Here is a 72,089-nt window from a genome sequence, read left to right as displayed (position 1 = left end):
GTGGAACCTCCATACCATTTTCCATAGTGGCTTAATCAATTTACATTCCCACCAGCAGTGTTCAAGAGTTTCCTTTTCTTCACATCTTCATCAACATTTACGTTTTTTTTTTTTTTTTTTTGATAATAGATAATAGCCATTCTAATTGATGTGAGGTGACATCTCATTTTGGTTTAAGTTTCCATTTCCCTGAATAATTGGTTATATTGAGCATCTTTTCACATACATGTTGGTTATTTATATGCCTTTTTTTTTGGATAAATGTTTATTTAGGTTCTTTGCTGATTAAAAAAATCTATTTATTTGTTTATTTATTTATTTATTTTTGTATTGAGTTGTAGGAATTCCCTATATATTTTGGATATTAACCCTCTATCAGATGTATAGGTCTGAAAATATTTTATTGCATTCTGCAGGTTGCTTTTTCATTTTGTTAATGGTTTCCTTTGCTGTGCAGAACTTTTTAGTTCAAGTTAGTCCCACTTGTTTATTTTTGCTTTTGTTGCCTTGGGTTTTGTTGTCATATTCCCTGCTCCCTTCAACCTCCCCAAAGGAAAAAAAAATCATTGCCAAGACCAGACAAGGAGCTTACTGCCTATGTTGTCTTCCAGGAGTTTTATGGTTTCAGGTCTCATGTTTAAGTCTTTGATCCATTTTGAGTTGATTTTTGTGTATACTGTAAGAGAGAGGTCCAATTTTATCTAGTTTTCTCAACACCGTTTATTAAAGAGACTGCCCTTTCCTTATTGTGTATTCTTGGCATGTTTGTTGAAGATCAATTGACCAAAAATGCATGGCTTTATTTCTGGGCTCTTTATTTTGTTCCATTGGTTTGCATGTCTGTTTATATGCCAGTACCATATTGTTTTCATTACTATAGCTTTGCAATATATTTTTAAATTAGGAAGTGTGATGCCTCCAGCTTTGTTCTTCTTTCTCAGAATTGCTTTTGCTATTCAGGCACTTGTGTGGTTCCATATGAAGTTTAGGATTATTTTTTTGAATTCTGTAAAAAAAAATATCTTTGGGGTTTTGGTAAGAATTGCATTGACTGTATAGATCACATTGGGTACGGTACTATGGCCATTATATTAGCTCTTGAAAGAAATTGAATCTAAATTAAATGTTGATTATCAAGAAATAGCAAATAGTAATTGCTTTTAGAGACTAAGAGAAATGACTGTTTTTGGGTTTAAAGTCGTAACATATGTTGAAGCTGTTTATTCTATAGTAGGCTCATATATGGGATTATGTCAAGACAAGTTCGTGACTCCTTAAATGGTTTTCCCCTCTCATTTGCTCTAAAGACTACAATATGTCAGTAGCTGATAATGTTGTTTGCTTTGTTGAAAGCCAACATTTTTATTTCCTTGTTAATAGAAGCCTCTTTTTATTTAAGTGGCAGTGTAACAGTGTCTAAGGATTTCTATGTCAATCATTGTAATAAAACTTGGTCTAGATATGGAAATACAACTTGATTTCTGATGAAAGAGATTTAAAGAAAAGGTCATAAAAAAGGTATTAGATAACTTTTGCTGCATAACAATTCTCCCCTAAACCTAGTAGTTTATTATTTATTTATTTATTTATTCATTTTAATATAATTTATTGTCAAGTTGGCTAACATACAGTGTATACAGTGTGCTCTTGGTTTTGGGGGTAGATTACTGTGATTCATCACTTACATACAACACCCAGTGTTCATTCGAACAAGTACCCTCCTCAATGCCCATCACCCATTTTCCACTCCTCACCCTCCTGCCATCAACCCTCAGTTTGTTCTCTGTATTTAAGAGTCTCTTATGGTTTGCCTCCCTTAAAACTAGTAGTTTAAAAATATCAGTGACTTATTTAACTCACAATTCTGTGGTTTGGCTGGATGGTTTTTCTGGCTCAGGCAGGCTCAACTGATCTGTTCTGGACTTACTCATGAGTCTGTGTTCATCCAGCAGGTGGGCAGGAAGTTGTATGATATAGGATGGCCATAATCACATGCCTAGTGTTTGGCAATATGTTAGCCAGAGCAAAAGGAATAATTGACTAGGTTCCATGTCTGTCATCAGCCAGACTGAGGAAGTCTTTTTCACATGGCAATGATTTTATATATATACATATACATATACATATGCATATACATATATATATATACATACATATACATATATATATACATATATATATATATACATAAAACAAGAATAGAAATTTGCAAAGTTCTTTGGGTCCCGGCATTGAAACTCTCACAACATTACTTATGTGCACTCTATTGATCAAGCAAGTCACAGCTAGCACAGATTTGAAGTTTGAAGAAATAGACTCAGTAGGAAGAGCTGCAAAAAATTGTGGTCATTTTTACATTAGCCAGAAGGGGCTTCTGAAAAGATTTTTCTCTCTTAATTAAAACAGTTACTTGAGTGAAAACCCTGTCTTCCTCTTGGTCTCTTCCTTCTTATTTTCACTAATGTCTTAGAACTTGGGGCGCCTGGGTGGCTCCGTCGGTTGAGCTGCCGACTTCGGCTCAGGTCACGATCTTGCTGTCCGCGAGTTCGAGCCCCGCATCGGGCTCTGTGCTGACAGCTCAGAGCCTGGAGCCTGTTTCAGATTCTGTGTCTCCCTCTCTCTGACCCTCCCCCGTTCATGCTCTGTCTCTCTCTGTCTCAAAAATGAATAAACGTTAAAAAAAAATTAAAAAAAAAAAAAAAGAACTTGATGCTAGGAACTCAACCATAAGAAGGCCAAGAGAATCTCAGACATGTGGAACCAGAATCACAATGTCATTAAACAGTTGAATATCACAGGACCTTCCAACTTCTAGATTTTTAACTGAAAGACTAAATGCAGTGCTTAAAACAGACTTACTAGAATATTTTATTGTTTTTGGCAATCACGAGTTAGGTGATGTAACAGAAACATTATAATTGGCATGAGAAAAATCAGTGTATAAATTGGAATACTATGTTGAAATTCTGCAAACTTAGTACTATTTTAGTTAAAAGTGAATTTCATTCTGTTGCTGCTGAACATAAACATATGTTTAATCCTTTCAATTATAGAGAATCCAAGATTTGTTATTGTTATAGTAGTTTTTTAATGGAATAGATATCTTTGAAATAGATTCCTTTGGAATAGATATCTTGATTTCTCAATTTAACCAGAATTTTATATCAATTTTATTAAAAATCCTATTTTGAAGAAATTAAATTTGAGTTTCTGTTATTTTTTGAGGATGCACAATCATTTGAATCTTCCCCCAAGTTTTAGAATTACACTTCTTGTTTAGGAAAGGAGAACCTACATAAAAACTAATGGGCTTAATTTTTTAATATCATCAAAGAATGATAAAATATCCCTGTACTAGGCATACCTTCAATCAAGACTTATAGAGCAAAGGTATATTAAGTTAAGAGAGAAATGTTTGGCATACCTCAGTATGCTTCTTCTTTTAATTTAAACTTTAGTTAGTTAACATAGAGTGCAATATTGGTTTCAGGAGTAGAATTTAGTGATTCATCATTTACATATGACACCCAGTTCTCATCACAAGTGTCCTCCTTAATACCCTTCACCCATCCAGCCCATCTCTCACCTGCCTCCCTCCATCAACCTTTCAGTTTGTTCTCCATTAAGAGTTTCTTGTGGTTTGTTCCCCTCTCTTCTCTCCCACCCCATCCACATATATTCATCTGTTTTGTTTCTTAAATTCCACATATGAGTGAAATTATATGGTATTTGTCTTTCTTTGACTGACTTATTTCGCTTAGCATAAACATTCTAGGTCCATCCATGTCGTTGCAAATGGCAAGATTTCATTCTATTTGATGGCTGAGTAATATTCAGTTATATAAATATACCTCCTTTTCTTTATCCATTCATTAGTTGATAGTCATTGGGGCTCTCCCCATAGTTTGGCTATTGTTGATAATGCTGGTATAAACATTGGGGTGTATGCACACTTTTGAATCTGTATTTTTGTATCCTTTGGATAAATACCTAATAGTGCAATTGATGGATTGTTGCATAGTTCTATTTTTATTTTTTTGAGGAACCTCCATACTCTTCTCCAGAGTGGCTGCACCAGTTTGTATTCCACCAGCAGTGCAAAAGGATTCTCCTTTCTCTGCCTACTCACCAACACCTGTTGTTTCTTGCGTTGTTAATTTTAGCCATTCTGACAGGTGTGAGGTGGTATCTCATTGTGGTTTTGATTTGTATTTCCCTGATGATGAGTGATGTTGAGCATCTTTTCATGTGTCTATTAGCTATCTGGATGTCTTCTTTGGAAAAGTATCTATTAATGTATTCTGCCCATTTCTTAACTGGATTATTTGTTTTTTGGGTATTGAGTTTGATAAGTTATTTATAGATTTTGGATACTAACCCTTTATGAGATATGTCATTTGCAAATATCTTCTCCTATTCTGTAGGCTGACTTTTAGTTTTGTTGATTGTTTCCTTTGCTGTGAGGAAGGTTTTTATCTCAACGAAATCCCAAATAGTTTGTGTTTGCTTTTGTTTCCTTTGCCTTTGGCAACGTGACTTGTAAGAAGTAGGCATAGACAGAATATACCTCTATTTAACATAGTGCTGGAAGTCTAAGACTCAGCAATCAGACAACAAAAGGGAAAAAGGGGCATACAAATTGGCAAGGAAGAGGGCAAACTATTTTCAGATGACATGATACTCTGCACAGAAAACCTGAAAGACTCTGCCCAAAAATTGCTAGAGCTAATACATGAATCCAGCAAAGCATCAGGATATAAAATCGATGTGCAAAAAACTTGCATTTCTGTACACCAATAACGAAGCAGCAGAAAAAAGAAATCAAGGAATCAGCCCCATTTGCAACTGCACCAAAAACCATAAGATACGTAGGAATGAACCTAAATTAAGAGGTAAAAGATCTGAATTCTGAAAATTATAGAACACTTATAAAAAAAAAACTGAAGAGGACACAAAGAAATAGAAAGCATTCTAGGCTCATGGATTGGAAGAGCAAACATTGTTAAAATGTCTGTACTACCCAGAGCAATCTACACATTTAATGGAATCCCTATCAAAATACCATCAGCATGTTTCACAGAGCTAGAACTAACAATCCTAAAATTTGCATGAAACCACAAAAGACCCCGAATAGCCAAAGCAATCCTGAAAAAGAAAAACAAAAGTGGAGGCATCACAATTTGGGATTTTAAGCTATATGACAAAGCTGTAGTCATTAAAACTGTATGGTACTGGCACAAAAACAGGCACATAGATCAATGGAACAGAATAGAATACCCAGAAATGGACCCATAACTATATGGTCAACTAATCTTCAACAACGCAGGAAAGAATATCCAAATAATATCCAATGGAAAAAGACTGTCTTTTCAACAAATGGTGTTGAGAAAATTAGATGGCAACACGCAGAAGAATGAAACTGGACTTCTTTCCCACATCATACACAAAAATAAGTTAAAAGTGGATGAAATGCCTGAATGTGAGACAGGAAACCATCAAAATCCTAGAGGAAAACACTTAGACAGCAACTTCTGTGACCTCGGCTGAAGCAACTTCTTAGCATGCTTATTCTGAAAGTGAAGTGAACTGATTCTTCACTCTGATTTGGGTTTCTATACAAATAAAAGGAAAATTTGATAATAATGATTTGATGGACCTTCAAGCTATAGGATTCTCTGGTTATAAGAATCTTTCTCTTACTCTGCTTGGACAAATGTACTAATTCTCTCTCTCTCTCTCTCTCTCTCTTTACCTTGATAGCTCATTCCTGTCTCCCTCGAAGTCTTCCCCAAGGTATTGTTTATATTATGCTAAACCCATTATTTGCAGTTGTCCAAATGTTTCCTTGAAATATGCATCAGTTATGGTTTAATTACAATGAAAAATTACATTTCTTTTTGACTTAGGTCAAAAAAGCAAAAAGTTCTCAGATTATTAGAAATGTATAAATGTTCTTACTTTTGATGTATATATAACCAAAATTTTGATTTTGCCCTGGAATAGAGATACATGTGATAGTTCTTGAAAAATGAGTAGGTGATAGGCAGTCTAGGGATAATAGAGAAGGAGGAGAAGCATCCATTGAGCATAGTAAAGAGAAAGCATAGTTTAGCATACGGTAGCACACAAGAATCTGGCTCATCCAAGGACAGAAAATCAGGGTGGATAGGCAAAGCTAGTAAGAGAAGAACCTGAAAGTAGAGAACAGGCCATGAGATGATTTATGATGTAAATGAATTTGAATTTTGTCTGTTAAAGTAATAAGAAAATAGAATTTATTGCTTCTTACTCTTTTCTACTACAGTATTTTTAATGTATGTATATTACTATAGAGCACTTGTAAGACTAACGACTGCATGAATGCATGCCAATCTTTTTTTAATAACTGTAAACCTCTTGAAGGCAGGGTCTATGTCATAGTCATTATTGTTTCCAAAGTCTACCCATTTGAATTGCTTTGTGATGGATCACCTTAGCTAGCCTAAACTACATTCCCCATAATTCTTTGCTAGTATGTTTCCAGGTCAGTGAACTACAAGAGATATTCTTTAGTAAGAGTTAGAGGACAGAGGGAGGCAACAGCCGTTTTGCAGCAAAAAACACCTTCTTTTGGTAATTCAATCAAACACTAATGTAGGTGTTGTTGTGAAGGGATTTTGCAGGTATTATTATAGTTCCTAACCAGTTGATTTTAGGTTAATCACAAGGCAGATTACTGGGTGGACCTGACCTAATTAGTGTGAAAACCTTTAAAATGGGACATCAATCTTCCATGAATTCAGAGACTACTAGCTTCAGTTAGTGCTGGTGGGTTTCCAGTTTGTTTGTGAGCTTTTGTTCCTGATTGCCTACCCTGTGGACTTCAGGTTTGCTTAGCCAGCATCTACAATTGTACACGTCAATTCTTTGTAATAAATCCCTTTCTCCCTATTTATCTTCAACTAGTCCTGCCTCTCTGATTGAAAAGCAGACCTACAAAGCATATACTCAGTAAATGTTAAATGAATACATGTATTTTATATTATTTCTATCAATTAGGGTTATGTTGATGAGTGACTAGCGATGGGAAGGCAATCTCAAAAAATCATAAAAATTTATGGCTAGTCTTTCTTTGGGAATGTGAATATGTTAAAACTAATTTGTATTAGATGAATCTAAATTTGTATTTTGTGTTTATTTCTAAATTATTAATACTATCCAAATATCTTACTGTTGTCCAAAAAGTTCCTTATCTGGAGAGTAAAGTTAACAGATCAGTTGGAACGTTTATTTGGCTAATGTTTATTGAATGTTACTATGTGTCAAGTACTCATCAAGGCACTAGAGATTTATCAGTGAACCAAACAAGAAATTAAGAAAACATCCTTACTCATAACAAGTTTACTTTCTTGATATTAGGAATCAGTCAGTAAATCAGCTACTAAGTCCTGACAATGTACCTTTTAGGGATGGGAGAAACTCAGTGTTGGTCCTTGACTTCAAAAGTAACAAAACATGGACTTAATCTGCCAATTTGCTGATTACTGATGTATGTGAGTCATTTAAGTCAGTGTGCTCAGAGTTTGTGTGTCCACAAATGTTCCGTTTTTTAAAGGCTTTTGTTTTAAAATGAGAGTCAATATGCTTTATATAGAACGTAAGTGGATACTTGGGATTGTCCTAATTTACAGATTCCTTCAGTCTACAATTCTCCACATAGCATACCAAATCTCTTATTAAAATATACTCATTTGACTAGTTACCAGCCATCTGTTCTTTTACTTGATAGCTGTAAAGTTATTATCCTGCTTACAAACATCTCCCTCTATTATGTCCTTTGATTTTCTAATTCTGGGTTGCTGTTTAAAAAAATTTCTTCTGTATATTTTTTTTATCTTTTCCCATCTTAGTGTTAGTACTTTATTTACTAGGCATTGCCTCCATTTGAAAGTGAAAATAATTTTTGAATAGGAAGCTGTTTTTTTTCCTCTTCTTTGTGTCTTTAATAGCATTTCCACAGCATTTTACACATAATACAAATGTAGTAAAAGTTGGTTAGCTTTATGAATGAATAAATCACAATTATTGATTATTATACTTTATTATTTTTCAGAGTAGTCTGAAGGATCAAAATACAAGACGTCAGGGAAACATATGGTGTCTTTTAAAAATTAATAAATAAAGTAAAGAGAGCTATCTAAAAAAAACTTTTCAGATTGATATTCTTTAAATCTCAGGAAATAATTAGGATTTTTAATATCAGAATTGGATTTATTTATAAATTTTGATATTCTTTAAATCTCAGGAAATAATTGTGGTCCTTTAATAAAACTGTATTATTATTTGAAAAGTGTAGATTCTGCCTTTAAAATGGAAAAAAAATACGAGAACTTGTGTGATATACATATGGAAGTAGAAATATTGTTTATTTAAAATAAAAAAGGCGTTCAAGTTGTCTTTACATTCCACTTTCTCCTTATTCCAACAGAACACCTGATTTTCAGTCTTTTTTCCCCACTTTTTTTTTTTAATGTTTATTTATTTCTGAGACAGAGAGAGACAGAGCATGAGTGGGGGATGGGCGGAGAGAGAGGGAGACATAGAATCCAAAGCAAGCTCCAGGCTCTGAGCTGTCTGCACAGAGCCTGACGCAGGGCTCCAACTCACAAACCGCGAGTTCCTGACCTGAGCCGAAGTTGGACGCTTAACCAACTGAGCCACCCGGGCGCCCCTTTCTCCACTTATTAATTTGGAACAAGAGTCTCTATGTCCCCTGGATTGGTAAGGAACAGAACACTGCCAGTGGTTTTGTCTAACCCTAAAGCAAGAATTCATCCATTTGGAAATTTCTATGGGCATTCAGTGTTATAACAATAAAAAAATACCCAGGGGTTTAGAGATTATCTCATCTTCTATTAATTTGTCCATGGAGAAAGTCAAAGATATGCCCAGAGGAAAATCATAGCTCTTTTTACAAGAGAGGGATGAGAACTCTTGCGCATTTCTGAGACTCTGAGCTGAAGTGGAGCTCCAGTCATAGTTGGGAGTGTCACTTGTCAAGCTAGAAGTCAGTCAGCCTATTTCCTTTTTACATTGTCATTTTTGCGCCATAGGCTTTGTTTTGTCTTACCCCTGAGAGGAACTAAGAATTCAAGAATTTAGGAGAAAGGATGGTGGAAACCCACAGCAACAGGGCAAGCTCAGAGCAGCAGAATGGCTAAACAGAGATTTCTTTTTGGGGAACTGTAGCATTTTAGGGATCTTTGTAAGTAACACATATGCAAGTGGATGCCTTACTGCATGGCACTCTCACGGACTACCTTGTTTATGTTTAGTGGGTATGTCTTAATTTTTTTCGAATGTTTACTTATTTTTGAGAGAGAGAGAGAGACAGAGCATGAGTAGGGGAGGGGCAGTGAGAGAGGGAGACCCAGAATCTGAAGTAGGCTCCAGGCTCTGAGCTGTCAGCATACAGCCCGACTCGGGGCTCAAATTCAGGAACCACTAGATGATGACCTGAGCAGAAGACTGACATTCAACTCACTGAGCCACCCAGGTGCCCCTTTAGTGGGTATTTCTTAAAATAATTTTAACTAATGTTTACTCAAGAGTGATTAAAGAAAACAATCCAATTTTTTTTTTTGCAAAAACATGCAATTAAGTGGTTGAATCTTTCCATGCTAGCAATCTTAAAAACCCAGTTTTAAATTTGTTTCTGACATTTAAGTTCAATGCAGCAACATATCGGTCTGATAATTTTTTTTCATGAAACTAATTATAACACTTTGGATATTAGTATATTTAGAAACTAGCTTTAAAAACCAAGTTACAAAATACTTGGCTAATCACTTAAAGTTAGTATTTGCTGCACATATGGTCTAACACTAACCCTAAAAACAGGGGTTATCAACTACTGCTTTTTTGTTATTAGATTGTCCCCAAATTCTATGCTATTATAATTAGATATATCTTAACTGTTCAAAGTAGGAATATTTGGTGGAAAATCCCAAGTTATAGTCTCTGTTTCCTAGCTTCAAACGGCACAGAAAATTCTTGATTATGGGCCTAATAGCCTTCTTTAAGCAGCCATTCATCTGAATTAACAACATATTAGGTCTATTTCTCCCAGGAGGCACATGAAAATCAAGTTCATGAGATTGTATTAAACACTAACAGTGAGGACAGTGTTCATCTTTGTTAATGTTGCTGTCAAGTGTCTAGATATCAGCATTTTTCTTTTGTTAATTCATTTGGTCAACGTCTATTTATCAGTTGTTTACACAGTAAGTGCCCTGTCCCAGAGCTCGTGGTTTTGTGCCATTGGCAGAGTGAATACACTAGAGGAAAAATTGATACAGATGAGTTTGAAGACCTGAAACATCCTTTTGAACAATAAGTCTTATGGGGATCCGACTTCCCTAATCGCTAAATCAGCTTATATTGCTTACTGATTCACTTCAGCCTGAATCTTCTAAGCTTATCATATTAGCTTAGGAGGCTAAATCTTCATTCTCAAAATTTTTCAGTTCCATGTCCCTCTAAACTTCATGCTTGACTCTGCCTCTTGCTTCAGTGTCTATTGGCTTAGACAGCTTTGCCTTTATGATGACGAGACAATTAGTTTTGGCCTATATAATAGCACTGAAAAGTCCTTTCTCCTCCATTATCATAGCTTTTTCAAACTACTTGTATTAAAAGTATTATAAGAGGCCCCTGGGTGGCTCAGTCGGTTAAGCATCTGACTTTGGCTCAGGTCATGATCTCGCAGTTGTGGCCTACAGCCAGCTCCACATGGGGCTCTGTGCTGACAGCTTGGAGCCTAAAGCCTGCTTTGTATTCTGTGTCACCTTCCCTCTCTGCCCCTCTCCTGCTCGTGCTCTGTGTCTCCTTCCCTCTGTCTCGAAAATAAATAAACATTAAACAATTTAAAATAAAAAGTATCATATATTTGGAATAAAATTATATTTTGATCACTTCTGATTAATAATAGTGCCCATCTAAGATAATGATAATATTTTAGGTTTTTAAAGAAATCTTAGAAGCTTACTCTCCTTAAAGTTTACCTTACCTTGCCCATTTATTCTAGAATATTCGAAGGATGTTTTTGTCTAAAGATAGTTAAGAAACAACGGATAAGTGCTGCTGCCACAAAAAAAAAAAAAAAAAGATCAATGACAAAAGAGTAAGGTTCACAACAATTCATGGGGCTAAGAAACACTACGCCATATTGTGTGAAAAGGGAATGTACATTTGTGTGTACCTCTATATACACAGAATGTTTTTGAAATGATCCATAGAATCTGTTCATGATAGTTGACTATGAGGTGCTAAGAGTTTTGAATGGGAGGAAAACATATTTCATGACAATTCCTTTCATAACGTTTGATTTGTTTTTTCTAACCACATTGAGGTATTAACTTTTAATTGAAAAAAATCCTACAAATACATATTATATCTAAATATATATATAATTGAAAACACCATAGAAATCATCCATGCAAATCCCTTTATTTTTAAAGATAAAAAAACTAAGGTTCAGGGAGGTTGTGATTTTGTCATAATCACATAATCAGTAAGTGATGGAGCTGAATCCAGAGTCCTTGGTGATGGTTCTTTCTCCTGTACCCCTCTCAGCAGAACTGGGGATGCAGAAAATATGTTCTTGAGAGATTATTCTATGAGATTCACTTTATATGCTACCATAGTGTGCATACACTTAATATTTTATATAAATTTGCATATATTGTGACTTTAATCATGTCCCCTAAAAATAATATGTTGAAATCCTAGCCCCTATTAGCCCAGAATGTGACCTTATTAGAAATAAGGTCTTTTGGGACGCCTGGGTGGCGCAGTCGGTTAAGCGTCCGACTTCAGCCAGGTCACGATCTCGCGGTCCGTGAGTTCGAGCCCCGCGTCGGCCTCTGGGCTGATGGCTCAGAGCCTGGAGCCTGTTTCCGATTCTGTGTCTCCCTCTCTCTCTGCCCCTCCCCCGTTCATGCTCTGTCTCTCTCTGTCCCAAAAATAAATAAACGTTGAAAAAAAAATTAAAAAAAAAAAAAGAAAGAAGGTCTTTATAGAAGTAATCAAGTTAAAATGAGGTCATTAGAATAGGTACTAATCCAATATGAATTGTGCCATATATAAAAGGAGATTTGGACAGATAGACATGTACACAGGGACAATGCTATGTGAACATGAAGGCAGAGATCAGGGTGATGCATCTACAAGCCAAGGAATACCGAAGATGGCCAGAAAACCACCGGAAGCTTGGGAGGGAGGCATAGGACAGATTCTCTCTCACAGACCCTAGAAGGAATCAACCCTCCTGATATATCTTGATCTTGGACTTCCAACCTCCAGAACTGTGAGACAATACATTTCTGTTGTTGAAGCCACCTAGTTTGTGGCACTTTGTTATGTCAGCCCTAGCAAAATAATACAGCACATGTTCATATAGCTTATATAAACTAAGTTTGTCTGGTTTTACTTCTCATTTTTTCCTATGAAGTTAAAAGCATTGTTATGCACTGTTTCTCAAACTTTTGTGTGCATATGTTCTTTCCAGGCAATACCAAAACAATAGTTCAATTTGGCCGATTCTGCTGAAAAAAATAACGATTTGAGTAAATGTCATGGATTTAGTATCATATTGATACAGTCTGTGAAGTAAAAGCTGATCATTTAAAAACAAATTGCTTCAAATAATGGTTTTTATAATTTTAAGTTACTTTTTTTTCTGAAGACGCACATTTTGGAAAGGAAGTCTTACTATTTAATAGAAATGTATTGTACTGTGTATTTTACTAAGAGTGTAAAAATTGGCATGCCTAAATAAATGGTTATGAAGAAATTCAAAACATGGTTTTGTTAACCATATTGTTAATACTGTGTTTCAATACCACTGTTAATTAAAAATGTAGTTGTATTTGGTAATGTCCACAGTTATGAGAGTAGGAAAGAGATGGTTGCTTGGATACAGCTAATTTGAAGTGGTTATTTTCAAATTTCATTGGAAAAAGAAAAAAATAGAGATAATGAGAATTGATACTTTTCTTTTTGGAGTGTAATAGTGATATCTTAAGAAAGGTCGACCTTCCAAACAAGTGTTTCTGCTATTTCTTTCTTCCATCAGCTTTAATAGTTGTTTCTTCAAAAAATTATAAATCTTTATACCTAACTGGGTTGATGTTTTTGGTAAGGACTACTAATTTTAGAATTACATAACTTTCGCCTCATCTAAGATAAACAAGAGGCTCACGGCAAAATTGAAATAATTTGTTCCCATGCATAGTTTTATAGAAATGAAAGTAATATAATTTTAATGCTTATTGGGAGCATGAAGAAATTTGTTTGCAAAACTAAAACAAATTAAATCAAGAATAAAGGTGTGGTCCATCACAGAATTTTCTATTAACCTCATAGAATGAATTAGGCTTTTGACAAATAGAATATTTAAAACATTGTTTCTTTATTTAAAGTTGAAATGGGGCAAATCAACTTGTTTTACGATCTGACCCATTTTGGTATTTCAATAAATTTCTTTCTTATTGTTTCTGTTTCCATTTTGAAAGAAATTAAATTTTAACTTTATTTGATTCAAAATCTATGAAAAAGCAAAAAAAAAAAATCACTTGGGATTGAATTTCAGATTAAGAAGAGAAATGTCCATGGTGGTTTGACATTTGGCATTTTGGTTTTAGGGTCACCCTTTTTCTCACTCTTCTGATTTTAATTAATTCTGATCAGTTTTCTGATACTGTGTCTATTATCTTCAGTCCTTTCTTCAGAAGGGCACAGAGCACTGAGAGATCAAAGGCGACACTGCCCAATCAAACACTAACCGACTGCAAGGGATGAATAAACAAGATACTGGCTCAGAGCCACCGGTATCACGTCTGCCTTTGTCTCCTTCCTTCTTCGATGCTGGCAGTCTTTCCTGAACTTTATCCTTTCTCGTTGTTGGAAATGCCTCTTAATAGATGTCTTTGCTTCTAGTATCTGTTCACATCACATGCCCACGTCTGCCTTTCTAAACAAATCGTGTCTCATCATTTCTCTGCTCAAAGACTTATCTCTTGTTAAGACCTTGATTAGGTTTTCAAGACAGGTCATCATCTCACCCTTCCACTCTTGCCTCACTTCTTTACTCGAAGCTCCCAACATGCTGCCGCGGGATTTGTGTGCTTATTTGTGCCTCTTGGATTGTGTATGTGTTGCCTTCTGCTATAGAACTGTGCTCTCCATTTTTCCTTTTCCCTATAGACACATATATCCAAATTCTGCCGTGCTTCCAATCGCTATGCTGAAATGTTCTTTTTAGATTAATCTAACTAATCCCACCTGTGCCTCACCTGTGGCTTCCCTTCCAAAAGGGTCTTGCAATTTATGGTGTATAAACAGTGAAATGTTTTACAGCTCTTTAACATGATAATTATGAAGACTCTAAATTTTAATAAATATGTGTGACAGGTTGTTAAATAAGGAAGATAAATAGTAGATGGTTTCCCTTAAATTTTTATGTAGTGCTTCTCAAATTTTTAGGGTGCTTATGACTCCCCTGGAACACTTATTAAAAATGCCTACCCAAAGATTCTTATTCAGTTGGTCTTATATAAGCCTTGGGAGTCTTAATCCATCCATTCTCCTCCCACCCCCAGGGGGAAAGACTGAATATTCTCTGTTCTTTATTTTAGTTTTTTTTTTTTAACTTTTATTTTGGAAAATGCCAACTATACACAATTGTAGAAACAATAGTATAATAAACCTTCATGAACCCAATACCTGGCTGCAACCATTTCTACCATGTTATCAAATTGTTCATTTATCTTTTCTTCCGCTTTCTTTGCAGTATGAATTGTCACAAGGACCCATCACAAACCTCCTTTAAAATTAAGCAGTAATGACGATGTCTTCCACTGAGGCAAAGCACAGTCTGAAAAGTAAAAGACAGAGCCTCAGATTAAAATCCATGCCCAGATGAAGCTTTTGCCTGTTGATACTCACAACTGTAGATGAAAAGATCAGAAGGCTAATATGTTTTTGAGAGAACTGTCTTGCCCAACCCCCCCCACCCCCCTGCCCCGCCACACACACACACACACACACACACACACACACACATTTGGCCTGCATTGGCCAATATCTTACTTTCTATAACAACCCATGGCCCCTGGAATGGGCACCAGCATGTGCTAGAGCTGTGTAGCTACTGGGAAAGAAGTGCTCCAGGTGCCCACTTTTGAGGGCTGAACCAGAGGCCACAGAGAACAGTGGACCAAGGAGACCCTCTCAGAAGAGTGAATCAGGAGTTTTCCAACTGGCTCACCAAGCACTCACTCCATTCCAGGACTGGGGCCTTTTCTTACTCTGGCCCAGCAGGACCAGGTATTACTGTGTTTCCCCTCTCATTTTTTTTCTGTCTGGGGGGTGGGATGTTATTTTTTTCCTTCATATTATTCTCTTTTTTTTAATTTCATTTGAGAGAGAGAGAGAGTGCAAAGGAGAGGGACAGAGAGAGAGATAGAGATAGAGAGAATCTTAAGCAGGCTCCGCACTCAGTGCAGAGCGCAACACAGGGCTAGATACCATGACCCTGGAATCACGACCTGAGCTGAAATTAAGCATCAGAAGTTCAACCAACTGAGCCACTCAGGCACCCCCCAGGGTATCCTCTTTCATTGTAACCAATGACTGAGTGCTGGGTGTAGATAACATGCCCTTTAGTCTACAGGTTATCAGACCATGAGGTGCCTCCTCAGAACCCAATGGAGGGGACTGCACTTTGACCAGAGGTTCTGGACATTGGTATGGATGCTATAACCTGACATGACTTTTAGGTTGTTTCAGTAGAGAAGGAAAAAGTGTATGTTCTTGTAGAGAAGCGAGAGCGAGAGTATGATTGTTGGTTGGATAAAGGGCAATTTTGTCTATACAATGTTCATTCTTCTTTTCATTACTAACACAGTACTCATATTTCTCAATGTGTCCTAAAGATAGAGGTGGCCAATGAGATGTAAATGTAAATTTTGTCATATGACACTCAGAAAATCCTTGCTGCAGTTACTTGGAAAATAGGCAAGATGATTTGAGCTTCAGTAACTGAAATGGATTAACATCAACCTTGAGAATGGAAGCCACATGCCAAGGATGCAGAACAGAAGGAAAGAAGTAGATTGGATCCATGATAATATCCTAGATCTGACTTAATAGCACTTGACCTCTTGTCTCTAGATTTCTTTTACATAAAATATAATTCTAACTTGCTTAGTTTTGGCCTCTGTTATTAGCAGTGAGATGCAATTTCTAAATAACATATCTACTAATTTTCATTGCTTCTTGTCCTATTAGTAACTTTATTGGCTTTTGAGAATCCTTCATGTATTAAAGATAGTAATACTTTTTGTTACATATATTGGAAATATTCTTCTCAGTTTTTTTCATCTTTTAATTTTTTTTTAGTACTTTGACATACAACAGTAATAGATTTTAAGCAGTCAAACCCCTCTCTCTTCATAGCTCTGTCTTTACGTTCAGGGTTGTGAGGTCTTAGTCAGCATAGACCAGACTGTGTTGCATTAACAAATTGATCTTGGCATCTCAGAAAATTAACAGAATAAAAATGTGTATTTTCCCCACACAAGTTCTGATGTGAGTCAGGCAGTCCCAGATGGCTACATAAGAATGGGCCTTGAGCCTTGAACACTTTTTGACCATGAGATAAAGAGCCCACATAGCCTGTGGTGATTTATCATCTTGTGTGGGAATATCTTTCCCTGTTTTACATTCAGTGAGTGTTATTTCATTCTGCTTAAGCATGTGCTTCATATGACACTTGGGCAGCCTCACTGCTATATCCGTGTTCTGTGGGGAGGGGACAAGGTCCTTCCATTGAGGCACAAGAGAGGTGTGTGTCCTACATCAGTTGCTGGGAGACACTTGCTGGCCATGGGTTTCAATGCCCCCTATTGAAGCTGATCCTTCTCTGCCTCTTCTCTATGTTAGTCAAGTGTCTTTCTAGTGCTTGACTATATTGTGTTTTCCATGGTGACTCTGAAACCAATATGTAATAAGAAAGAAATGTTTGAACTTTTATTTTTGGAGGTTGGCACAGTGATGATCTTTGCTATGCTCAATGTAGTTGGAGTCCTCCTCTGGGATTCATACTGGTGCATGATGTTCTGTTACCTTGAGACCGATAACCAGGGCAAGGTATTCTGCTGGACGCATATTGGCTTTTAGCTTCTTTGACCTGGAAGTGACATAGACACTTCTGTTCACATTTGGTTAGCAACCCATGGTCAAATCACCCAAATCTAATTGGATGGGGGATTCCACAATACAGAGGATTACACTGATGTTTGATGTACACTGATAGACACAGCCATACTGTTTTGTTTTTAAATTTGTTTTTAAATTCTTTATTTCACGAGTAGTTCACTACAGTGCACGATATTAGGCAGGAAGGGATATGTGTTGGTTGAGCAGAGCCAGTGAATATTTGATTTAATTTAGACACACTCTCTGAGATGGTCTTTCCTATCACTGCTTGCCTTAAATTAAAAAAATAATAATTGCTCCTCAACCCCTTACCCTTTTGGGATTGCATGATAAATGTAGACATTTGCTCACTTAGTGCTATTTAACAGGGACATCCCCTGTATCTGGAGACACTTATTTTGTTCATCACTTTTCATTATTTCCCACCATAAAGGTAAGGCAAATTTGTCCAGCTAACCGAGATGTAAGGAAAATTTTTCTATGCATCAACTTTCCTGTACAGCTTGTATTCTTTTGCCATATGACAAAAAGACTAATTATGAATGATGTTTATCATAACCCTTGTGCATGTGCACTCACCTCTGACACTGTGCTGTGGCCATCTACTCTCCACTGGTGACATTATCCTATGACCTTGATAAATGTGAGCCCTTTGCTTATGGACAAGTGAGAAATAGCCACGATCTCATCAGTAGTCTTTGTGAATAATCCTGTAGCTTGAGACAAATATAATATAAACTTAGCAACAGATCTTTTTGGATTATTGTGTTTACAACCAAAGTCAGAGACCTCATGCATTTGGGCAAGCCACTTTCCCAGGGCCTATTTAGGCCCAATCATGTATATTCCACTTCTTTTTGATAATGGAGTGCTCAGCAACTTTATGGCCTGGTGAGTCAGATAACACCCATTTTATGATGGGCAGCTTAGGTCACATGGTAACTTGGTGGCTTATGGTCAAGTGTTCTGTCTCTAGTGGGGCCCAGTAGCAGACCAAAAGCTATTTCTCAGAGGGAGATTAGTTATCTGTAGATGATGACAGAACCTTACTTGAAAATCCTAAGGGCTTGTGTTTTGATCCACCTATAGGAGCTTGTCAAAGACTCTAGACTGCACCCCATATGCCATTGACACTTCAGGCACCATTGGGTCTGCTGAATCATATGGCCCAAGTAACAGAGCAGCTTGCACAGTAGCTGGATCTGCTGCAGATCTCTTGCTCTGGGCTCTACTCAAAACTAGCAGTTTTTCAGGTCCCTCAGTGAGTGGGCCAGAGTAACAGCCACAAATGAAGGTTATATTGTCTCCAAAATCCAAAGAGGTCAATTTGGTTTTGTGTCTCTTTCTTGGCTGTAGGTAGCCAGATATAACAACTTGTCCTTTACCTTAGAATGGATATTCCAATATTCCCACACAACTAGACCCCTAGAAATTTCACTGAGAGAGAAGACCCCTGAATGTAATCATATTTATTTCCCACCTTCTGACACACAGTTGTCTTACCAATAAGTCTAGAGCCATTGCTACCTCTTGTTCACTAGGTTTAATCAGCATAATGTCATCAATGTAATGCACCAGCGTGTTACCCTCTGGAAGGAAAAATGATCAAGATCCCTTTAAATTAAATTATGACATAAGATTGGAGAGTTGATATACCCTTGAGGTAAAGAAGTAAAGATGCATTGCTGGCCTTGCCAGCTGAAAGCAAATTGCTTCTGGTGGACCTGATGGACAAGTATGGAGAAAAAGATACTTGCAGATCAATAGCTGCATACCAGGTACCATGGGATGTATTAATTTGCTCAAGGAATAAAATCACATCTGGTACAGTAGCGGCAACCGGAATCACCACCTGGCCAAGATTACAATAATCAATTGTCTTTCTCCATCATCCATCTGTCTTCTGCACAGGACAAATATGAGAGCTGAATGGGGATGTGATGGAATCACCACTCTTGCATATTTCAAGTCTTTCATGATGGCACTGATCTCTGCAAGACCTCTCAGAATGCTGTATTGCTATTTTCCTAATGTTAAAATTTCTAAGGCATTACTGGCTTCTTGTTGGCCTCTCCCACATTATAGCCCATTGTGGGGAGTCTGCCAGCTGCCAAGTATGTCTATGTCAATTATGCATTCTGGAACTGGGTAAATGACCACAGGATAGATCTGGGGATCCACCGGCCCCACTGTGAATGGGTTTGAGCTAAAACCCTGCAGTGAGGTACTGCTATAACAAATACCTATAAATACATTAGTAGCTTTGGAAATAGATAATGGGTAGAGGCTAGTTTTGAAGTTCTTTCTGGCAAAGCTTATATTGCTGTGAATGGACCATTCTGGGTGATTCTGATAAGATTTTGGAAAGAAAGGAGGAGAGATGAAAAGAGAAAGTTCTGAAAAAGAGAACTGAATTGAGAAAGCCTCAGTCTTTGCAGAGAATGCCTAAGTAATCCTCAACAGAATATTGGTAAATACGGACACTGATGGCCATCTGATGAGGTCTTAGATGGAAACGAGGAACATTTTGGAAACTGGAGGAAAGATGATCCTGTTATAAAGTGGCAAAGACCTTGGCTGAATTGAGTTCATGTCTTAGTGTTTTGTGGAAAGTAGAGTTTTTCAGGGATGGAATTGGGTATTTAGCTGAATCTATTCCTAAGCAAAGTGTTGAAGGAGTAGGCTCGTTCCTCCTGACTGCTTACAGTAAAATTTGAGAAGATGTAAATGATATAAAGGTTAAATTGTTAATTAAAAAGGAAAAAGAAGTTAAATAATTGGAATATTCTTAGCCTATCCATTTTAAAAAATGAGAAAGCATGATTGAAAGAGAACACTAAGGGTGTGCCCAAACAACTATTTAATAAGGAGATTAGCTAGCTATCTTAACAGAAGCCAGGATTGACAGTTCAAGACAGTGGAAAAATAACTCTGAAGACAATTCAGAAATCATCATGGTGTACCTCCCATCATAGGCTTGGAGTGGTTTCAAAGAAGCTGGTGCCTGTGAGATCTAGGGACAAGTTTTAGTGCTGTTCCCATCACAGGCTCTGCTCCCTTACTCCTTGGCCAGCTTAGGTGTGGCTCCAGTGGCCGTGTGTGGTACAGGCTGTGGTGGTCACCCCTCTAGAAGGCAAAGACACCACAGCTTCTAGTGTGCAGACTGTATAAGCTGTATGGGTGAGGCTACACCCTAGACTCCAAAACAATAGAGCACCCTGCTCAAGATTCCAGCTCTGATGAGCTTCAGAGGTGGGGCCACAGCCCCAGTGGGTCTGGAAAGCAAAGCATCAAGCCAAAGAGGATTACTCTTAAGCCTTACGATCTCATGGACTTATTTGGACTTATTTGGAACCTGTTAGCCCTTTCTTCTTTCCTGTTTCTCCCTTTTGGAATGGGAGTGTCTATTATATGCCTGTTTATCCTATGCATCGTAGTTTGGAAGCACTTGATATGTTGGTTTCACAAGTTCACAGTGGGAGAAGACTTTGCCTTAGAATGAATCATACCTTGAGTCTCACTCTTATCTGATTAAGATGATATTTAGATGAGACTTTAGCCTTCAAAGTTGATGCTGAAAGGAGTTAAGACTTTAAAGGGCTATTGGGGTGGAATGAATGCATTTTGTATATGAGAAGGGCATGAATTTGGAAGGGGACTAGGGACAGAATGTTATAGACTAAACATGTGCCATCCTTCCCCCTGATACATATATTGAAACCTAGTCTCCAATGTGATTTGGAATTGGGAGCTTTGGGAAGTGATTAGGTCACGAGGATGGAACCCTTATGATTGGGATTAATGTCCTTGTAAAAGAGACCCCAGAGAGCTCCCTTGCTCTCCTTTTTCATTTCACTAAGTTTTAAAATTTCAAATTCCTGACTTCGTAGTTCCTGAGCATAAGAATCTTAGTTGATAATGCAAGATTCTGTCATATATCTGAGTCATCATTTATTTTTATCAGTTTCCTTAGAAATGAGTCTCAATCTGAATAAACTCTAAGACATACACCAGAAATGCTCTTTGCCATTTGTCAGATTATTTATTGGATTCCTGGCACTTTATATTATAAAGATTTTAAAATAAGAAATACAAAAGAAAATAAATATTGTTAAATAATGGACTAAGAAAATTACAGTTTTAGTATATAAAGCACCAATCTATGGGAGCACAGGCTGTTTACTGTCAGGACTCTTATTTTGTAGAGGAAGTTTCCATAACAAATTAAATGATTTCAGGAGAGAAAAACACTTAGTGGCAATAAAACCTTTTTTGAGGAAGCTAAAATCTATAAAATCATTTATATAAAAAGTGGACAGCCTTAATACTTTGCTAGAAGGGATAAACAGCTAAGATTTGGTGATATAAGAATCAATTTTAAACCAAGAACTTTAAATCAAATTCCAAAATGACTATAGTGTGGCCAATAGAGCCCCCAGTGCAACTTTCTCAATTACATAAGGGGTCAAAAGTTCCAGATTTCCAGTAAGCAGACCTGGGTTTGACGTTTTGGACATATTACTTAGTTTTACTAATGATTCATTTCTCTTGATCATCATGAGCCCATGTGTGTGAAGGAATCTTTGGAAAATCCAATATTGTAGGTTGGTGGTGGTGGGGGTGGCTCATCACCATTTGTCACTTAGCAATCTTTTTTCATCTGGAGGAATATGAGCTTCAGGAAGTGTCACCAGCGTGCCTAGAATATGATACTGCAAGGCAATAAGGAAAGAAAGATGTATGAAGTGTTCTGCAAATTTCTTATATTTCTTGCTTTCTGTCTTGGGAGAGCAGAATATTACATTTAATAGCACCCTACACTCGTGGATACATTTTAGGGCTTTCCAACCAGAGTCTTAAATTCCATCAGATTGTCCAAGTCACCATTAATATTAAGGAGAAATATATTATATTTACATGTACTCCAAATAGATCCTTAATTAACCACTGTAAGGGTCATTAAAAGTCAAGAGCAAGCCTTAGTTTTAATTAAAAAAAAACTTGTATAGAAATAATCAGCGCAAATGAAATTATTTAATCTAATTTACAGAGTTCCTGACATACAGATACGTGAATTTCACATAATAAATGCCTGGAATAGCATTATGTGTTATGTATTACCTAAAAATATTTTTTATATGTACAAAAGTTCATCATTGCTTACGTGTATTTAATGTCCATACAGTTCATCTTCTTATAAATAGATGAATATTAAACAAATGTTTGTAGATACTATATTCCAATAAGATAAGACATTCCATCATGCAGTGATTGGATTTATAAAATCTTGATGAATTTTTTTCTTCTTCTGAGCCTACATGCATTTATACCTCTAATACAAGGCTTGAGAATGAAGGAACATACATTATATTCCTGCAGTAATGTGTGTTGGCAGCTCTGTTACACCACCCATGTACCCAGGCACAATAACACATGGCGGGTTATTGACCTCTTCCCCTCTTTTCGAACTAAAAAGCACAGTATAAATGGATACTCCCTTTCCTACAGAAAAAGAATCATCCCTGCTAGAGTAGATGACAATTCAGTGGAAATTGGCTTAAACATTATCATGCCTAGCAAGATAGCACACATACACAGGACCTCTTAGCTTTCAAGCCAGTGAAATCACCTATGGTTTACAAGGTAACTGTATGACCTTCAAATAAAGTGCTCACTTTAGAGGTAACAGAGAGTCAACTTATGGTTTTAGCAGTTTTTAACTTTTTCATTTATTTAATTTATACAGAGTTGTAGATAAGTTTTCATAATGTAATTTGAATTTACTTGTATATGATTTAGATATATCTGTCTAGTCTAATGAAGGATTTATGGTCTCTGAAACTTAAACATATCAAAGTGAAAGAATTATTTCGATAAAATATTTCTCTAATTCTGTTCTGTCTTTAACATAATATGTGCCTAAAGAGGTGCATAATTCCTTGCCAAAATATTTATTTCTTATTAGACTTTCTGATAATAAGGGTGTTTGTACATATTTGGCTTGCAAAAATGCATGCATTATTGAGGGAGTAATTATAAATCAGAATAGTTTGCGGGAGGGAGTGAGGGCTCAGGGTAATAGGTGTGGCCATAGTGGGGAAAAATGAAATTATTTCACTCAGTTATCCATTTTGACTGCCTATATGGTTCAAGTTCACAGAAAAACAAACAGCTCAGATTTCAACCTTTTTTTATTTGCTTAGCTCAAAATTGAGTTGCAGAAAGAGACGACAAGTGACTTTGACTAAACTGCTTTTTACCTGCCTAATGAGTTGAGAATATGGTGTTTATTATCTTTCCCGAAATCTAACTATCCATTGGTACTCACTCCCGAAATCACAAGTTGTTAATGTGGCGTCTAGCTGGATGTTTGTACTGAGCATGAAGCTTTTATTTATATTTTCATATGTATAAAATTATAATAACATTTGTGTATTTGAAGGCTTTTGTTTGTTTTTAAAAGAGATTAAATGCATCACTCACATAATTTTTCAGATGTTCATATTGGTCAACAAGGAGAAGTGTTTATTTGGACTCCTAAGGAGAAATATACATACAATTCAGTAGAAACTGATGAAGTTTTCAGCTGAGTGACAGAATTCTGTTGGTGCAAAGTTAATCCTGAGTTATTGTGTTCATTGTGTCCATATCTTCATAGTCTGACAGATCAGTACAAAGCATGCAGCTATGATCTTCTTTGAGATGCATAGTACATTTAGCAGGAAAGGGAAGGATTTTCAATTCCATAGCCTTTGAAAATGTGACCATTCAACAAGAAATTGATTATGAACAACAACAACAAAAATCAATGAATTCTTTCTCAATAATACAAAATTCTTGATGGTATGGAACCGCACCATTCCTCCTTCAGTAGCATACTAACATAATATTTAACTACAAAAAATATGGATGATATTCTTAGAGGACGGTGAATTGACAGAAAAGCACTTCAGTGTATAGTATAAAATAGACCATCAACAAGAAGTGTAAAAAAGATGTAAGTGTTCATAATGGAAAAGTTAATCTTCTGATGCAAATCCAAAACATCACAGATCTGTGTATTTAATTGGAAGCAACTTTCAGCAAAAGGATTTGAAGGACCAATACATGGGTTGATTGAGATGAAAGTCTTTTCTCTATACCTCTTAAACTGCTTTCTTCTACTTTTGAAATTTCTTCTATTTAAATACACTTCTATTCAATTCCTGCTTTTCCACATGCCATTTTAAACATTTTGGCTGATAGATCTGTGTGGGCCATAATTTCCTGATAGTGAGTTGCCATATTTCTTCATTGTGAGGGCAGTCTCTTATGAAAGGTGGGACATTTACCTTGGGGAACAGCAGTGCAGTCCTTTACAGTGCATGTCTACAGAATGTGTATCTCAAATATCTATCAATGTATTGTAAATGTTCATTGAAATAGTAATAAATATACTAGCTAACACTTAGTGAGCACTTATGCAGGCGTGCCAGACCGTACACTTTATAGTCTTTTGAAGTAAGGCATGTTATTTGTATTCATTTCATAAATGAGGGTGTTGAAACAGAGAGTTTATGTAATTTGCCCAAGGTGACACAGCTATTAAATAGTAGAACCAGGATTAAAATTTGAATACTCTATCTCTAGTCTCTTCATCTTAACCTCTTGTAGGACCATATAATAATACACAGATGGAGAGAAAGTCCTCAAACAACTGATGTTTAAATTTTCTTTAACTTTCAAAATTGTGGGATTTTCCATTTTTGTTAATGACCACATTATTTCACTAATCACTGAAATTTAAAACCATGGCATCATCTTAGACTGTTTGCTATTCATGCCTATATCTAATTGGCTGCCAATTTCTGTAATTTTCTTTTTATAATGTCTCTTAAATTTGGCTCTAAACTTCCATTTCCATTGCTAAATTATTTTGCAGGAACTTAATATCCTCATATGGATTATGAATAAGCAATTCCAGTTTCCTTTTATTCTAATCCATTTTCTGAATCGTTGTGTTGAATCTAGCTGTACTCTGTTACAACTAAGCAGGCCTGTGGACTATTCCCAAATATACCTTGCAGGTTCCCATCAATGTGTTTTTCACATGTTATTCTCCACCTGTCAACATCTTACATACAAAAGCAAATCTCAAACTGTCAATTCCTTTGCGAGCCCTTTCTGCATCCTCTAACCAGATGTTTGAATGATGAGTATTTTAGATAGTAATACCCAATACAATTTATCTTCCTATGATTGTAAGAGAGCATGGAGGTTGGGAAGTATTGTTGCAGCATCTCTGAAACATATTGACTGAAAAACACAAGGTTTTATTGTTTTATCTTTCACATTTAGATTATAATCTGCATGAAATTAATTATTGCAAATGGTACGAGGTAGAATGAAGATATAGATATTTCTAACACTTGGATGTGTAATTGTTTCATTGCCTTTCTACTGAAAGGACTAACTTCTCTTTGCTGTTAATGCAGTGACAATTTTTTCATAAATTAGTTTTTCACAAACATATAGATCTATTTCTGGATGTGCTATTCTATTACATTATTCTATTTTTCTATTCATGTTCTATGGAATTCTGCCTTAACTACAGTTCCTTTATAAGTCTTGCTGTTTGGTCATATAAATTTTTTCAATTACTTTTTTTTCAGTAGTTTTTTTTATTATTCTTGGTCCTTTGCATTTCCATACACACTACAAAATAAGCTTGTTAATTTTATACAGAGTATTTTCACTTGTCTGAAATAAAATAGAAAGCCCAAAAATTAGGATTCAAACAAATGCCCTCCTACTACACTGAACACTTAACACTGAAGAGATACTGATATTTAGATATTTTAGCAAAAAGTCAATTTTCCTATATTCAGTAAACCGTATCAAGAAAAATAAGATGTAAGCAAATAAATTGTTTGATGACATTTAGGTAACAATTTAAAGACGAGATGCATATTTGAAAAGTTCAGATAACAATCCAAAGACTAAATAGGAGCTTTTGAAGAGGATGGTCAGGGAAAAGTTCACGATAGTAGGTTTGGAAATGCGTATTGAAATAAAGAGAGGGCTGGAGCGCCTGGATGGCTCAGTCAGGTAAGCATCCGACTCTTGATTTGTGAGATCCTGCCCCATGTCAGGCTCTGTGCTGACAGCATGGGAAGCTTCTTGGGATTCTTTCTCTCTCTCTCTCTGCCCCTCCCCTGCTTGCCCTTGCGTGTGCATGCTCTCTCTCTTTCAAAATAAATAAATAAATAAATAAATAAATAAATGTTTTTTTAAAAAGAAAGAAAGATAAGGAGGGCTTTGATAGGCAGAGAGGAAGGAGACACAGCATCAAGAGAGTGAAGATTCAGGGATAAAATAAGGTGAGAGAGATATTTGGGTGGCAGTTAAGAAGCTAGTTAAGGGTGACATTTTATCTAAGGAAGCATTTTGAACATGTACTTGTACAAATGTCACATATGTTAACTTTATCACCTTTCAATATTTTATGATGAAGTTGATGAGGGAATGACACATTGGAAAGACACTGAAAAAAAGAACATTTTTCTATGCTTAGAAAAGGAGGTAAATTTGGGTGGAAGATATATTGGGTGGAGAGCATCAGAGAGTGAGAGTAGATATTTTATGGGAAGAATAAAAATAAAGAGAAATTCCCAAAAACCATAATGAATTGTTAAAAAGAGATTTTAAGCTATTGACAATTTTTTCTACTTTAACTATTTATGGAATTACTCAAAAAATGTATAATATGCCATTAAAAACTCAAGAAAATAAGACAAACAAGGAAAACTGTGAACTTAACATTTATGGAGCATTTTCTATGTGCCAGGCATTATGTCAAATATTTTATATTATCTTCCTTAAGTCACTCAGTGGTGTCTGTGAGTTAGATCTTTTATTATTCCCATTTTACAAATAAAGAATATGAAGTTAAAAGAGTAACTTTCTCAAGATCTCAGTTGGTTAGCGGCTGCTCTTGGGCTTTAACTCTAAAGTTTGGATACATCACTACCTTATAATACTGCTGCAGATGAATAATACACTCATAGAAGTTGAGATGATAGACCATTCCAGGCTTTGTAAGTGAGAACACTCTACAGGTAATATAATTCGTCTGTTTTATGGCATACTTTGCTACAAGGTTCTAGTTTCATTCTAAATTAATTTTTAAAACTTTATCATAGCTTATTTCATGATTGGATGCTCCAGTATTTTACCTACAAGGCTAATATCACTTGTCTGAATTAAGTTTGTATTTCACACTTAAATCTTTCTGATTTTCGATTTAAATTTATTATGGCTCTCAATGTCCTTGGTGGCTGGAACTAGTCTGGCCTTCACAAAAAATAAGCAAACAGCAAACAACCAAACTCTCTTCCCTCAAAACAAAACCTATTTACTAAAGGCATAAATGATAAAGCAGCCTTTTCTACATCTTGAAGAACTATTAATAAATCTGTAGCTATGAGGTCCTGAAAAGGTGTAAAATGTCTTCTGAAATTTTCTATTTAGAAAATAACTGGTTGGGAGGGCATGTGGGTGGCTCATTCTGTGGAGTGTAGGACTCTTAATCTCAGTTCAGGTCTTGATCTCAGGGTTGTGAGTTCAAGCCCTACCTTAGGCTCTATGCTGTGTGCAGAGCCTACTTTAAAAAAAGAAAAAAGTTATTAAAAAAAAAAAAAGAAAGTATCTGGAAGCTGAGGTGCCTGGATGGCTCAGTCGGTATGTGTCTGGCTTTGGTTTTGGCTCAGGTCATGATCTCACAGTTCATGGGATCAAGCCCCAAATTGGGCTCTGTAGTGACAGCATGGAGCTTGCTTGGGATTCTCTCACTCTCTCTCTCTTTCTCTCTCTGCCCCTTCCCTGCTCATGCTCTCCCTCTCTGAAAATAAATAAACTTATAAACCTAAAAAAAAAGAAAATATCTAGAAGCCAAAGTTATAATTAAAATCTGTCACTAAAATGTTTAAGCCCAGCAGCTTTTTACTTTGAGGAAAAAATAAATGGCAGTTTGGCAATGGGAATGTCTAAAACCACACAATATGCCTCACGGGCTTTATTTTCCGAGACTGGTTTTAATGTTTATTTATTGATTCTGAAAGAGAGAGAGTGTGTGTGAGCACTAGTGGGGAGGGTCAGAGAGAGAGGGAGAGAGAGAATCCCAAGCAGGCTTTTACACTGTCAGCGCAGAGACAAACAAGGGGCTCAATCTCACCAAACGTGAGATTATGACCTGAGCTGAAATCAAGAGTCTGACGCCTAACTGACTGAGCCTCCCAGGTACCCCTGTTTTCTGAAACTTTTATTAATAATTCCAATCTCTAAAATTTTGTTTTAATTCCTCTTCCTCTTTAGTGAAAACAACGACGATAATCATTACGATAGCAATATGAGACTATGCAAACTCTGGAATATCATAAATGCATAGATTTCCTTATTTTTTTAAGGATTAAAATCTTTATTTGAACATAAAAATGAAAGTGTGTTTTTCAGAATAGCTGTCTGAAACAAAGTTGACAAGCTTGAGTTTTTATTTAACTCTATTATACTGTTGCACATATCGGATTATAAGAAATTCATATTATGAAAATATATTTTAAAATCCTGTGGTTTTTATCCATCAAATGATAAGGAAATGCCTATGTAGTAAAGTTATCTCTTTGCACACAACAGGATCAATAGTAAATCTTAAATTTCAATGAAAATAAGAATATTTTAGAAAGTTAATTAAAAATAAAAATTCCCAGGGTGCGTGGGTGGCTCAGTTGGTTGAGTATCTGTTGATTTCGGCTCAGGTCATGATCCCAAGGTCGTGGGATCAAGCTCTGTGTCAGGCTCTGCACTGAGTGTGGAGCCTGCTTAAGATTCTCTCTCTCCTTCAGCCCCTCTCCACCTCTCGTGTGCACTCTTTCTCTCTCTAAAATAAAAAGAAATTAAAATAAATAAAAATAAAAAATAACAATTCCTTATTCCATCCCTACTATTCTAATTCAGTACATTTGGAACGCAGCTCAGAAACCATATGTTTTGTAAATACCTGAGTATATCTCATGCAGGAACTCTGGAGATCATAATTGGTGATATATCAATCAAAAGATTTATACCAGAGTTTTTAGATTTAATACTTTTACTAATGGGGAAAAGACCAACCAGGACATTTGTTATATAACTTTAAAGATTTGTGTTTAGTATTCTAATCTTTTTTACTGTTAAAATCCCAGCCCTGATTTTTTGACTCAGGTAATCATGAAGTAACTTGAGGACAACTAGAAACCTGAATAAAACGTAAAATATCAGTTTGAACTCTGGAGAGCTACCAAGGCAGTAAGGATTAGAGAAGTTAAGATTTCAAGAAAAGGGAATCAAAAGATGAAACTGATATTTGGCATTGGTTTTCCTTTCATTGATAACTGAGAGGCTGAGCCTCTGAGAAGAATTTTCAGCAGTATTAGAGATCGTGATGGGAGTGTGGAAATTGGAGTTCCTGTGATGAATATATGCACCTGTATATCTATTTAAAATTTTTTTAGGGGCGCCTGGGTGGCGCAGTCAGTTAAGCATCCGACTTCGGCTCAGGTCACGATCTCACGGTCCGTGAGTTCGAGCCCCGCGTGGGGCTCTGGGCTGATGGCTCAGAGCCTGGAGCCTGTTTCCAATTCTGTGTCTTCCTCTCTCTCTGCCCCTCCCCCATTCATGCTCTGTCTCTCTCTGTCTCAAAAATAAATAAAAACGTTAAAAAAAATAAAAAAAAATAAAAATTTTTTAAGTGTTTATTTAGTTTTGAGAGAGAGAGAGAGAGAAAGAGAGAGAGAGAGAGAGAGGAGAGAATGAATGGGTGAGGGGCAGAGAGGGAAGGAGACAAAGGATCTGAAATGTATGCTGCGCTGACAGCACAGAGTCCAAAGCAGGGCTTGGACTCATGAACCCAGAGATCATAATCTGAGCAAAAGTGGGACTTTTAACCAATTGAGCCACCCAGGCTCCCCTTACCTATATATCCATTTATTTCTCTTGACTCTCACTTGATTAGTGATACAGATTCTGGAGCTAGAACAAACTGGATTAAGTCATGAGTGTTTTGGGGTCAGTTACCCTAGTATTCTTTATGAAGACATTTTTCCATTTGTACATTCATTTGGTAAATATGCATTGTGTGTCTACCATATTCCAAACAGTTTAGTGTATATTTTAAAGGATAATACCTACTTCATTAGGTTGTTGTGGAGATTATAATTTGGTGATCTAACACCATGACTGATGTCAATAAATACATGCTGAATAAAAGAATTAATCAAAGCAGAAATATCAGACTTCTAATGGAAATCTCCTTTGTCTCATATATTTCCACTTGCCCTATCAAGAAATCTAAATGTCATATATGTTACTATTTCTTAACTTAATTTTCACAATATGATCGTAAAGAAATTTGGCATAACAATTTTATTTCATACGTAAAAACAAAATGTAACTCAAAGGGAGATGACAAGTTCATAATACTTGCCCTAAATCTTACTCAAAATTCTCATATTCTGGTTCCTGTTTGTTTGTTTGATTGTTTGTTTGTTTTAGACTAGATTCTTTTATTTTTATTGAAACATAATTGACATATAGCATTGTATTAGCTTTAGGTGTACAACCTCTTGATTTGATATATGGATGTATTGCAAAATGATAACCATGGTAATTTTAGGTCTTATCAACCATGACGGAGTTACCAAAAATTTTTTTTTAGGTGAAAACTTTTAAGATCCAGTCTCTTATCAACTTGCAAATGTACAATCCATTACTGATATCCATATTTTCCATGCTGTATATTGCATCCTAGGACTTATTTATTGTATTACTGGAAATTTCTACTTTTTGATCATCTTCACCCATTTTGTCCCCTTCACCCCACTTCTGGCAACCACCAATCCATATATTTATCTCGTGGTTTGCTTTTTTTTTTTTTTTAAGATTCCACAGATAAGGGAGATCATACAGTATTTGCCTTTCTCTGTTTTATTTCACTTAGCATGATGCCCTAAAGGTCCATCCATGTTGTTTCTTCTTTTTAATGGCTGAATAATATTCTGTAGTTATATTTACCCATACCTATATTTTCTTTATCCATTAATCTGTTAATGAATATTTGAGTTGCTTCCATGACTTGGCTACCACAAATAATGTTGCAATGAACATTTCAATGAATATTTCTTTTTTTTTTTTTTAATTTTTTTTTCAACGTTTATTTATTTTTGGGACAGAGAGAGACAGAGCATGAACGGGGGAGGGGCAGAGAGAGAGGGAGACACAGAATCGGAAACAGGCTCCAGGCTCTGAGCCATCAGCCCAGAGCCTGACGCGGGGCTCGAGCTCACGGACCGCGAGATGGTGACCTGGCTGAAGTCGGACGCTTAACCGACTGCGCCACCCAGGCGCCCCTCAATGAATATTTCAAGATAGTTATTTCATTGCCTTTGGATAAATACCCAGAAGTGGAATTGTTGGGTCATAGGCTAGATTCTTGACATTGTCTTTTCTATCCTCTGTAAAATTCTAAATTCAGGGCAAAATTCATCGTAAACAAAGGTTATGCTATCCAGCCTTTAGATTCAATGCTATTCAGTGTGCTATCTACCAAGATACATCTGATTATTTGATTGCTAGAGTTCTGTGTAATGTTAGTTCTTTTTAAATACAAAATAAAAATACTAATGTTTGCTAGGTATATGTGAATATTTTGCAGAAGATTTATAATAGGTTCTAAAATATGAATTATAGTAATGAATAAAATTGTCATTCTGAAAACATTTCATAAGAAAACCATATGAATTAAAAAAATTCTTCCTATGATAAATCTTCCCCTATAAGGAAGAATAAATAAATAATGAGAAGACAAGCACCAAGACTTTTTTAAATTCCTTCTATTCAACTTAGGAACCTTTCTGAATTGGTATCCCTTGCCAACCCCCTACATCTGCACTTCTATTCATCTTTAACTCACAAATTGATAATTGCCTTTATTTTATTGTCAGGAGTAGGTTTTTTCTCTCTAAATTGAAACACAAATTTAATAATAAATTTGCTTAATTTTAGTATTTCTTTTTGTTGTTATTGTTCCACTTAGGTTGTTTTAATGCCATTTTGATCTACATGCACAAAATTTTAATTACACTGCATTTTTTCATTCTTATATTCATTCACTTATTCATTCCTTCAATATTTATTGTGTAAAAATAATTGATATCAAACTTGCAAAGCCCATGATATTTGTTGCCAAGAATCGCAGTCTATTTGGGTTTAGAGTATTGGTGGAGATAAATGCTAAGATTGATATATGAAGAGAAAGTGCTGATCTTTACAAATTGGGTTAACTCATAAGAAACTTCTGTGTATCTATATATCTACTTTAAAAATCAATGGAAGACATTCAAATTAAAGACTGGTGAAATAAAGATTCAAAAGGCAACATACTGGAAGTTTCTTATATGGGTCTGCATTTGAAAAGGCATTAAAGGAAAGAAAAACCAAACAACTTGCCTGGATGTTTGGTGTTCTGCAGCTACAATTTTCCCATTTTTAAGAGTTATAGATTATGAATCAGAGGTGCAAGTTTGCAGATGAACTTAATTTTTTGGTTAATTGAAAATACTTGACCTCTTAAACATCAAGGACTGGATCTTGGTAGTATAATATCACCAGGGCTTGACCCCGCTCTGACATATAGTAGGTAAACAATGAAATCGTTGAATTATTTATTGGCTTGGAATTCATTATAACCAACAATAATAAAGAACAAGGATTTTTGACTTGAACTTCATGAACTTCCATCCGTGGTTAAGTTTAAGGTGGTTGTGTTAAATGTTTGAAATGTAGTCAAACATTTACATGTGGTTATGAGTTTTTATAGTGAATTTCTGTTCTGGAGGTATATTTGGTTATTTATGCATTCTAAAGTTCTATAATTTTAACATCCCTGGAGAAATAGTCTGAAGCAAGTTACAGCTACTAAATTAAACATATTGAAAGCATTGACAAAGTTATATCAATAACTTACTCTGATGAGTAAGATTTGTTCACAAACATTTGAATAAAACTGAATAAAACTGAATTAAAACATAAAAATTTTCTATATTTTTCTACATATCTAGACAGATGGTACTTTGAAAATAAAACACCTAGAACTCACTGAAAACTTTTATCAGATTTTAGCATTGTGCTGCATGGGCCATAACTTAAAGGAGGCCATATTGCCTTTGCCCAATTTTTGTCAAACAATGAACAGTAGGATATGCTGTCTGGTTATTACCTTGAAAATCAAGTCTATTTTAACTGCATGAGAAATAACGTTTTAGCTACCAAATGATCATTCTGAAATATATCCCACAGGTCAATTCACTCAGTTCTTCAGGAGGTTTGGCAAGTAATGCCTCCTTGTTGGACTCCCACAAAGCATTAATAAATATGACTGATATCCTTTTTGGATTTTGATAACTAATAGATCCTCTCCTCTGTATCATATCCAATGGCCTATGATCCAGGTCCTGTCAAATATTGGTGAAGATATCTGGAACTTAAGATGCTTAAAGAACCTACTCACTATTCATTAGCTTTTTTTTTTTTTTGTTCCCTAGGATTTGTACAATCACCTTTGGCTTCTTCCAGCATAATTCTGGTTTTCTATAATTAACTTCTAAATAAAAATGGATATAAGGAAATAAAAATCATGCAAAATATCATTATTCAAATTATAAAATCAGGATAACCATTAGTTGGTAAGGTCTTCCTACTCATCAACATAGAGGAGTTCAATTTTTTAAATAAAATTTCAAAATACATTTTTATGTTTCATTATTTAAATCGTTGGAAATCACATTAAGTAGGCTGTCTCCCTTACATAGCGAACAGTTCTTTTTTTATGTTTGTTTATTTTTGAGAGAGAAAGAGCATGAGCAGGGTGCCCAGAGAGAGGGAAACACAGAATCTGAAGCAGACTGCAGGCTCTGAGCTGTCAGCACAGAGCCTGTCGTGGGGCTCAAACTCACAAACTGTGAGATCATGACCTGAGCCGAAGTCGGATGTTTAACCAGGTGCACCCAGGTGCACTGATCAGTTTTATTAGAGTGAGTATCCCCCAAACTATAAGGAATATAATACAGTACAAGCCACCCACATTGAAGCCTTCTGATGTCTCAGTCATGGAAACAGCCTAGAATTTAGGTTAAGATGGAACTGACCTTCTGAGCACTTTAAAAAGCAGCCTTAAAATGCCTTTGGTAAAGCCATGCATTTTATGCTTTAGGCCTTTATAATCAGTTTTAGTGTCTCTAATTTAATTACTGTGTAACAGTTACTTTTTGAGCACCTACTATGCCGGTTACTGTACTGAGTGCTTTACATATTTTTACATAAAAGCCTCAAAAATCCCTTAGAGTAGTTTTTCCAAAGTAGAAAGAAGGAAAACTGAAGCTCAGACAGATCAAATTATTTGCTCAAGGTCAAACCATTTGTCAGCCAGCTGCCATTGGACCTAAATCCCAAGGCCTCACTCCTTAGTCTTCCCATCACTTGAAACACTTTATCCAGTTTTCCAGCTACTCAGAAGCACAGAATGAGATGGAGAACTGGAAGGTGGTCTGATGCTGGCACAAAAGTGGGAAGAGAAATGTTATATGCTTGAATCTCTAAGACCCTGGCTCTATCCTGAAGGCCCTGTTAGGTCACAGCAGGAAATATGAATCATTTCTTAGACCCAAATGAGATCCATTTATGGCTCAGGAGCAATGTCCCAGAGACAGTAGGCTTGTATCTCTAGCTTCCTCTTGTTTTAGAATTATTTTGTGGACAAATGTCATAGCTCAAGGCACAAGTATATCCCAAACCTGTCCTTGTACAAACCCTCTTCAAGGGAAAATGTTCCCTGTGCTGACAGCAGAGAGCCCAATGCGGGGCTCAAACTCAAAAACCATGAGATCATGACCTGAGCCAAAGTCAGTGACTTAACTGACTGAGCCACCCAGGTGCCCCCTAATTTTTTATGTTTTAGTTCTTATACAGTTTTGAAACAAAAATTCTTACAAAGATACAAAAACAATATAACAAAATAAAACAATTTCAAACTAATAATATAGATATTTAAAAATGTATTATTGAAGTGCAACGGACATCCATACAAGAAAGTATATGAATCAAATCCCAAGATGTATGAAATTTATACACATTATTTATTTGTATATTCACTTGACTATGACCTCATGAGTCAAGATATAAAATATTCATAATTCGCCAAAGGACTCCCACATATCCTTTTTCAATCAATACCACTGTCCACCATCCACCCCTCGGCCACAGATGTAGGCACTATTTTGAATCTAGCTTTCTTCTTCCTGAAATTTACATTAATGGAATCATACAATGTATATTCTTTTATATCTTCCTTCTTTCCTTAGTATATCATCTGTGAGACTCTTCAAAACTCTCCTTAATATAGTTATGAACACTTTTTGTTAAGATGCGATTGCCACTGAAAACACGAGTGCAGACTGATGACCAGTGCCATTGCTTTATCACATTTGGCATTCCCAGACTAGCATGTGCTGTCTGATTGTGCAATTTTCCTAACCTTTTTGTTTCGTTTTGCTTTAGGCTATAACCATCATGAAAGTACAAAATTAAAAATTTTGACAGATCGTTTGTGGAACTCCAAAATCTGTGGACTCCAATTTGGTATATCCTGATTTAAAAGGAGGAATTCTCTAGTACCTAATCATATAAGCCTTGACAGATATCTGAGTAATAGCTGGTTCAGACGTACTTTCATTGCCAAACTTTCAGAAGAGGAGAAGCGGAACCTCTCTTTTACCACTTAACTTGTTTGGGCTCTGGTGCTGATTCTGGAAGACGTTTATTTTTTTAGCTAATGAGTTGTTTGTTTTAAAATTTTTTTTTTAATGTTTATTTTTGAGAGAGAGAGAGACAGACAGAGGGAGACAGAGTGTAAGCTGGGGAAGGGGCACAGAGAAGGAAACAGAATCCATAGCAGGCTCCAGGCTCTGAGCTGTCAGCACAGAGCCTGACATGGGCCTCGAGCTCATGCGCTGTAAGATCATGACCTGAGCGAAGTTGGATGCTCAACTGACTGAACCACCCAGGTGCCCCTCTAACAAGGTGTTTTGTTTTCAGCTTACTTAGGCAAAATTTGAGTTTATCCCATTAATGACGACAGTACTTGCAGGTTCTTCCCAAACTGCTTCTGTGTTCAGCACTATATTTCAAGGGAAGTTACAATGGGGACACTGCAAATAGCTGGAACAATACCCATAATGTCAGGATAATGTTCTTCTTTTGTAACCAAGCAAATTGATAAAAAGGATTGACACTATCCTACCTTTGCTCTCAGGAGGGTTGTTACGAAGGCTGTGTAATGAAATCAGGGACAATAAAAGGACCCTGTCATGCCATTTGTAAAATTCTTTATAGCAGCCCTTGAAATTAAATGCATTCTTTATAGCTATGCTTATATTGTAGTTTTATTCAAGTACTTATTTGAGATCTTTGGGGAAGAGTGTTCTTACAGGCATGTAAAAAGTTGTAAAAGTGAGGTGAAAGTAGAAATAAATAAATGGTAGTGCTTAAACAATATTCCCTCCGTTTAGAATGCTCCAAGAGATAATATAAACCAATAATTAATAATTTTTCAGTTAGATAATAACTGTTTTCTTTATTTATGTGTAGAGTCAAACTCTCTTTTCATCTCAGAAACAAAACAAACATGGGAATGCTCAAAATCGGACTACCGGAGGAAACTACCTGAATGCAAAATCTATTTCAGTAGTTTTCAATGCTGAACACAACAGTGTCATCACTTACTGAAAAGTTCTAATGCAGATAAATCAGAACAAACAAATGGACAGATTATATTACTTTATTCCCAATGGTCATGTAATTGAATAAGAGCTCTAAATTTTCCTTTAGACTTGACTTAGCTCTCTTAAGTAAATACCTATGACTTCCCAGAGAAAAATCTCTTACAACATCTTTAATTATTTTATGGTTTCCTAAGTTTGGAGCGTTACCTAAATCAAATATAATCAACCTTTAAACCAACCTATCACATGGGGCACCTGCTTAGCTTAAGCGTCCGACATCGGCTCAGGTCATATCTCATGGCTCGTGGGTTTGAGCCCCACGTTGGGTTCTGTGCTGACAGCACAGAGCCTGGAGCCTGCTTCAAGTTCTGTCTCCATCTGTCTCTTTCCCCTCCCCCTGATCATGCTCTCTCTCTCTCTCTCTCTCAAAAATAAATAAACATTAAAAAAGTATTTAAACCAATCCACCACACTAACAAACCAACCACCATGCAAACATAATCTGGTGCTAAAGTGTTTTGCCATGGAGAATCAAAAATAGGTTTTTTAAAGATGTCTGAAGGAGCTATAGATTTGTCATCTCATAAAGTGATTTTTCTTGAATGAGAAAGAATGTAAAAGAAAGAAAAATTATATAAGAATTAATTATGAATGACAGAATGAATATTAGCTTAAAATGTTTGGTAAATACCAGAAGAGATCACATCTTTTGTTACTTATGTAAGCAGCTATAAGGAATCACACTAGCTCCAGTTTTGGATTGGTCTTTGTAGTAGTCCTTAGTACTATCGCACAAATATTTGTGATTGTCCTCAAAATCTGTGGAATGGCAATTTTTTTGCCATTTGAAGTTAGCTGTGGTCACACAACTTGCCTTACCAGTGAAATGTAAGAAGTGATATTGATAATTTCTGGAAGACAGTTTTAAGAGCCGATATGTGATTGTCCCTCCATCTTTCTCTCTGATATGGTGACTCCAGACAATGGCTGCTCTTAGCCTGTTTTCCAGACTGAGGATTACATGAGGCAGAGCCTCAGCTAGATGAGGATGGACTATGAGCATGAATGAGAAATATGCCTTGCTATTTAAAGTCACCGACATTGGGGTTTTTGTGTTACTGAATCTTCACTGATGCAGTCCCATTTTATCCACTGTCTGTGGCAAAAACCAACACAAACAATTCACCCATCCATATACTCAGACTCCCTCTCTCTCTCTCTCTCTCTCTCTCTCTGTATATATATATACATATATATATACCCATACTGTCAAGATATATATACAAAGAGAGAAGAACTTAGAAAGAAAGGAACAAAAGCTTATTTTAGGTAAAATTCCATATTATTCTATTTCTGTACACTTGTAGGATGATTGGAGAGTGAAAGAGCCTATAAAATCTCATGTTTTAGCATGAAATGATTGATTATGGTCTTAAATGCCTCTGGGGGAAACTCAGAGACCACTGATTGTGACAGTTTGGCAAATGTAGCTACTGTAAATGAAGGCAAAGCATACCAAGTCTGTTTGCATCCTGACAACAACTAAAACATATGTTGAGAAGTGGAAAATTCAGATACTTGAACATTTTGTCTGAACATCATCAGTCAGCTACATGGACTCAGTATTTGTTTTGCTTTTAAGATGCTACTAAGAAAGAACATTCTAATTCTAAATAACTCAATTTGTTTGCTACTAAAATTACCCATTCAATACCAACAGAAGAGATCATACACATTAACTATGCTTCAAACAAACAAAAACAACCAAAATGAAAAGACAGATGTACTGAGACTCTTCTATTAGATTGAGAAGCCAATTCAAGAATCATTTAGTATTTGCCACATGGTTTTTTCAGGAACCATGATGTATTGTTCACATCAAAGCACAACAACAATAAGAAAACAACAACAATTAACTCTCTCAGAATGCTTACTAATTACTGAGACTTTTTCTAAAGTGTTTTAATACAAAAATATAGAGTGCTTTAATGTAAAAGTTATCTAATCCTCTCCACCACGCTGTTAGGTTGATATTACTATAATCCTCTTTATAGATGAAAAATTGGGGCAAAGACAGGTTAAAGAACTTGCCTGGGGTCTCATGGCTAGTGAGTAGAGAAATCCAGAATCAAACCCAAATAATGGGGTTCCATGGCTCATAACTTTTCTACTTTGTTGCTCTTGGAAAGAGGGCAACAAATTAGAGGAACCCAGAAATAAGTAAGAATCTGATTTTTAATAAAGGTGATTGGCTCTTATTTTGAATTTAAACTTGCAAAATAAATATAGAATTGCAAAAATATTTTTTTAAAAAAGGAAAAAATACATCTTTTAGTTCACACTCTCCATTGTTATTCTACACTATATTCAAATGCATACAGAATTTTTGTATATTTGGAAGCTTAATATATCATTTTATACTCCATGTATTTTATTTTTCTCTTAAGTAATTCCATATACCAGTGTAGCTTTTAATAATTTTACATCATAATGGCTGTCTAATATTCCACAGAGTTGATATAACAAAACTTATTAAATTATTTTCTGTCATTGGCCATTTCAGTTACTCTTAATTATTTTTCTTTGTAAGTAATGCTGCACTGAATTTTCATGAAATATTCCTTTAGGAATATTATCATAGATTTACTTATAAATCATGAACCAGCTTGTAATTCATGCATTTTATTGCCAAATTATGTTCTAATTATTCTGTCGTCAGTATATAAGTACAATGATGTTACCATGACTTAACCAGCATTTGGAATTATCATTATTTTAGATTTCTGTTATTTTAGAAGGTATGAAATAGTATATACTATTTAAGTGGTTTCTTTGATGTAGTAGGGTCATAAATTGATGACCTAAGCTTTAATGTGACAAAAAATACGTACTTATCTTTATTTCCTATGATTATCTGATCTTTTTCGTGTTCTAGTTCATACAGTGTCTCTTTCTAAATATTTAGTCTATTTGAAGTTAAATTCTTTACTAGCACTAATTTAGCTTTTTAAGACTATTCTATCTTAGGTAAATGCTAAGTCTTAGGAAATGCTCAGTCCTAGGTAAAGTCTCAGACGAGGTCTTTAGGTAAATGCTTAGTCTTTTATAGTTGCACCCAACTTCTTCCCCCTTTTCATATTGGAATCTGGAAATCTAGGGGAATTATTTGGCCTTACAGGGAAAGGACAGGAGGAGGCCTCAGATCTTTGCCTGTTCCCTAGATACTCAAAAATTTCTGTTGGAGAGTAACTGATTTTGTACTAGTAAGTACTAGTGCTTACTAGTATTTTTCGTACTACTAAGTGTTGAGGTATGATGGATGCCACTGATGCCTTCTGACTTTGGGGAATGACTACTGGCATCTCCTACAGAAGCTCATGCCCTGAACGGTAAATCCCACACAGCGGCCACTTTGTTCCAACGTGAGACCTCTACTTGCTTTGCTGGAACACATCCCCTGTCACCTTCCCCTTTCCCATAACCCACCACTGGTGCTCGTGACAACTTATGGGTCTCTTGCACAGGAAGCCTGGCAGTACAGTTGTCCCCTGCCATATTAGTATTAATCACGTGATTAATCCTCCTCGTAGAGGATTTAAGGGACAGAATTTAATTTTCGATCTTATATGTTACATACATCACTTTTCTTCTAAAGTGTTATTCACTCTGCCTCCTTCTATGAGGTTCAGTGGCAACCAGGATATGGTTTAGGGAGGGGAGTAGCTTGCCAAACAAGAAAAAGAAACTCATCTTTTTAGACTTTTTAAAACTTTTAAATTGAAGTGTAGTATACATACTGTAAAATGCACAAATCTTAAATTTATGATTTTTTTTTGACACAGTGAAAATACCTGTATAACCACCATCTGGATCAAGATGTAGAATATTAATGGTATCTCAGACATTTCCCTTATGCTTCCTCCCAGATATCGCCAATCCATCTCTCAAAGTTTGTGGCTAGCTGTGTTATTTTTTTCTTTTATTTCTATCTTTGTTACTTCCTTCTTCTTCTTCTTCCTTTTTTTTTTTTTTTTCTGCTTGAAGAAAAAAAATCTAGAGAAGTTTGGCTTGTTGTCTTTCATCAATTTTGGAAAATTCTTGGCTAGCATTCTTTATTGCTTCTGCCTCATAATTTTACTTCTGGGACTCCAAAGACTTTCTCCATTTTTTATATGTAAGTATTTTCCATCTTAAAACTATAATCATCCTAATTTATGCCATGTCTAATCTAGTTTTAAATCCATCAATTAATTCTTAATTTCAGTGATAGTATTTTTAATTTCCACAATATTTATTGGATTTTATATATTGATAAAAATTCTATGGTAGAATTCTTCATTTTTCAACCATACTCAAATACATTAACTATAGTTATTTATAGCCCATGTCTAAAAACTCCAATATTTCAATCATCTTTGGATCTGTTACTATTTGATTGTTTTGTTTTTAAGTTATTGGGTTCTGTATCTTGGCATGTCTGTTTTATATTTTTTTTAATATATTTTTATTTATTTTTGAGACAGAGAGAGAGAGGCAGAAAGAGAGAAAGACACAGAGCATGAGTTGGGGAGGGGCAGAGAGAGAGGGAGATAAAGAATTTGAAGCAGGCTCTAGGCTCTGACCTGTCAGCCCAGAGCCTGACACGGGCTTGAACTTGTAAATTGTGAGATCATGACCTGAGCCGAAGTTGGACACAACAGATTCAGGCACCAGGTGCCCCATTGGCATGTCTGCTTTTTAAATTCAATTCTAGATCTCATGTATGTAAAATTGTAAAAATATTGATTAATGTTTTGTCCCATTGGCCAGAGTTTGTATATAATAGTCAGACCTACCTTAGTGATCATAGTCTATACCCTTCTCAATTGTCAATGATTGTCAATATGCTATGAGCATTTGAAAAGGAAGGTGTATTCTCTAGTAATTGATGAACATCATTTATATTGACCTTATAGATTATATTATCCTTTTTGCCACATTTAATATTTTTGTGTTAAAATACGTATAGTTTAATATTAAGATAGTAATATTACTTTTTGTTTGTCTACAGTTGCCTATCCTTTTATTCTTAACCTTAAAGAATCACTTTATCTTATGTGTGTCTCTTATAAACATCCTAGAGTTGGTGTTTGGATTAGGATTGAATCTGAAGTTTTTCTTTAATAAGTGAGTTAGGCTCATTTACATCCAAGCCTATAGCATATATATTGGGTTTTAATTCCATCATGTGATAGTTTCTCTTTTCATGTTTTTTTTTCTTAAAGATCTTTTACTTTATAGGCTGTTTCATTCATTGTTTTTGTAATTCTTATATGGTTAGGAAGTTTTCTAATTTTCCCTCTCTCTTCCTTTCTTTCCTTCCATCATTCAATTTTAGTTAATAGTATAATAGCTTATTCTTAGTGTTTACCTTTCTTGCTCTTAAATATGCTACTACTCTTATTACTTAATTTATTTTAAATGATATTTTTCTTGCCTTTTAGTTCTTAAACTGTATTAAACAGCAATCTTATCCTATATCCCAATTCTTTTCCCTTCTGCTTTCAGAATTTTAAAATTCACATTTTATGTAGAAATCATAAAAAATATGTTGTATTTTTAACTCCCCCTTTCCCAAAATTTTTTGTCTTACTCAGTTAAATATATTAAATGTTCATTTTGGTCTTTTTTTTTAAAAATTTTTTTAACTTTTTTTTTTTGTTTATTTTTGAGACAGAGAGAGACAGAGCATGAACGGGAGAGGTGCAGAGAGAGAGGGAGACACACAGTCGGAAGCAGGCTCCAGGCTCTGAGCCATCAGCCCAGAGCCTGACGTGGGGCTGGAACTCACGGACCGCGAGATCGTGACCTGAGCTGAAGTTGGACGCTTAACCACTAAGCCACCCAGGCGCCCCCATTTTTGGTCTTTATGCTGAATTTCTATAGTCGTATTCTAGTTAACTAAAGTTAGATATTTACTAATTTCTTCAAGAAGAGCTCATGAGAACAGTATTACCAGAGTTTTTGCATGTTCAAAATTATTTGTCCGTAGTGTTTATAACAGAGGTAGAGTATGGCTGGATATCAATTTCTAGGCTCAAACCTTTTAACTTGAATATTTTATAAATATTGTTGAATTACATTCTGATACTGAATGTTGCTACAGAGAAGTCTGAAGTCATCCTATCTTTTCCTTTTATACATAGAGTGATTTAGCAATATAACTTCAGGAGCAATACATTTTGGACAGAGAAGAGAACAATAACCACAGAAGACACAGGGTAAATAGACATAATCCAGGACTGTCTTCATTAATTTGGTATGTATGAGCCTCCAACTTATTAGAGTGCTTTCATTTACATGCAACTGATTTTGTTTTCCTTGGAGAGACTCAAATTCCATGTGTGAATTTTGGCTCTTTTTTGACTGTATATATTTCCATTATTTTATTGCCAGTACTTTAAACATTTAAAAATTTTCTATTGTATTTTATTCTTTCTCAGTGTCCCTTACTGTATTTCCTAGTGTTTAGTCACTTTTTACTTCTTTCAGTTTTGTCTTTAGAATATGTTTTATTTTCAAGTTTCCAGGTATCAGTTATTAAAGTTTGCTATGTATTAAATAATGAACAAAAATTCAATAAGAACAAAACAGAAAATTATCCGGACCTCTTTTGCTGACCATAATACAATAAACAAGAAATTAATAACTAACAGATGAACACAATTAAAGAAACTCTAAATAACTCTTGGGTATAATAAAAAATTAAAATTGCAATTACAAAATAGAGAATAAGAATAATTAGTACATTCTTTATCAAAATTTATTAGATATAACCAAAATTACCCAGATAAAAATTCAGTCTTAAAACTTGTATTGTTAAATGAGAAATAATAAAAATAAAGCAACAAAACTTTTAGCACAAGAGTCTAGAAGAAGAATAAAAAATCTTATCTGAGGAGAGAAAATAAAAAGATCAAAGGTACCTAAAATCAGAATCAATATATTGGTATAGTAAAATAAGAGATGGTAAAAATGATGGGCCGATTCTTTGGAGAGCAAAATAACTTATAAAATCAACACATAGTTCAATTTTTTAAAAAGGAAAGTTAATTTGTAGGCTTTGAAAATTATTTTAGAGGGCGCCTTGGTGGCCTAGTCGGTTCAGCAACACACTTTGGCTCAGGTCATGATTTCACGGTTCATGAGTTTGAGCCCCACAGGGGGCCCTGTGCTTTCAGTGCAGAGACTGCTTGGGATTCTCTCTGTCTCCCTCCCTCTCTCTCTGCCTCTCCCCAGCTTGCACACACTCTCTCACTGTTTCAAAATTAATGAATAACTTAAAAAATTATTTTAGACAATCTCAAAAGGTAAAAGTGTTCTGTTTTTAAAAACATGATTAATTTTTGTCTAATTATGTCTAATAATGAGGCTTATCCTGAATTGCCTTTACAAACAGAATAATTCCCTCAGCACTTCTTATACTCCCTTACTCTGTTCTAGTTTTTCCTTGGTACTTCTCATCTTGTTGGTGAGGATGTGGAGAAAAAGAAACCCTTTTTCACACTATTGATGGGAATGTAAACTGGTGCAGCCACTGTGGAAAACCGTATGGAGATTCCTCAAAAAATTAAAAATATAATTACTATATGATCCAGTAATTCCATAGTGGGTATTTACTCAAAGAAAATGAAAACACTAATTTGAAAAGATACATGCACCTTTATCTTTACTGCAGCATTATTTACAATGACCAAGATAGAGAAGGAACCCAAGTGCCAATTCATAGATGAATGGATCTCTGTCTCTGTCTATTATCTATCTATCTATCTATCTATCTATCATCTATAATGGACTATTACTGAGTCATAAAAAAGAGTGAGATCTTTCTATTCACAACTGTTTGGATGAACTTAGAGAGTGTAAATCTAAGTGAAATAAGTCACTCTGAGAAAGACAAATGTCATGTGATTTCACTCATATGTGGAATTTAAGAAACAAAACAAACAAATACAGAAAAAAAAAAAGACAAACAAACAGAAACCTAGACTCTTAAATACAGAGAACAAACTAATAGCAGAGGGGAGATGGTGGGGGAATGGATGAAATAGGTGAGTGGGGTTAAGAATACACTTATCTCAGGGGCGCCTGGGTGGCGCAGTCGGTTAAGCGTCCGACTTCAGCCAGGTCACGATCTCGCGGTCCGTGAGTTCGAGCCCCGCGTCGGGCTCTGGGCTGATGGCTCAGAGCCTGGAGCCTGTTTCCGATTCTGTGTCTCCCTGTCTCTCTGCCCCTCCCCCGTTCATGCTCTGTCTCTCTCTGTCCCAAAAATAAATAAACGTTGAAAAAAAAATTTAAAAAAAAGAATACACTTATCTCAATGAGCACTGAGAATGTATAGAATTGTTGAATCATTATATTTTACACCTGAAACTAATATAACACTATATGTTAATTATACTTGAACAAAAATTAAATACTTCTTACCTTGTAGTATACCATAGAATTTGTTTATAATGTTGTTTATTTTCTCTTCCCTAGCCCTGACTAAAATGTAAGGTCCATGAGAATAGGGATTTTGTCTGGTTATTCACTAGAACAGTTCATGGCATATGGTAGGTGTTAAATAAATATGCTGAATAGGGGCGCCTGGGTGGCGCAGTCGGTTAAGCGTCCGACTTCAGCCAGGTCACGATCTCGCGGTCCGTGAGTTCGAGCCCCGCGTCGGGCTCTGGGCTGATGGCTCAGAGCCTGGAGCCTGTTTCCGATTCTGTGTCTCCCTCTCTCTCTGCCCCTCCCCCGTTCATGCTCTGTCTCTCTCTGTCCCAAAAATAAATAAACGTTGAAAAAAAAAATTAAAAAAAAAATATGCTGAATAAACAATGTAACCCATCCTTCTCAGCAGCAATAACAATAAAAGAAAAGAAAAGAAAAGAAAATATAAAGAAAAGGATAAAAAGCATTTTATCATTTATTCCTTCACAATTTACAAAGAGAGCACAGAAACAAGAAATTAAAATAATTTCTTTAAACATTGAAGAGTTGCATAGATAGGAAAAGAGTTACAGTCTCTAGATTCCCGATACATTTGTTTTTTCATTGCACATGTGGCTTTGTCATCCCCAATCTAAGCAACTGATCTTTAATTTCCATCTCACTGGCACATCAGATTCCAAATTTGTTCACATGAAAGGATAAAAAGTCCAAAGCATTCTGGTGTTACTTTGATAGGGATTGCATTGAATATGTAGATTGCTTTGGGTAGTATCGACATTTTAACAATATTTGTTTTTCCTATCCAGGAGCATGGAATTTTTTTTTCCATTTTTTTGTGTCTTCTTCAATTTCTTTCATAAACTTTCTATAGTTTTAAGTGTATAGATTTTTCACCTTTTTGGTTAGATTTATTCCTAGGTATTTTATATTTTGTTGTGCAACTGTAAATGGGATCGATTCCTTGATTTCTCCTTCTGTTGCTTCATTGTTGGTGTATAGGAATGCAACCGATTTCTGTGCATTGATTTTATATCCTGCAACTTTGCTGAATTCATGAATCGATTCTAGAAGTTTTTTGGTGGAATCTTTTGGGTTTTCCATATACAGTATCATGTCATCTGTGAAGAGTGAAAGTTTGACCTCCTCCTGGCCGATTTGGACACCAGCATTCCTCAGAGAGCTAGAACAAATAATCCTAAAATTTTTTTGAAACCAGAAAAGACCCTGAATATCTAAAGCAATCTTGAAAAAGAAAGCCAAAGCAGGAGGCATCACAATCCCAGACTTCAAGTTATCTTACAAAGCTGTAATCATCAAGACAGTATGGTACTGGCACAAGAACAGACACTCAGATCAATGGAACAGAATAGAGAACCCAGAAATGGACCCACAAATGTATGGCCAACTAATCTTTGACAAAGCAGGAAAGAATATCCAATGGAATAAAGACAGTCTCTTCAGCAAGTGGTGCTGGGAAAACTGGACAGCGACATGCAGAAGAATGAACCTGGAAAACTTTCTTACACCATACACAAAAATAAGCTCAAAATGGATGAAAGACCTAAACATAAGACAGGAAGCCATCAAAATCCTCGAGGAGAAAACAGGCAAAAACCTCTTTGACCTTGGCCGCAGCAACTTCTTACTCAGCACCTCTCCGGAGGCAAGGGAAACAAAAGCAAAAATGAACTACTGGGACCTCATCAAAATAAAAAGCTTCTGCACAGCGAAGGAAACAATCAGCAAAACTAAAAGGCAACCGACAGAATGGGAGAAGATATTTGCAGATGACATATCAGATAAAGGGTCAGTACCCAAAGTCTATAAAGAACTTATTAAACTCAACACTCAAAAAACAAATAATCCAGTGAAGAAATGGGCAAAAGACATGAAGAGACACTTCTCCAAAGAAGACATCCAGACGGCCAACCAACACATGAAAAAATGCTTCAACATCACTCATCATCAGGGAAATACAAATCAAAACCACAATGAGATACCATCTTACACCTGTCACAATGGCTAACATTAACAACTCAGGCAACACCAGATGTTGGCAAGGATGCAGAAAAAGAGGATCTCTTTTGCATTGTTGGTGGCAATGCAAGTTGGTGCAGCCACCCTGGAAAATGGTATGGAGGTTCCTCAAAAAACTAAAAATAGAACTACCCTATGACCCAAGAATTGCACTACTAGGCATTTATCCAAAGGATACAGGTGTGCTGTTTCGAAGGGACACATGCACCCCTATGTTTATAGCAGCACTATCAACAATAGCCAAAGTATGGAAAGAGCCCAAATGTCCACTGATGGATGAATGGATAAAGATGTGGTATATATATACAATGCAGTATTACTTGGCAATCAAAAAGAATGAAATTTTGCCATTTGCAACTACGTGGATGGAACTAGAGGGTATTATGCTAAGTGAAATTATTCAGTCAGAGAAAGACAAATATCATATGACTTCACCTATATAAGAACTTTAAGAAACAAAACAGGTGAACTAAAGGGAAGGGAAACAAAAATAATATAAAAACAGGGAGGGGGACAAAACAAAAGAGACTCATAAATATGGAGAACAAACTGAGGGTTACTGGAGGGGGTGTGAGAGGGGGGATGGGCTAAATGGGTAAGGGGCACTAAGGAATCCACTCCTGAAATCACTGTTGCACTATATGCTAACTAATTTGGATGTAAATTTAAAAAATTAAAAAAAAAAAACAAATGAACATAAAGGAAGGGAAGAAAAAACAATATAAAAACAGGGAGGGGGACAAAACATAAGAGGCTCTTAAATACAGAGAACAAACTGAGGGCCGCTGGGGGGTATTGGTGGGGGGATGGGCTAAATGTGTGATGGGCATTAAGGAGGGCACTTGTTGGGATGAGCACTAGGTATTATATGTAAGTGATGAACCACTAAATTCTACTCCTAAAAACATTATTATGCTATATGTTAACTGACTTGAATTGAAATAAAATTAAAAAAAAAAAAAAAAAAGAAAGTCCAAAGCACAGGAAAGTCAATATGCTATAGCAGCATTTCATAGCTACTTAGTAGGAGAACTTCTGATCCCACCCCTACAGGCATTATTTGTGAGTCAGTCTCTCACTTATAAACCAGAAGAATAACCAGTTAACTCTGGTTCATTCACCAGAGTATTTTACCTTTTAATTACAAAATCTAAAGGACATCAGCATTGTGCCTCACCTTCAGGATGAGGGTGCCGTTGGAGAAATCTGCTATTGCTCAGGCCCTTGACCTTCCCCATGGCATTGTGCGCATGGCTTTTGTCAGTTCTCAGATCTTTCTGGGAGACTAACGTATGTTTTGGATTTGGTGGATATTTCTTTCTCCTATTTTCATTGAATGTGGAATTCGTGTGTGTGGTTTCTTTATTTTCTATGTGACTTTGTATGCTTTCCAGGAACAGAAGGAGGAGATTCTGATGCAAGTGGTCAACATGTTCATCTCAAATTGTTCATCTCAAAAAATTTTCTGTTCAATTTGTTCAAAAACATGTCTTAGAATTAGCATATTTTCCTAGCTATTTTCTCAGTGATGGAGAAATGATTATGCCTTTGAAACAGTTACATTTAAGAGCTCTGTTAATTTCTGCTTTTATTCACAAAACGTTTTCTTCCAATACAAAATATTTTTTCTTGATTACTTTTATATAATTTATAATAAACTAACTTTTAATATCTATACTTTCCTCCTGGAACAAATCAGAAGTACCCCTGCTGGTGACATTTCTGTTGTTTTGATTTCAATACTGTATCTGAAAAATATTGCATTTCTGACCTGAATTAATGGAAACAAAGAAATTTCAGAAAATACGTAATGATATGCAATTCCTTAACAATTTATTTAAGATGCAAAAGAGAATTAACCCTAGAAAGAAAAATCTCATCTTTTTCTTTTTAGTTGTAAGTAAAAATATCAAGAATTTAACCTGAATCATATAGCCTGCATGTCCCTTAAGGAATACATCAGGGATGGTTATTACAACACAAGACAGGAAATTTAAGAAAATACACCTGGAATTTCCCCCATTTTAACAATCATACTTTCATCAAAATAAAGAATTGACTTCCCATAAAACCCTATCACTTTGGCAAACACAAAAGGATAGCAGCCTGTTACCCTTAAAGGGAAAAAGTGTATTAATTGTTGGATTGCAGACACATTATCTAACATTTCTGAATCTCTCTTTCGTCATCTATAAAATGAGATTGAGAAGAGTACACCACGTGGTATTGTTGTGATGATTATATAAAACAATAATTTATGTATGTTGCAAAGTACATAGCAGATTTAAAAACCAGCAATTATTATTTTATGGAATGTGGTGAAAAGATCACTTGTCTCCTACCCATAAAAGAAGTGACTGTATGTAGGAGATGCTGTGATGTACTGTACAGATTCTTTCTTGGTGGCTGAAGTGTTCATTCTGCCTGTTGCTGGGACCTTTGATTGTTGACTGATCACAGCTAGGCTCAATGACTAATTTATGAGGAGTCCAAAGGCCTGGACCCATTGCTTCAGTGGGGACATCTTTAAAGACTGCCCTGGCTCCAGAGCTTCCACAGGGAGGTTGATTGCTGCCTCTGTCGCAACTGCATTGCCCTTCTCCCTCTGCTCCTTCCTGCTTTGTTCACTCTCTCATCGGTGCTGTGCTTCTAAGAGTGGTTCCCAATAAACTTCCTTTAAGGAAATCTGTCTCCAAGTCTCTGTCCAGAGCACCTAACCCAGGACAGTGTGATTTGCAGAATGCTGAAATCTCTCCCCACTGACCTACCTGAAATGTCAAATACTAATGTGAATCACTCATGCATTCACACCTACTTTCTATTCATTGAGGACCTGCTACATGTCAAGTACTGTGTGTCTTTTTTAGAGTTTTCTGAAATGCGTCTTTTCTAGCTGGAATGAGGCACTGCTCTTAAAAAAGAGCAAAACAGTCTAACCTGTTGGCAGCAGTGAGATTTTCTGATTGTCTGTTACCAGTCAGTGTCAGCTAGCAGGAAACTTTCTGTCAGATTTACTAGAAAACATTCACTAAGTAAAAGAGGTATACATTGGATTTATGTTGAGAAAAATAATGTAGCAGCATGAATAAATTATGAAAATATGCCATTATAACACAGGCGGTACATTAGAATAACAGATGCAAACTTGTTTTGTGAATTATGAGGTTATTCTCAAGTTATGTATGATTTTATTCTCAAGCTGTTCATTGCATCTTTTCTCCTATTTCATTTAATTTGAAAGCATGTTTTTCTAAATGGGGACTGGTTTATGCTCTAAAATTAGAGGCAGTAGGGTGAAATGAAAAAGAGCATAGGTTTTAGTGTAAAAGGATTTGGACTGAATTTCTTTGCCACTTTATGACTGTGACCTTGGGGAAATCATCATACTCTTTGAGCCTAGACTTCCTTGTAAGTTAAATGAGGATACTAATATCTATGCCATAGAATTTTTAAGATAATTAAATGAGTCAATACATGTAAAAAGCACCCTGTCACTTAAAAAAGAACTCAATTAATAATAGTAATTACTGTTATTACTATAGCACCTCTGTTCATACAAGATGCTCATCATTTGACAAACCTCACTATACAATTTATGCATCACTAATACATGGGAATTCATGATTTCCTAAAGTGAGCATTTAATCTGAGAGGCCATATAAGAGGAAACTCTCATCTAGACCAACGAATTCAAATTTTGCAGGATTAGATGAGTTGATGTGTGTGTATACACATACATATATACACATATATATGCATTTTAAATTGCAAAACATATGATAGAAATCAGCTTTTTATGTTTGTTAATGAGCACATCTCTTAAATAAAAAGTTATTAATCACATAAGCACTAGGATACTTGTTGAACTACAAAAACATTTTGTTCTATTATTAAAATTATAAGTCTGCTTCAAGCTACAATAGTATGAGCATTGAAATTTTTAGCCATTTGTAAGGAAAGTAAATTGCTCTAAAAGAAATATTGTAGTCTGGTCACAGAGAAGTGGAGCTATGGCTGTATCTATATATTGAGTAGTTAAACTTAGCAAAAGTGAAATAGAAAAAATTATTGAGCATATCTTCTACTTAAATAAAGCTTTTAGAGAAATGTAGTTCATATTTTTTTCCTGACCTTTCTTAGCGACTAATACTCTCTCTTTAAATGTTCACAACTTATAGAAAAGCTATCTTGAATATACCTAACTTAGAGCCAGGCCAAAGGCTTTGGCATAGATCAAGAATGGGGCTCAGCTTATTTCCAAGGTTCCAGATGAAAAAAAAATAGGTTTCTTTTTATGGGTCTACACCATTTGGGAGTTTTGAAGTATTTCTTACAATGCTGTTTCTAGAAAATGTAATTTAGGGGCGGACCTTGATGCACTTTGATATAAACACTGGAGTCAGATCTGAACTAAAGACTTAGATATGGCTTCATGACAAAGGGACCATCTTGTAATGTATAACAAATGCATTAGTTTTGAGAAACACAGATTTATGTGTCTTTATCTTCTAATACTTTAAAACTCTGCTGTGATTGCGTGTGGCATGGAAAGTAAATGACTTGCTAGTAATCACAAACGAGAATTTTTCATATGACATGGATCACATTTGTAATGGTTCCCAAAGAAGAAAAAATTACTTTATAATTTATGTGCTTATATTGTGATGGCTTTATTTGCCAATCTTAAAGTGATATTACAGGGCCGATAAGTTTATAGCAAAGCAGCAGCTGTCAGTAGAGAGGATGCTGTCCTCTCTTCTGTGATCTCGGGGAGCAGGAGGAGTCTTAGGGCAGTTGAGGGGGCCTGCAAATGTCAGAGTTCTGGTTATAGGCTAGCCTAGCTGGCAAAATGACAGTGAGGCCCTACCACGGGAGTCTCTTGCCCTCAAGGCTAATGCAGGATTTGTCTGCTAGTGGCAATGGTTTCCTCTGGTGAGATCAGATTTAGCGAGAAGGAAGGTAAATGCGAATCTTGGGGTTCTGTTATAAGAGATCTTTACTAAATTTCTGTGTGCCTTTAGGCAAGTAACTTTAAGTATCGATGACTGCTCTATCAAATGGGAGATTATGTAGTTAAAAAGATTTTGAAACACATAAAGTGCTACATAAACATAAGTTATTACCAGTATAATTTAATTCATTTTTAGTAGCTTTTAAATGTCAAAGATATTTAAATGTTTCATTTGCTTCCTCTAGACTAACACAGTGCCAAGAATACCCTTTCTAAGGTACAGGGCAGAGGAGGGTTCTGTTTGCCTTGTCTGATCCCAGGATCCTTCTTTTTCATGAGCAGTTTACAGAGATGCTGTCAGAAGGGCTATGTGACTAGCTTAAAAGCCGTTTTAACAGAACTTTTCTAAGGAGACAGTATTGGCAGTTATTGGAGAATAACCATAAATTCTATTTTTTAAAGCATTACTATTTACTCAAACAAGATCTATTTATGGATATAGTAGGGAGGATTTTTTTTTCTCTTATCTCTTGCAAAGACCCATCAATGAAATTGCATTCAGCTTCACAGATTAATGTTGCCCCATTTCACATGCCCACATTTTCCCCATCCTAGGAAAATGAGAATAGTAAGGTTCATGAATGAAAGTGTGTTTATTTAAAAGGACTTCTCTTTTCCCTTTGACAAGGCTGCTAGTTATATGAACAAAAAGAAGTGGCAATGCCAACGAAAAGTGAATGAGGGGAAAAATCTAAAAATGTGGCCACAAATTGAAAGAAAGATTTTCCATTATTAGTTCAACATAGAATGATTGGCAAATGTGGCATACATTAATGACTGCCTAACCATTCTTCAAACTCCTAATTCCTGGCTGGTAGAAGAAAATTCCAATCATAGAAACTGTAAGACGTCCGACTCACACTTTCCCATCTGCTTGCAGTAAGGGCATGGGCATAGAATATAAGTTGAAATAGGCAGAACTCACTTCATAGAGTTCCTAGGAACTGCACAAATTCAGGTGGCATGAGCTTTGGGCTTTGTCTTTTTTTCTTCTGTCTGCATATAATACGTAACAAGATGCCTAGAGGTGGAATGTTTGTAGCCATAAGGACAAAATCCATACCAAAAACAGAGTGAAGTGAATTACCTTCATGGTGCCAGTTCTGGACTGTTTGCCTTCTGAATTTCCTAAAAGAGAAAAACAGAACAACAACTACAACAACAACAACAGCAGCAGCAACAAAAAGCAAATAAAAGTCTTAATAGACTTAAGCCTTGTTAGGTTCTTTGTTGTCTGAGGTAGAATTTTTCCCCCTAATACAACTAGACTCAATTTATAATAGTGTCTGTGTTACTATTTTCAAAATACCTTCTTTGACCGGCCATTAAAACATTTTGTTTGCTAAGAGATACATACTATGGGGTACCAGTAGTGAGTGAATTTGAAGACGGCCTTGTTTTAGAAAAGGTCAATTCCACTTATTCTCCTGCTTTGATAACCTTTGATGGGTAAGCTCAACCTGACCACTGGACCCTCAGTCTATGTTCAGTGGCTAAAGCTCTGAGCCCTTGCATAGTGATAGATTCATTGGTTTATTCAAAATATATTCATATATGTTTTAAAAAAATATTTTTTTAGAGGAGCCTGGGTGGCTCAGTCGGTTGAGAGTCCAACTTCCCCTCAGGTCATGATCTCGCTGTTCATGGGTTTGAGCCCCGCATCGGGGTCTGTGCTGACAGCTCAGAGCCTAGAGCCTGTTTCAGATTCTGTGCCTCCCTCTCTCTCTGACCCTCCCCCACTCGTGCTCTCTCTCTCAAAAATAAACAGTAAAAATATATATATGTATATATACATATATATATATATATGGTTTGGCACAGCACAACACTAGCTTTATAGAATGAATTTGATGGCATCTCTTTATTTCTATATTTTGTGAATCATTCATATAGAATGGGGATAGTCTGTTTATTGAAAACCTGAAGAAACTTCTCTGTAAATATTTCTGAGCCCTACATTTTTTTGGAGTGAATTATTTGATAACTTTTCTCATCTTTTTAATTTTGGTCTCTTTACATTTCAGCTTTTTCTTGAGATAATTTAGATATTTTAGATTTTATTTAAAATTTTATTTTAGGGGCACTTGGGTAGCTCAGTTGGTTAAGCATCCGACCCTTGCTTTTGGCTCAGGTCACGTTCTCACAGTCATGAGGTAGAGCCCTGCATCGGGCTCTGGGTTGAGCATGGAGCCTGCATGGAGTTCTCTCTCTTGCCCTTTGCGCCTCCCCACTCAAGCACATGCACACGGGTGCTGTGTCTCTCTGAAGTAAAACAATTTAAATTCTATTTTTATTTTTAAAATTTATAATTTAATAAACATACTTCAGTTTCATCATTTGTAAAAAATGATAAATGTGCACAATTTATATAATTTTCACATTGCTTTCCATCATTGTTGTATTTGATTTTTGTGACTTGGTTGTCAAGATTTTGTAACACTGAATGTGTTAGAAATTTCATTTGGCTCTTAGAGGTAGATACACAAGATAACACTGGCTTAAACAAAGTTTTCAAAACTCTAACATAAAACAGACACAGTCCAAATTTTATGAGATAGGTTCACTATTATCAGAGGCTCTACCCCTTTTAAGATTTCTGTTTTCTTTTTTTTTTTAACTTTTTTTAATGTTTTATTTTATTTTTGACAGAGAGAAAGAGAGACAGAGCATAAGCGGGGGGAGGGGCAGAGAGAGAGGGAGACACAGAATCCGAAGCAGGCTCCAGGCTCTGAGCTGTCAGCACAGAGCCCGACGCGGGGCACGAACCCACGGACCGCGAGATCATGACCTGAGGCAAAGTCGGACGCTTAACGGACTGAACCACCCAGGTGCCTCAAGATTTCTGTTTTCTTTAGTAAGCACATAATTTTCAACCCAAGGGTTCCTTATAACCCAAGTGGTTTCTGGAAATCCAGACTTCACAACTGAGTTCAAGGCAGAAGCAGAAATAAGAGGGAAGGCAAAAAGGGATTCCCCATTCAGTACATTTCCTTTACATGTAATTGACTATTCTTATTTGCAAGGGCAGCTAGGAAATGGTTTTTCAGTAGGACACGTTGCTTAAGTTCTGTTAGTGAAGAAGAAAGGGAAGATGGCAATTCAACAGGCAATTCTCAGTATCTGTCACACTGAATATGGAGAAATTTTGTGTTAGCTTGTTATAAAATCCAAGTTATGGGAAAATCCTCTGGGAAAAATACTCAGAATAATTTATTCTGTTTTTTCAGCTATAAAAAATGAAATTAAGCTTGTCCAAGAGTCATTAAAAATTTTTATTCTGCTAAGCACTGCTAGAACATTCCAGTGAAATTAGAGTGGCAATTGTAGTTTGAACACTAAAATGATCTTACAATACTCCCTCCTTATCTGTGGTTTTTCTTTCTGCAGTTTCAGTTACCTGTGGTCAACCACTGATGGAAGCAGATAATTCTTCTGATTTGTGGTCAGAAGGTCACTTGTGATGAGCTCTAGGTATTGTATGTAAGTGATGAATCACTGAATTCTACTTCTGAAACCAATACTGCACAGTGTATACACACACACACACACACACATATATATACACATACATATATACATTTTTTAAAAGTTTATTTGAGATAGAACACGTGAGTGAGTAGGGGAGGGTCATAGGGAGAGAGAGAATCCAAAAACAGGCTCCACACTGCCAGCACAGAGCCTGATGCAGGGCTTGAACCCAAGAACTGTGAGATCATGACCTGAGCTGAAATCAAGAGTCAAATGTTTGACTGAGCCACCCAGGTGCCCCAGTATTGCACAGTATATTGAATAACAGTATATTAAAATATTAATTTGAAAAAAAAGGTCAATAGTGGCGTAATATTACATTGCAATGCCTACATCATTCACTTCATTTCATCTCGACACTTAGGCATTTTATCATATCACATCATCACAATAAGAAGAAGAAATACAGTTCAAGAAGATATTTTGAGAAAGAGACCATTTTCACATTTTGTTACAGTACATTGTTATAAATGTACACAGAGTTCAAATTCTCAGTAGACTTTCACAAACACAATTAATCTAAATTAGATGAAGTTTTGTTGAAACTGACCCTATCCTAAGTATATCCTCAAATAGAAGCAGTACACTAAAACATTTTATTCTCAGTGATACAGGGGCTAACTTAAGAGTATCATATCCCTTATATTGATTAAGTAAATGAACTTACCATAATGTTTCTAAGTGGCTTATTTAAAAAATTGCCTGGTACATTTATGTCAAAAATTTTAATATCTGGTAGCACCAGGTACATGTTATAAAAGCACAATTATTTTTTTAATCTTATGATTAAAATTTGTTGATATAATGAATCTCTTATATTAGCTTTATATAACTTATGATATACCTCCCCCCAAACACACAAACACACACACACACACACACACACACACACACACAGAGTCATTCATTTTTGTCACTTAATAGCTGTGCATCCTCAGGGAACCACTGTCATATTGCTACCATGTTTCTAAAGTAAGTATTATACCTAGCTTTTAAGTTTCTTGCTATAATTAGATAAATTAACACAAAGAACCACCTTCAGAAGAATGTCTGGCATATAGTAAATAATAATTTTCTTCTATCATGCTAATTATTAATATAATGATCATCATCATCACAACTATTGACCCATTCACTCACTCACAATAGTATATAGAACACTGTGCTTGGGTCTGGTTCCTATTTTGGTTCCCTACTAACCTGATATACAACATGGGGCAAGTCACTTAAGTTTCTGTGGTCTATTTTCCTTGTCTAGAAGGTGCAACTAGCTGTAAGGATCTAATAGCTGTCCAATAGAGCTTTCTGCAAATGATGCAGTTCTATAAATGCTCTGACCTACATACATCCACTAGCCACATGAGGAACTGAATTTTCTTTTTTTTTTTTTTAAAGTAGGCTCCACCCTCGGTGTGGATTCACAACCCTGAGATCGAGACTTGAGCCCAGATCAAGAGTGGGAGGCTTAACTGACTGAGCCACCCAGGTACCCCAAGGACCTGAATTTTCTACTTAATTTCAATTAATTAATTAATTAATTAATTTTAAGAGTTTCTGTATTTTATTTTGAGAGAGAAAAATAGAGAGAGCGTGTGCGTGAGTGGGGGGGGGGCGGGCAGAGAGAGACAATCCCAAGCAAGCCCCATGCTTTCAGCGTGGAACCCCAAGGGGGGCTTGAACCCATGAACCAGAAGATCATGACAGTGCAGATTTGTAGCATTCTAGGATTCTAAATTTACCCATATTCATCAACAAAATAACAATGTAACTGGAAAAAATATTTTGTTGGTCCATAATATTCATTAATTCCCAGAAGCAGTCTGTCTTCAGGGAACATTTGAGGTGCTATTATTGGCCTGAGATAGCTTACTTCTTTTCACTTACATACATGTTAATTTATTTGTCCCTTATATTTGCATATTTTAATGATGAGTAGCCACTTTTCCTATTAAAGTATGCGTTTGTGGTTTTAATTTACATATTTAAGATTTCTTAATATGTGGTGATCATACTGAAGTTGTCTTACAAAACCCCAGAGGAAGAATAAACATGTGTTAAAAATGAAAAATATGGGCTAGAATAGAGGGTTTTCCATTCTGGGTGCATATTAGAATCACCTGGGAGGTTTTTTAAAAATCCTCACTCTTTGAATCCTTTTCCCAAAGATTCTGATTCAGTTGGTCTAGAGTGAGGCTATGCACTGGTATGTTTCCAGGTGATTCAAACAGGCAGTCAGGGTGAGACCCACTGGCTAAAACCTTTGGGGAAGAATAACTTGCCATAAATTCTCACAGCATCCCAGGCATTAGTGCCATGTGTTGTTATTCTCATTTCAGAGCCGTATTTATCAAATTTCAGTATGCAAAGAATTCCCTTAGGAGTTTCATTGTGACAGGCACACCAGTGATTCTGATGCAGAAAGAGCTTGGATTACATGTTGAGAAATACTGCTTTAGCGAACACAGAGTTTATACCAACTCATTAGACTTGGGATGAAATATGAAATAAGTAAGAGAAAGAACTTTGACTACTATAAAATGTTATATTCATATGAAGTCTCATATTTGTTAGACTTGGGATTTTCTGTATTTGTTAGATTCTAGGAAATGGATTAGAAATGAATGCAGTGTTAGATGAGATGATGGTGACAGGGCAGGTAGGATGGTGATAGCAGAGACAGCACACTTAATTGAATATGGTCTGGAGGGAGACAGTGGACTCATCTATCTGCCTCCTAGTAATGATGGATGGTGACATCATCCCTTTTCCATCTGTGGCTGTAGAAAGTTAGGCAGGAAGGGAAGGCTTTAGTATATAGCCCATAACAATAAGTTTTTGATTTGGCTTCTTGTTGTATCTTGAAAGGTCTACTAGGGTGCCATGTAAATTGAAATTGGCCTGGTTCCGGTCTCTAGTCTTTGCAGACTTAGAAACCTTATTTTGTCTGAAAGTATATACAACCATTGGAGGCTGTTTGTTAACCAAAGTAACTCAATTGATGTAAACAGGTAAGAATGCCAATTTATCAATTCACAATGAGAAATTGCTACACAAAGTGGAATGCTTATGTTTCATTGATTAATGCATTTTATTCCTATAGATCATGTACATAAGTCATGAAAACATAATCTAGGATTGTTTACTAGCCATCAAATAAAAAGAAAGAGAGTATATTAATTGATGTATAATGCCTCCAGACTATAAGGAGACAGAAGCATCCATATCACAGCAGACATGGTCTAATAATGGTCCAGAACACCTGCTATCCTATAGCTGGATTTCCTCTCTCCTGGACAGTGTGAGGATGGAATCTGCCAACATTTCCTTCTGTGACTTTCCTTCCATTATGCTTTCATGGCTAAATAAATCACTCTTTTGTAGGTACATTCTTTCTCTAGATATAAGAATGCATTGAATTGGGCTTTAGTCTTGTGTTAGCACTAGCTCCTTGAAGTTGCAAAGAACAGACACTCTCAGATTTCTACAAGAGATAATGAATGAAGGTTTATTATATGATTTCAAGGAAGGAATAATTTTGTAGCTGATATCAATCAACTGTGGAGGAATTGAATGTATTTCATGATACAACAATGATCCCAGTGACCTTGTATTAACCAAGCTGTTTTTTATATTTCTTTTCCATTGTCTCCAGTCCTCTGTGAGTATCTCACAGTCAGCATCCTGAGGGACGTTATGATTTTATCTCATTCCTAAGAGAAAACACTCACATTGGGTGGGGTTCCTAGGTCATCTCTCTCCATAAGCTACTTGTCTTCTCAACGTTCAATTTGTTGATAGCTGCCTTTGTTAGAGTGCTGGTCTGCGGTCTCAATATGAAAGACATGGATGCTTGTGAACAAGTTCCTGTTTTGTACAGCTTCCTTCATGGGGGCGACTGTAGACTTGTCAGGTTTAGGCCTTCATAGTCTTTGTTCTACATCCCAAGTCTTACAGGGCTAGGGGCGAATGTGTTTTCCTGAAATGCTTCATAACTCTTTTCTTATATATTGATTTTAAAGTTTATGTCTCAGAGAGCAATGTAATTTCCTTTATTTATAAGTTCTTGAGGGAATTTGTCCTCAATACTCCAACAGAGATTAAAATGGACCAACTTATTTTAAACAGAATTTATTGATCAAGCAAGAAAGATGAGATATGAGATCTGATCAAAGTAATCAGGAGGATAAAAAAGAAGCTGCAAAATAACATTTGTGCAAAATCTAAGACACTTGATGTAAAATTTTTACAATCATCTTAAAAGTTATGGTTATTATTTAGATGAATTTTTATATAAAGATAATTTAAAGTCAGGTTTACATATTATAACACAAAATACAAATTACTATGTACAAAATAAGAAAATGTGCAATTTTTTCATTAGAAGAAATGAACGAATATCTATTATGTAGTAAATAGTACTTCCTGTTCTTTGTAAGATATATAAATTTTAAAGAAACCATGATCTGCATGAATATAAAATTGTATATATTCTATATTTCATAAATATTAAATTTTGAATCCAAAGTCAAATGCTGCATGTAGTAATATTCAGTAAATTTTTATAAATGTGTCAATTAAAATTTTAAAGGAAATGAATATTAATATCTTATATTCATTGCCATTTGAATTTTCTCAAATCACTTATTAATTATCCTTCCTACAGATATAATTTTTATCCAGTATATCTTACAGAATGCATATCATGTTGGACAGAAAAATCTACTTATGTATAAAGTTAGATGATCTCAGATATTTGTATTTTTGACATTTGCCATCATTATAAAGCAATTCCAGTAATTTATTTCAGTAGTAAAAATCTCAGGGGGTAAGTGGAAAAATACGTAAATTTTGAGTTAAACTTAACTTGCTTTGTATTTTACAATACTATCTTGCACACATTCTATGCATAAATGCTTTGTGTTGCTCCGTTATGCAGGTATAAATGTCAATATAAGTAAATGCTCAGTGTGAATCTAAATCTGGTTTGTCGCACACCCACATTATTGAAGATATGGTGACACTGAAATAAATGATTCTTAAAAATAGGAACAGATGTTTTTCCTACCAGAAAAGGGGGAAAACCCACAAAAACTCTGTCAATGATTTACTCATGATTTCTTTGTTAAGAAAACCTAAAAATGAGAAAGCTATATAACTTTTAAAATACCTTTTGCTTTTGTAACATTTTACAGATACTCTGCTACATAAGTGGGTAAAGTGTACTATTTTGTAGTCATTTCCCACCATAAAGATAAGAGAAAATCTTTAAGGTGGGAGGTGGGGAAAACCTTGGACCACATATATCTTAATTGCATTTGCATGAGGAAAATGAGTCTCAGAAAGTCTTCAATGCCTTGATCAAAGTTACTTATTTTATAATTATTCGTTTTTTTTTAATTTTTTTTAACGTTTATTTATTTTTTTTTTAATTTTTTTTTCAACGTTTTCTATTTATTTTGGGGACAGAGAGAGACAGAGCATGAACGGGGGAGGGGCAGAGAGAGAGGGAGACACAGAATCGGAAACAGGCTCCAGGCTCTGAGCCATCAGCCCAGAGCCTGACGCGGGGCTCGAACTCACGGAGCGCGAGATCGTGACCTGGCTGAAGTCGGACGCTTAACCGACTGCGCCACCCAGGCGCCCCAGGTTTATTTATTTTTGAGACAGAGAGAGACAGAGCATGAACGGGGGAGGGGCAGAGAGAGAGGGAGACACAGAATCTGAAACAGGCTCCAGGCTTTGACCAGTCACCACAGAGCCCAACGCGGGGCTCGAACTCACATACCGCGAGATCGTGACCTGAGCCGAAGTCAGACGCTTAACCGACTGAGCTACCCAGGCGCCCCATAATTATTCGTTTTTTTAATGTTTATTTATTTTTGAGAGACAGAGCACGAGCAGGGCTGAAGCAGAGAGAGGGAGACACAGAATCAGAAGCAGGTTCCACCCTCTGAGCTGTCAGCACAGAACCCTACCCGGGGCTCAAACACATGAACTGTGAGATCATGACCTGAGCCGAAGTCGTACGTAACTGACTGAGCCACCCAGGTGCCCCAAAGTTGCATATTTTATAGATAGATGATCCAGGAAAGTTCACAGTACTGCAAATCAAGAGTTCTTTCCCTCATCCCAATGCTGTCATACTGTAGAATTCCAAATATTGTTTTTGATAAAGTCTTCTATAGTGGTCTATTTTCTGTCCTAAGGTTGTTACTATACATAAGGAGGACAGGATCTTAGGCTTGGTTGTGCCATAAGATACTAACTTTTCAAAAGCCTGAGAATGGTGTAGAAAGGGAAGATTTGAAAGTAAGTGTAGGCTCTACGACTCAACTCTTTCCCAAATAGGCGGAGAATTTGAAATACTAAAAAAATAAAAATAAATTTTAAAAAATCCTAGAAACCTTTCAAAATTAAAAATGGAGAAACTAAATCTTCCTTTAAAATGTCTTTGTGGCTTCCTTTAAAATGTCTTTGTTGTTAGATGATTGTCAGCATTATGTAACTTACCTGGCTGATTTTTAATACGAAGGAATTCTATATCTCACCCACATGATTCTAGTATATTTAGACAAACATCTCAAAGCTTTATCTTAATGAAAGCAAAATATGTATAGAAAAGGATAAAGCAGCTTTAATTCTGAAAAACATCAAAAGTGCTTGATTTGATTCTTCATATAGTTGAGGCTCTCTTATTGGAAGTGTATGGATTTATGATTGTTAGATTCTCCTAATTTATTGAAATTTTATCATGAAACACAGCTTTTACTTTCTGGTTATACTCTGTGGCTTGAAGTTAATATATATACAGCCACTACAACTTTTCTATACTGACTGTTTTCATGGGATATCTATTTTCCATTTACTTACTTTCAACTGATTCCTTAATACACGACTAACTCCAAGATATTGCAGGTTCAGTTCCAGACCACCAAAATAAAGTGAATATTTCAAGGGCATATGGGTGGCTCAGTTGGTTAAGCGTCTAACTTTGGCTCGGGTCATGATCTCACAGTTTGTGAGTTTGATTCCTGCATCTGGGTCTGTGCTGACAGCTCAGAACCTGGAGTCTGCTTCAGAATCTGTGTCTCCCGCTCTCTCTCTACCCTTCCCACACTGGCACTCTCTCTCCTTCTCAATAATAAATATTAAAAAATTTTTTTTGTAAATAAAGCGAATATTGCAATAACGCAAATCAAAATAACTTTTTGGTTTCTCAGTATATAAAAAATTATATTTATGCTATACTGTAGTCTATTAAGTGTGCAACTGCATTATGTCTAAAAAGCAGTTTACAAACCTTAATTGAAAAACATTTTATTGCTAAAAAATGCTAATCGTCATCTGAACTTTTAGCAAATCATAATTTTTTTGCTGGTGGAGGGTGTTGCCTGGATGCTGATGGCCAACTCACTGATCAGGGTGGTGGTTGCTAAAGGTGAGGGCGGCCGTGGCAACTTCTTAATATGAGACCACAATGAAGTTTGCTGCATCAGTTGACTCTGCCTTTCCCAGGCGGTTTTTCTGTAGCATGCCATGCTGTTTGACAGCATTTTACCCACAGTAGAACTTCTTTCAAAATTGGAGTCAGCCCTCTCAAGCCCTGCAGCGGCTTTCTCAATTAAGTTTATGTAATGGTCTATATCCTTTGTTTTAATTTCAACCATCTTCACAGCATCTTCACTAGGACTAGTTTCTGTCTCAAGAATCTACTTTCTTTGCTCATCCATGAGAAGCAACTCCTCATCTGTTCAAGCTTTTTCATAACATTGCAGCAATTCAGTCACATATTCAGGCTTCATTTCTAATTCTTCTCCTCTTGGTGTTTCCACACATCTGCACTTACTCTCTCTCTGGTGAAATCTTAAAGCCCTCAAAGTCATCCATAAGAGTTGGAATCAACTTCTTCCCAAGTCCTTTTGATGTTGATAGTTTGACTTCTTCACATGAGTCATGGATGTTCTCAATGACATCTAGAATGGTGAATCCCCTCCAGAAGATTTTCAATTTACTTTGCCCAGATCCACAAGTAATCACTATCTATGGCAGTGAGGGCTTTATAAAGTGTATTTCGTAAGTAATAAGACTTGAAAGTTGAAATTACTCCCTGATCTAATGGCTGCAGAATGGATGTTGTGTTAGCAGGCATGAAAACAACATTAATCTCGCTGGGCATCTCCATCAGAGCTCTTGGGTGAGCAGGTGCATTGTCAATGAGCAGTAATGTTTTAAAATATTTTTTTTCTGAGCAGTAGGTCTCAACAGTGGACTTATTCAGTAAACCATGTTGCAAACAGACACGCTGTCATCTAGGCTTTATTGTTCCATTTATAGAGCACAGGCAGAGTAGATTTAGCATATTTCCTAAGGGCCCTAGGATTTTCAGAATGGCAAATAAACATTGGCTTTAACTTTGAAGTTTTCAGCTGCATTACCCCCTAATAAGAGAGTCAGCTTGTCCTTAGAAGCTTTGAAGCCAGGCATTGATTTCTCTCTAGCTATGAAGGTCGTGAATGACATCTTCTTTAGAATTTTCATCTACATTGAAAATTTCTTATTTAGTGTAGCCACCTTCGTGAACTCTCTTAGCTAGATTTCTGGATAACCTTCTGCAGCTTCTACATCAGCACCTACTGCTTCACCTTGTGCTTTGATGTTATGAGATGTCCTCTTTCCTTAAACCTCATCAAACAACCTCTGCTGGCTTCAAACTTTTCTTCTGAATCTTCCTCACCTCTTTCAGCCTTCATAGAATTGAAAAGAGTTAGGGCTTTGCTCTGGATTAGGTTTTGGCCTAAGGGAATGTTGTGGCTGGTTTGATCCCCTATCCAGACCACTAAAACCTTCTCCACACAGCACTACATTTGTTTCACTTTCTTATCATTTGTGTGTTCACTGGAGTGGCAGTTTTCATTTCCTTCAAAACTTTTCCTTTGCATTCACAACTTGACTAACTGATATCAGAGGCCTAGCTTTTGGCCTGTCTTGGCTTTTAACATACCTTCCTTACTAAGCGTAATCGTTTCTAGCTTTTGATTTAAAGTGAAAGATGTGCAGCTCTTTCTTTCACTTGGACAGTTAGAGGCCATTGTAGGGTCCTTATGGGCTTAATTTCAAAATTGTTGTGACTCAGAAAATAGGGAATCCTGAGGAAAGGGAGAGAAATGGGGTAACGGCCAGTTTGGCAGAGGAATCAGAACACACATAACATTTATAAAGTTCACGATCTTACATGGGAGCAGTTCATGGTGTCCAAAACAATTATGTAATAGTAAACATCAAAGATCACTGATTACAGGTCACTGTGACAAATATAACAATAATGAAATAGTTTGAAATATTGTGAGAATTACCAAAATGTGACACAGAGGCATGAAGTGAACAAATGCTGTTGGAAAAATGGCGCTGGCAGAGTTGCTCATTGCAGGGTTGCCACAAACTTGCAATTCCTGTAAAGTGCAATAAAGTGAAGCCCAATAAAATGAAACGTGCCTTTACTTAATGTAAGTTTTATAGATAGCAGAGTTGGGTTTCATTTGTTTGTTTGGTTGGTTGGTTAAATCCATTTTGGTAATCTATGGGTTTTAATCAGAGCCCTTAGCCAATTAGCACTTAATTATTGATATGGTTATAGTTAGGTCTACATTTTACTATTTGTTTTTTGTCTTCTCTATTTTTCTTTCTGTTGCTATTGATAGTATTTTGCTTTTTTTTTTCATTTTTTTCCTGCCTTGTTTAGAATTGTTAAATATGTATTCAAACTTAGTTTTCATTTATCTATTGTTTTCACCTACACCACTTTGCATTTTTTTTTAGTGGTAGTTATAGGAATTACCATACGTATCTTTAAAATCACACAGTATACATAGAGTTCATATTGTACCACTTCACATTAAATGTAGAGATCTTACAGAGACTCATAAATATGGAGAACAAACTGAGGGTTATGGGAGGGATTGTGGGAGGGGGATGGGATAAATGGGTAAGGGGCACTAAGGAATCTACTCCTGAAATCATTGTTGCACTATATGCTAACTAATTTGGATGTAAATTAAAAAAAAATAAAACAAGTGACAATAAAAATAAATAAATAAATAAAAATAAATATATAGATCTTACTCAGTATAGGTCCATTTAACCCACCTCTTATCCTATATAGAGTTACATAAGAGCTATCATATTAGAGTTATTGATACACCTCACAAAACAATATTATAATTTTTTAAACAGTTATATTTATTTTAATAAAATTAAAAAGAATAACAGACTTTTAAATTTACCCACACATATATCATTTTTAGTGTTCTTCAGATTTTCCTGAAGATTTGAGTTTCTATCTGGGAACATATTCTTTCAGTCTACTTAGTCTTTCTTATAGTACATGTCTCCTGGTGAAAATTGTATAGTTTTTTAGAATGCTTTCTGAAAATGCTTACTTTTCTTCATTTTTGAAGGTTGGTTTTATGGGATATAGAATTCTGGTTGACAATTTTTTGTTAGCTGTTTAATGTTGTCTTCACCTACAGTTAAGCAAACAAAGAAAGAAACCCTTGAACCTCAGGATGGTGTGATCTCCAGCATCTGTGTCTGCATTCCATGTCTGTTTAGTTCCATCAGTTGATTCTAAGTAGTAGTTTATAGTTTGTGTAGTTTTGATTTCTTTGTATTAATCAATGTTACTCTGATTCTAACCTCTGTTTATATTAGAATTAGTAATATTCGAATTGTTTTGCTCATATATACCATCAAACATACTTATGTCGAAAAATCATGTACTTTCTTGTACATTTTTAAGTTGAAATAAGAATTTTATTACAGTTTTTAAAAAATAAAGATGTCTTCTGAATTCAGTTTTTATAAACTAGAATGTATTCGAAGGTGTTTTTAAGAGATCCAGGTTAAATAATGGCTAACATTCTAGGGTAGACTATTTAATTAGAAATTAACTATTTTTAACAGAATTTTTGGAATGTAAGACATTCTTAGGGCACAGAATTAGAAATAATACTTTTAGATGTCCTTAATTTATTTATTTATTTATTTTTTTTTTTTATTAATTTTTTTTTTCAGCGTTTATTTATTTTTGGGACAGAGAGAGACAGAGCATGAACGGGGGAGGGGCAGAGAGAGAGGGAGACACAGAATCGGAAACAGGCTCCAGGCTCCGAGCCATCAGCCCAGAGCCTGACGCGGGGCTCGAACTCACAGACCGCGAGATCGTGACCTGGCTGAAGTCGGACGCTTAACTGACTGCGCCACCCAGGCGCCCCTAGATGTCCTTAATTTAAACAGTAATTCAAAAGTTAATTTCTGTCACATCTCTTTAGCAATTAGTATTTACCCATCTTTTAAAATAAGTGGCCCGAGTTAAAAGAAGAAAGAAAGAAAGAAAGAAAGAAAGAAAGAAAGAAAGAAAGAAAGAAAGAAAGAAAGAGAAAATGCTTGTATAACTTCCACCCTTAAAAAAAAAAACTAGACCTTGGGGCACCTGGGTGGCCTAGTTGGTTGAGTGTCTGACTTTGGCTCAGGTCATGATCTCATGGTTTATGAGTTGGAGCCCTGCTTAAGGCTCTGTGCTGACACCTGAGAGCCTGGAGCCTACTTTGGATTCTGTGTCTCCCTCTTTCTCTGCCCCTCCCCCACTCATGCTCTGTCTCTGTCTCAGAAGTAAATATAAACATTAAAAACAAAATTAAAGAAAAAGTAGTCCTCAATCTTTTTTTTTTGCCTTATACATGAAGAATAACTTCACCTTTTTGTAAAAGATAAAATAAAATCAAAGTATCACCTAATAAATTTCATGTTTTTCCAACCTGCAATGCCTTTTGCCTTCTCACTTGTCATATACTATTTTTTTTTTTTTTGGTGTTGGTAATTTTCACAGAAAATCAAGTCATTTCTTCATTTTCTTAACTTTCTTTTTATTTAGTCTGTTTGCATCACTTGAATGCAAGATTCGTGTCTGGGTCCTCTGTACCTCCATGTATCTGCTTGAGCACTTAAAGTTGCTGTGAATATAGAGTATTCAGTAAATATTTTTTTTTATGTGCAAAGAGATTGCTTAAAACTCCTTTTATGATTTTTTTTCTGCTAAGGAAAGAAGAAGTTGTCAGCCTGTTTTTACTGAGGAATTACTAAAAGATATGATTTTTTTCTTGGTAAAAAGAAAGTAATATTCATGTTGAAAGTGTTTAAATTTTGATAGTATGTGTGTTTGGGCATAAATGTGTATTTGTGAAAAAGTGAATTAGAACCCATTTAGTGCAATTTAGTGAGATTTTGTCATAAAGATATTCTAATTTTAATGCATTATTCACTTTTTTAAATATTTATTTATTTTGAAAGAGAGAAAATACACATAAGCACTATAAGGGCAGAGAGTGAGGGAGAGAGAGAATCCCAAGCAAGCTCTGTGCTGTCAGCACAGAGCCCAATACTAGACTCGAACCCAATAACCGTGAGATCATGACCTGGTCTCGAAATCAAGAGTCTGGCACTTAATTGAGCCATCCAGTTTCCCCTATTAACTTGTTATCAAAGTAGTTGAGCTTTTAAACTCTTGCTAATAGTAATAGGTCTTACAAGGAAATAAAATAATGAAAAGTATACTCATATTTCTGATGTAATAAAATTGGATTGTGAATCAGTGAGAGTTAGGTGTGTGTTTGATTGAAAGATGAACAAGAAGGGAGAAATGGGGCACTAGTAAGTCTCAAGGTTAAGGGGAGATCTGTGTATGCTGTCTTGAGATCCGATGCATCTTCTACAGGCTTCTTCTGATCCGTCGTCAGATGTGTTATCCATGGCACCACCGGCCTACTTTCTTAGGCCTTCTTAAGAAACTTAAGAGATGATATGGGAGTAAACTAGCACGTCGAGAAGGAACCATTACCATGCCACAGACATCCATCTTCAGTGAGTAATGGCCTACTGTTACAGTATCCTGAGTTATAATAGAGGCAGTAGGAATTTGATGCCATTTGTAGTTTTTTTCTAAGTGACCAATCTTAAATTCTCAGACTACTGAGGTCACTGGAGAAATAAAATAGGTTGTTTTTGTTTTATCTGATTAATGTGGAAGCCATCTGTAGTATTAAAATAAATACATGAACCAATAAAGGTAATTTTCAACATTATAAATATGCTACGATTTACTTAAAAATTAAGGGGTTGTGTGACTTAGGATGATTTTGGTTACAAGTAAAAGAAATCTTGAATATATTAGTGTTTCTTAACTCACAGAGAAGGAAGTCTAGAGGTAGGACAAGATCCTGGCTTGATAACATCCCAGGCTCTGATTCCATTTCTCTGCCACTCAGTATTTCTTTCCTTTTGGTCTTGATTTGGGCTTTGCTCATGGTCAGAAGATGGCTGCCAGCACCTTCTGAGTGGCATATATCTTGTTTGTCTAAATAATAAATAGAAACTCTCTTCTAACTATGGAATTCAAGTCCTCATCTTCAGTCTGATTGATCCTTATATGCTCTCCAGACCAATAATAGTCTCTAGGAGAATGCTTTGTAACATTGGCTTAATTCTGGCTTTCTGAAGAAACGTTGCCAAAGTTTCATATGATTGACTTAGGATAATAAAAATATAGATAAATATTTTTAAAAGAGAGGAAGGAAGGAATGGTGTTGGTTAGACCACCTCTGGATTAATGGAAAAAGGACCCTGCTATTGGTAACATAATAATTGTAAAAGCAGAGAAGTAAAAGACAAAAAAACAAAATGAATCATTGTGTATTTTTCTGCATTGAAATACCACTTAATTTCATGTTACTAACTGCCTTTTCCCATCCAAACATTCAGTTATGTAAATGAACAAAAATATGTTTAAAGAACAAATGCCATTTTAAAATACCATGGGAATTAATCACTTTGCTTTTTATTTTTTTATTTTTTATTTATTATTTTTTTTTAATTCCCTGTTCTTTTTTTTTTTTTTTATGAAATTTATTGACAAATTGGTTTCCATACAACACCCAGTGCTCATCCCAAAAGGTGTCCTCCTCAATACCCATCACCCACCCTCCCCTCCCTCCCACCCCCCATCAACCCTCAGTTTGTTCTCAGTTTTTAACAGTCTCTTATGCTTTGGCTCTCTCCCACTCTAACCTCTTTTTTTTTTTTTTTCCTTCCCCTCCCCCATGGGTTCCTGTTAAGTTTCTCAGGATCCACATAAGAGTGAAACCATATGGTATCTGTCTTTCTCTGTATGGCTTATTTCACTTAGCATTACACTCTCCAGTTCCATCCACGTTGCTACAAAGGGCCATATTTCATTTTTTCTCATTGCCACATAGTACTCCATTGTGTATATATACCACAATTTCTTTATCCATTCATCAGTTGATGGACATTTCGGCTCTTTCCATAATTTGGCTATTGTTGAGAGTGCTGCTATGAACATTGGGGTACAAGTGCCCCTATGCATCAGTACTCCTGTATCCCTTGGATAAATTCCTAGCAGTGCTATTGCTGGGTCATAGGGTAGGTCTATTTTTAATTTTCTGAGGAACCTCCACACTGCTTTCCAGAGCGGCTGCACCAATTTGCATTCCCACCAACAGTGCAAGAGGGTTCCCGTTTCTCCACATCCTCTCCAGCATCTATAGTCTCCTGATTTGTTCATTTTGGCCACTCTGACTGGCGTGAGGTGATACCTGAGTGTGGTTTTGATTTGTATTTCCCTGATAAGGAGCGACGCTGAACATCTTTTCATGTGCCTGTTGGCCATCTGGATGTCTTCTTTAGAGAAGTGTCTATTCATGTTTTCTGCCCATTTCTTCACTGGGTTATTTGTTTTTCGGGTGTGGAGTTTGGTGAGCTCTTTATAGATTTTAGATACTAGCCCTTTGTCCGATATGTCATTTGCAAATATCTTTTCCCATTCCATTGGTTGCCTTTTAGTTTTGTTGGTTGTTTCCTTTGCTGTGCAGAAGCATTTTATCTTCATAAGGTCCCAGTAATTCACTTTTGCTTTTAATTCCCTTGCCTTTGGGGATGTGTCGAGTAAGAGATTGCTACGGCTGAGGTCAGAGAGATCTTTTCCTGCTTTCTCCTCTAAGGTTTTGATGGTTTCCTGTCTCACATTTAGGTCCTTTATCCATTTTGAGTTTATTTTTGTAAATGGTGTGAGAAAGTGGTCTAGTTTCAACCTTCTGCATGTTGCTGTCCAGTTCTCCCAGCACCATTTGTTAAAGAGGCTGTCTTTTTTCCATTGGATGTTCTTTCCTGCTTTGTCAAAGATGAGTTGGCCATACGTTTGTGGGTCTAGTTCTGGGGTTTCTATTCTATTCCATTGGTCTGTGTGTCTGTTTTTGTGCCAATACCATGCTGTCTTGATGATTACAGCTTTGTAGTAGAGACTAAAGTCTGGGATTGTGATGCCTCCTGCTTTGGTCTTCTTCTTCAAAATTCCTTTGGCTATTCGGGGCCTTTTGTGGTTCCATATGAATTTTAGGATTGCTTGTTCTAATTTCGAGAAGAATGCTGGTGCAATTTTGATTGGGATTGCATTGAATGTGTAGATAGCTTTGGGTAGTATTGACATTTTGACAATATTTATTTTTCCAATCCATGAGCAGGGAATGTCTTTCCATTTCTTTAAGTCTTCTTCAATTACCTTCATAAGCTTTCTATAGTTTTCAGCATACAGATCCTTTACATCTTTGGTTAGATTTATTCCTAGGTATTTTATGCTTCTTGGTGCCATTGTGAATGGGATCATTTTCTTTATTTGTCTTTCTGTTGCTTCATTGTTAGTGTATAAGAATGCAACTGATTTCTGGACATTGATTTTGTATCCTGCAACTTTGCTGAATTCATGTATCAGTTCTAGCAGACTTTTGGTGGAGTCTATCGGATTTTCCATGTATAATATCATGTCATCTGCAAAAAGCGAAAGCTTGACTTCATCTTTGCCAATT

At 35.9% G+C, this 72,089-nt stretch overlaps 2 pseudogenes; both read right to left on the bottom strand.

Annotated features, from left to right (window-relative positions):
- Positions 1-18,085: 18,085 nt before the first annotated feature.
- LOC115514932 lies at positions 18,086-48,856 on the bottom strand (annotated as a pseudogene).
- A 14,661-nt stretch (positions 48,857-63,517) lies between these two features.
- On the bottom strand, positions 63,518-65,246 carry LOC115514727 (annotated as a pseudogene).
- Positions 65,247-72,089: the final 6,843 nt, after the last annotated feature.

Source organism: Lynx canadensis, chromosome B2 (assembly GCF_007474595.2).
Source record: "Lynx canadensis isolate LIC74 chromosome B2, mLynCan4.pri.v2, whole genome shotgun sequence".
Lineage (NCBI taxonomy): Eukaryota > Metazoa > Chordata > Mammalia > Carnivora > Felidae > Lynx > Lynx canadensis.
Note: the sequence above shows the minus strand (reverse complement) of the source record. Positions and strands in the feature narration are given on the sequence as shown.